This window comes from Ipomoea nil, unplaced genomic scaffold (genome assembly GCF_001879475.1).
Source record: "Ipomoea nil cultivar Tokyo-kokei standard unplaced genomic scaffold, Asagao_1.1 scaffold2422, whole genome shotgun sequence".
Classification (NCBI taxonomy): Eukaryota; Viridiplantae; Streptophyta; class Magnoliopsida; order Solanales; family Convolvulaceae; genus Ipomoea; species Ipomoea nil.
This window is the reverse complement of record NW_017618850.1, coordinates 228,708-291,289: the sequence shown is the minus strand read 5'-3', so window position 1 is coordinate 291,289 and position 62,582 is coordinate 228,708. Positions and strand designations below refer to the sequence as shown.

At 38.1% G+C, this 62,582-nt stretch overlaps 1 protein-coding gene and 1 long non-coding RNA gene across 2 annotated transcripts; both read right to left on the bottom strand.

The window, feature by feature from the left end:
* Positions 1-19,425: 19,425 nt before the first annotated feature.
* Positions 19,426-39,442, bottom strand: LOC109152499. Its single transcript, XR_002049391.1, has 3 exons — positions 39,430-39,442; positions 29,967-29,968; positions 19,426-19,652 (listed from the first exon to the last, which is right to left on the bottom strand). It is a non-coding gene; the product is annotated as an uncharacterized LOC109152499 (long non-coding RNA).
* Positions 39,443-41,134: 1,692 nt separating this feature from the next.
* On the bottom strand, positions 41,135-43,453 carry LOC109152471. Its single transcript, XM_019300171.1, has 2 exons — positions 42,085-43,453; positions 41,135-41,856 (listed from the first exon to the last, which is right to left on the bottom strand). Exons 1-2 carry the CDS (start codon positions 43,451-43,453, stop codon positions 41,135-41,137), a joined length of 2,091 nt encoding a protein of 696 aa, XP_019155716.1.
* Positions 43,454-62,582: the final 19,129 nt, after the last annotated feature.

Below are 62,582 nucleotides of genomic sequence, written 5' to 3'. Positions count from 1 at the left end.
CTTATCCCTAACCAAGTATTCAATTCTATAAGGAATATGATAAGTGGACCTTTACCATCCAGGCCCTAGTTGAGACTCCTAAATCTATATATAGGGAATTAGGAAGCATTTATAAACCCTACCACAGTTAATTCTATCACACAAGATATTCCCAGGAGGGAAACCTACAGAGGAATCCCCCTGCCACCAAACGTAGAGGAATCCACGGGAAGAAGATCTTAGAGAAGAACCTTAGTAGCCAAGGATATTAGTTAGGGCTAAGAGGTAACCCATGTCTCAACAAAACCTATTTTCCTTGCTATATCTTATTCATTGGCTCCTTTGATATATGATTTTGTGCTTGAGTCTTGATAGAGCTTTGCCTAGGGTTTATATTGTGTTTATGTGATAATCTTGATGTTCTTGATATTGTGATTGATTATATGAACGATCATGTATTTTTATTGTGTCTAGATCCCTAGGGTTTATATCGTGAATTTCGTATTATGATGTTCTTGGTATATTTGGGTGGGATTATGCATGATCGGGTGTTGAGTCTAGCCTAGGACTTGTGTTTAGGACTTTGCATATAGATTTCTTGATGTTCCTATGGCTCCGGGTGCTCTTGAACGGTTATATGATTTATGTTGAGTCTTGACATGTTTATGAATCGTGTTAGAACGTATTTTGCATGATTCTTGGTTTGTTTCCGTTAATTGAATACGTGGTGTTGTCGTTATGTGCTTGAATGTGTCTGGACATGGTTTCAGGTTCCACGAGTGATCCCGGGGCCGAAAGTTGCATGTGTATCAGTGGGGTGTAGGTGGGGGGACTGACCACCCACCACCTACCCGCTGCCCGTGTTCACTGTTCCAGCGGGTAGCCGGCCGGCGGTGGTCTGCCCGTCGGCCACCCGCTGAAATGGCGAGTGACCGCCGGCGAGGGGTCACCCACCCGCCACCTACCCGCTGGAAATCGGTCGATGTTCGTGATGTTTTCCCCCGTTTGTTGTTTCCCCGTGTCCCGTTTTATCCCGTTGTACCCCGTTTGTCGTGTATGAGTCTCGTTTGGTGTTTTGAGTATCGTTCTAGGAATCTAAGTGTAATACGTGTCATTGTTGTTGTGTCTTGATTGTTATTTGATTATGTGTTAATTGATTGAATGATGAGTATCGTGGTCATTGCGCAATAACCAGTGTGAATGATGACGATGATGATGATGATTAGATTGTGATTGGTGGAAGTGAATTGTTGGCGGTTGGCACCACTTGTGCCTGGTCATTGTACCAAAGGTACAGGCCATAGTGGTGACTGTGCTAAAGGCACCCACCCACCTTAGACTTGCTTGCCGTTGAGCATGGGTCAGGATATAAGTGTTGCGGTGTCATGTTAGAGCTATATGCGCTAACCCCTTGATATTGGCACTAGAGGTGCGGATCATTGAATGGCACTGCGGCACCATCTTGATATGTTGGTGGTTGATAGGCGGTTTGTCGGTGGGGCATGTAGTTGCCCGGAGGCATAAGGGGTGGTGATATAAGGGTGGCCTGGAGGTATAGGTTGGAACTGATATAAGGACGGAGGGGAGCTACAAGGTCGGAACTTGGTATAAGGTTGGAGGATGAATTGTGTGCTTTGTTGACTACTTGGTAATTGATTGTATTGAATGCCTTCGTTGCCACTACTTGTTATTTGTATGCTTATCTGCCTGTCATGTCTTGTATTGCATGCTTAGAATGCCTGTTAGTTCTTATGATTATTCTATGATGTTGAGTCAGTTAATATGTCTTGAGTCTTGATCTTAGATTTAAACTAGAGTCTCGTAAGTATATATGTATTACAGTTTCAAAATGAGTTTCTTATATCTACCTATCTTGGATTTATACCGAATGTTTTTCAAGTGATGAACATTAGCTTCAGAGCGCGCTAGTCAGAACCTTGGACTTAGCTTAATTGACCTTAGCTCAGTAGTTGGTCTGCGTGCCTTGGGATTGTATTTGAATATTGATTGGAGGATTTATTATGCTTGGTTAGTTTAGCCTGTGCACCAAGTTCCTAACCACTAGACCATGGGTGTTTCTTGAAACCCCAAGAGAACACAACCTTACCCCCTCCAAATCCCTAAAACCCAAAATCCCCAAATCAAAAACCCTTATCCTTCTTCTTCCTCCCACTTTCTCTTTCTCTCTCCCCTTCCTCCTCCTCTCTTCACACCGGCCGACCACCCACATCCCACCCACACACCGGACACCACCCATGAGCCGTCGTCGACCTCCCATCTAGCAACCACCCTCGCCCGACCATCGCCGTCCACCACCCACCGAGCGACCACGGCCAACGCGACGCCACCACAGCTGCTGCACCATCGACCAACGACCTCCCGCCCCTTGCCCGTTCGACGCCCGCTGCCCCACCTCCTGCCGTACAGCCGGCCGCCCGGACGGAGCCACGTTGTCACCGCCTTTCAGGCGACGTGACGCCCGTAACGCTGCCGTCGATACCCACGCCGCACCACACCGTCGCCCAGCTTGCCGGAACTCCCACTGGAAAAAGTCGCCGGAAAACCACCCCATTTTCTCCAAATATGATTATTCTTTTGTTTAGATATTGAAGATCTTTCCTTGGGATGACGCTTTTGTCCCTAAAATATAAAATTCGGCAACATTTCATTGTCAATTTGGCCGTAGGGATTAAAATTGATAAAAAAAAAAAAAAAACAAACAAACAAAGTTAAGCACCAAAATTGAAAATATTTAAAATTGTGCACCAAAAGTGATAAGATCTCAAAAGTCGTGTGACTAAAAGTAAAATTAATAATTAATAATTAATAATAATAATAATAATAATAATAATAATAATAATAATAATACTAATAATAACAACAACAACAATAATAACAATAATAATAACAATAACAATAACAATAACAATAATAAAGAAATAAGTAAATCCAAGTCCCTTGCTGCCAACTTCGCCGTTCAGCTCATATTCTCACTGGTATTTCATTTTTTTGTTTGATTTCTTTATAGCATGTTCTCTACTTTGTAGTTTTGCTGTTTGTCGTAATTGTTCTTTGCCTCACAATTTTCTCTAACTTAAGTTATTCGTACTATATTCGATATTTTCTTTAGTTTTATATTTCTATGAAACTAATGTGCTTCAACATCATTCTAATTTTGATTTCTAGTGCTTGGAAATATTTTTCCACTGCTTGGAAGCACTAAAACTATATTTCCTGTGCACTGAAAAATAATATACCAGTGCAGTGGAAATATATTTTGCCAAGAAATGACGGATTGTGTTCAAAAATTAACTATACAGTATTTAACCCTTGTTCTCCAAATATTAACTACATTGATGGACGATTCTTCTTCTCATCAACAAACGTACAAAACATTCCAAGTAAGTCAATTGAAGAGTCGGTTGGGCAAAAAAGCTAACAGATATTTGGTAATTAGTATTTCGTAGTGTTTTTAAACTTTGGATTGCTATATATTTTGTTATATAATGTTTAGACTTTGGAGTTCGACTATGTGAATATGTATTGTTCGGTAGTGTGTTTGACAAATTAGAAAATGTTAAAAATTGGAGTTCTTAAATCGAACTGAATACCGAACTGAACTAATTTCGAATCGAAATCGAACATTTTCAAATTGAACTGAAACAGAACCAAACTTAATGTTAAACCGAATGGTATCATTTTTTTAATACCAAAATAAAAAACGAATCCCGAAATGCACACCCCCACCAAGGAGCAAGGACCTTCTTTAACCTGGAAAGCTTAATAGCCAAAACATACATAGGTGCACCCTCAACACGAACCCCCAACTTTCCATAACCACACGCAGAAAATCCTGATGCTTAGTCCACACATTATGAAACAAAAAGTGCATAGGAATGGGCTGAGCAGTATTAACCTCAGAAGTAACAAGTAATAGATACTGGTCAGACATGGCTATAGACATATGTAGGGGTGGGAATAGGCCAGGCCCCTTCATAGGGGCCTATGGCCTGGCCTATTTATGGCCTGGCTTGGCCTGGCCTGTTTAGTAAAAAGGCCAGGCCTAGACCTATTTCAAAGGCCAGGCCTACGAGCCTGCAAGCCAGGCCTGTTTATATATATATATATATATATATATATATATATATATATATATATATATTACTTTTTATAATTAATATCTTTTAATATTTATAATATAACCACATTATATATATATACATAAGTACATAACCCTATCTCCCTAATCAGTAAGTCATCCCCCTCCCCATCCCCGTTCAGCCATTCTCCATCTAACCCTAAGTCCTTTATCACTAATCAGTAAACCATACGCCTCCCCATCCCCATTCGACCATTCGCCAGAGTCTGCGAAACGGAGACCTTGCAACGACGAGGCGGCGAGGCCATCCTCATTCAGCCATTCTCCGTCGTCTGCGAAACAGCGAGTCCATCCCCACTCGGCCATTTTCCATCGTCTGCGACCTTGCAACGACTGTGCATCTGGCTGTATGCGACTTTGTGAGGCGGCGAGACGGTGAGGTTTTAATAAGCGTTGATTTTTTGTAATCCCCACATTTTAGTGGCGGAGCCAGGATTTACGTTGAGTGGGGGCGAAAATGCAAAAGTAAAATGAATTAAAAAATGTTCAAATATGAATAACATTGTTAAACAACAATATGCTAACTAACATTAAATAATTATTCCAAATAAACAACTATAACAATTAAAATTAACGATTTTTTAGCAAATGTATTTGTCCTTAGTAATTAACATAACTATTAAACAACTTAATCAGTACAAATGGAAGGTAACTAAACCTCACAAAAAAACAGCTCTAAGATTTGAACTGCTGACCTTTCACTCAAATTATAAGGTCAAATAACAACCTAACTATCTCAGCCAAGCCTAACTTTGCTTAATTGTTGGTATGTTTAATATATATTCAATTTATATGGAGTAGTGCAGTGGGGGCAGCCCCCACTGCCCCCATTGTGGCTCCGCCAATGCCACATTTAGCGGCGAGTCGGACTATTTCCTCATTCCCACTTCACAGAGTGAAATAACATTTAAGTTGATATGCACTCTTATTTTATTTTGTGGCTGTGTTTGTTGAATGTCTTTCAATAAGCGTTGCTTTTTTGTACTACCCACATTTAGCCTGCAAGATGGGGTGTGTTGCTTTGATATCTAATGTTGTGAGTAATTTTTCTTGATAGTAATCTTTGAACTGCTCAATTGAACATGTAGTTGTAAATCACATAGTTTTCAGATTCATCTAACTAATTTTTGCTTTCAGAGCTATACGTTGAATATCACAACAGTTTGGTTTTGAGATGTTCAAGTCAAGCCTCCAGGATAAGTCATTATGCCCAAATAAAGATATAGTGGGGTAGATCTTGTTTTAAGATGTTTAGATAATTATGAAGCCAGGATGGTAGTAAATCAGGTATGACAAGTATCTTCTGAAGACCTTTCAAGTGCACACAAAAGAATTTGTTCAATACTTCAATGTATTCAATATTGAGTGATTTTTCTTCATCTTAGTTTGTCCTCTTTGATGTCTAAATTTGCATAGCTAAATCAATTCTTGGTCTAACAGGCATGCAATCTATTGAAGCTCTTATTTGGGGTGGCCGTGGGATTGGTTTCGTAACAAGTATTGGCCGGAGTGAAAAAAAAAAAAACAAAAGGTAAGAATCTTATTTTATATTACTACTTAAAATTTACTTCTTTTATAAGCTTTGGGAGCTAATTTATGGTGTCTAGGATGTGGTTTGATGAAGCTGTAATATCTGTCAATGTGGCAATGACAGGACTTTGAATCCCAGTGTTTCTGAAAATGATCATGACTATTCATTTTCTGGTCAACAATATCGTGATAAGCCAAATAGAATCACTGCATTTTCTACTGGAAGCACTGAAGGAGGAACCATCACAAAAAAAAGTTACTTCAAAGGCTTCGAACTTAGTAAATTTGTAATGGACTTAATTATTTATCATCAATTTTTTTTCATTGTGTATGGATTCTGAACAAAAGGATATTATAACTTGTCATTTTATCGTATTTTATCATTTATTGATTGATTGTAATTTTATAATATGATACATAGATTTGTGGTAATATACTTGTGTATGTATTAGGTATGTTTTTTTTTGTAAATTTTTTATCGATATATTTTAAAACTCATTAAAATGAAGGCTTTAAATATAAGCTCAAAGCCTATTTAAATACGCTTTGAGCCTATTTAAATTGTTTCAAGGCCTATTTAGGATTTACTTTGAAGCCTTTTTAATGCCCTATATGTTAAATAGGCTTTTAAAAAGGCTTCAGGCCAGGCCAGGCCTACTGTAGGCTTAGGCTTGAGCTTAACAAAAAGCCTACATACAGGCTCAGGCCCAGGCTTTAGATTTTCATAGCAGGCCCATGCCTACTTTTCTAAAGCCTGGCTAGGCCAGGCCTATTTCCACCCCTAGACATATGCTAAACAGGTGTCATAAACATTGACTCCCACACCGAAATGTAGAGAAAATAATCCAGGCGCATCCAGATAGCTGACTCCCTATGCCTCCCATTCCTCCAAGTGAAAGAGGAACCATAGGCAGTAGAGTTAATAAGGTCACATGTACTAACACACTCCCGGAAAGTAGTAGTCTTCATATGAGGATAAGGAAGCCCACATTTTTTCTCATCCACACTTAGCAAATAATTAAAATCACTCATCACAGACCAAGAAACGCCCCGAAGGAACCCTATTTGAAACTAAGCCTAACTCAACCCATAAAGGCGTTGACAACCCATAGTCTTTGCATAGACAAAAGAAACCCAAAAAGGGGAAGGAATAGTAACATGAGCACATGAAACAGGCATAGACTGATCAGATCCAGATTCAAATTGCAAATCAAATTCCAGAAAAGCCACAATTTATCATTAACACCAACATAAGCATTGTCAAATCCAAGTCATAACCTAAAGGAATCCAGTTTATCAGTATTACAGAAAGACTCAGGGAGACAACATAAAAGGCTTATGCTCCTTAAACAGCAAATGCAACATTTGAAAAGAACCACGTGAGGCAATTCCCCGCACATTCCACACAAGAAAATGCATCATCAAAAAGAAGGAGATTGAGATGAGATAGGCGTACCTAAGCCCGAGCTACTTTCTCTCCTTCAAATGTACCTTTGATGTAGTATATCTACCACCAAAGGGCACTTAAGACGCTCTATGTGGTGAGGGATGGCCCAATGGCTCCCTACGATGTCCTGTAGACTCAAAGGTAACAACTGTACCAATAATTGAAGACTCACTATCATCATCAGACGCCTCACGGTAGAACCCCGCAACATTGGATCACTCCGACGCTGACCGAGTTCTCCGAGCATGCCTAACTACCGAAACTGGTGCAGAGGCCTGAGTAACTTTAGATACCATGTGTAACACCCCTGATTTCCAGGCCATTTTAAACTTAATTATGCAAGATAACCTAACCACAATATAAGCAAACACAGCGGAAGTCTAACTATTCAAAACTAGAAAACGAAGAGTGTTATGCCACGTCCACACTAAGGTGAACGCACAGGCGAGAACAACATCAACATCATCAGTCTAACAAGGGACAAAGTCAAAACAACAACTATCTAACGTTCATCATAAAAGGCACACATGCCCAAAACAAAGCTAACGAAGTCTGAGGGAACTACTCTATCCATCACTAGATCGCGCTAGCCACTACTCGGGACCTGAAAAACACACAAATAAATGGGACGATGCCCGGTCAGCGAATGATGCTGGTAACCCACCAATACATGTTAAGTATAATACATAGATAGTATATACAAAATCATTTTGAAACGGAATACTGTATATATCGGTTCAAAGCCAAAGATAAAAGTCAACCATAAGACTCTATATCACTCACAACAAGGACAAGGGGAAACACATCCCAAAAACACATCAAGACACGAGCAACAACAGATAAGGATAAACATCCACACACTAGCACTTCATGTCACAAGTTTCAAGTTCCGAGTTCCAACCTTATGCCTACCTCGGCCTTATTACGGTTCCAACCTTTACTTTCGAGTGCCACCCTATACTTCCAAGTCCAACCTTTTGCCGCCGGGAACCGTCGTTCCCCCTCCAACAACCGCCAAACAAAACCACCAAACGCACAGTACACGAGGGTACATTGCAAAATCACATCACAAAACCGCCAAACCGTGTGAGCTATACTCACGATAACAAACCACCAAACTCATGCATGCCCACCACGAGGACCACATCTGTACCTTGGTGATTAATGTCCCATACCATTAATCGTGCAATCCAGGTATAGCCAACACAAACATTCATCATAGGAATTAATCAATGGATCACAACAAAGATATGAAACCATAGTCAATCAAGGAAGGACTACAATCCAACATCAGCGATGATCAACACAAGTTATCATCCACAATAGGGAAGAACAAACCACACACGCTATCATTTCAACATCAAACTAGCATGCTTATCAAACGGATAAACAAAACATAGTTCCGAAGAACACACAAGACTCATCATGGTTCAACGAATCACAATGTTAAACACTTAGCATGATTCAAGACACCAAAAACCTACATGGAATCCTACCATATAGTTCTAGACATATGAAACACCAAGAAGACACTCAAAAGCTCAACAAAAGAACATCGGGAAGTCAAAACATCAATTACCGAGTCAAAAGAATCATGGGGAACCAATCCCCACACAAACCCACATTTTACCCCGCGGGCGGAGCCACGGTGGACCCCTACCCGTGGTTCCGCCCGCAGGAACCACATCCCACAAGCCGTGTACCCCGCGGGTGGGGCGACGGGTGGACCCCTACCCGCCGTTCCGCCCGCGGGTACATACCCTGTACCAAAATAATTCCTTCGGGGATTTTCAACTCCAAGCTCAAATTCAAGTAAAAAACACTCAAAATCTCACAAAATACAACAAATGACTTGAATCAAAGGAATAGCCAAGCAATTCCATACAAGAACCCTAATAACAAGCTCTAGATATGCATTTTCACAATAGAAGGAGTAAAACATACCTGTCACGCAGAACTAGCATCCCCGGGTGTAGATGGAGGGTGTGAGTGCAAACCCCATCATTATGTGCCTGAACCGAGGATTGAGTATCCTCATGTGACCGAATGCGGGCTTCACCTTGACCAAGTGCCTAAGTCCCCATGTGCTCCTAATTATGAGTCTAAGGCTCCTCTTGTGATTGCTCTTGAGGTTCCTCTTGTGATTGAGTTTAAGGGTCCTGAGGAACCCGATCTGGACTAATAACCCCCGCAAATGATCATCCAATGTTGTGTCAAAGTCTTGTGTGTCCCTTCAGCTAGCTCCGTCTCCCGAACATCTTGCAAGAATGTAAACAAATTGTTTGTAGGAATAAGAATAGAGGCAGTAAGTTGGGACACCTTCGGCTAGCTCCGTCTCCTGAACATCTTGCAAGAATGTAAACAAATTGTTTGTAGGAATAAGAACAGAGGCAGTAAGTTGGGACACACGGGGGGCTTCACGTCGTGGCAAGCCCAACTCAAGGCCAACACCTTATGTGTCAGTTGCATCCTTAACCCGTGGGCTTGACACACTGCCCTTAACAACGGTGTCCTTACCCTTATCTTGCCTCCGTCTCTTGGTTGAATTCCTCTTTTGATTTCGAGTCAAGCTTGAGCCCCCTGTCTAGGTCTAAGCAATTGCCCCCTAACCCTGCATTGCCAGCACTAGAGGGTGGTGGAGCACGAGGGGCAGGAGGAGGGTTCGACGGGCCTCCACCACTACCACTCCTACCATCCGATAGCGGTGGACCTCGAGGATTAGGAGGAAATAGTTGCTCATGACTAACACTAGGGTCTGAACGCCTCATACCAAAATGACATGTTGGGGCTAAATGCCCTTGTTTCTTTCAGGTTAGACAATAAGGGGAGACCTTCTTAGACTCAATATCTTGTCAAAATCTCTCATCCCCCTTACCTAGTTTTTGCTGCCCATCCTAATAAACATCTTGGTCCTAAGTGGCTGAAAGAGGTCAACATCTACCGTAACCTTAGCCACATTAGGCCTAGAAAATTTAGCAGTGGCAGCATCCACATGTAAAAAACTTGCTAATTGGCTTAACAATTTGCTTTAAACATTCTATAGAAAAATAGTTAGCCTACAAATTAGGAAGTTAAACCCAAATAGGAGCAAGAGAAATCTCATAACGAGTATCAAATATGCCATCCAACAAAACAATCTCATGGGATATTTACCATTTAAAGAAATTTGGCCCTTAACCAAAATATCCACACAATGGCTGAAAGGGGTCAACATCTACCTTAACCTTAGCCACATTAGGCCTAGAAATTTAGCAGTGGTAGCATCCACATGTAAAAACCGGCTAATTATCTTAACAATTTGCTTTAAACATGGTATAGAAAATAGTTAGCCTTCAAATTAGGAAGTTATACCCAAATAGGAGCAAGAGAAATCTCATAACGAGTATCAAAATATGCTGTCCAACAAAACAAACTTATTGGATATTTACCATTAAAAGAAATTTGGCCCTTAACTAAAATATTTACACAATCATTAGGGTTTTTCATTTGAATGGCCCTTCAAGCACTAACTTTAATATGGTCTACAAAGCGAACATATGAGCTTGTTGCTGTCAGTTTTCCACCATAATTGATATCTGCTGCTGCAACAAAGCCATAGTTTCTTTATAATCATGCAGCGCCGTATCATCATCCGGGTCTGCAGCACCTCCTCCAATGCATGCACCCTATCCTCAAGTTCCTGCAACATAAAAAGGATATCACCATGAAAGCGAAGCCATAATTATTATTCATATCCGAAAAACTCTATGTCCCAAAGATCATCCATGGGCACCGCAAGACCAACATAGTTTAATTCCATCATGTTGCCATCATCAATATTAAACAATGGTGTCAGGTCATTAGCCCCACCAACCTCCTTCTGGATCATGTCGCTAACTTCAGGTGGAGTTTCTCAATGGCAATACTTTTGCTCAGATTCTCAATAGATGAGTCAACAAAGATCGGCACTTCGTGAAGCTCACTTTCCGATGCTAAAACATGATTCACTTCTTGCTCCTATGCTTTGTTTTTCAAATTCAACCTCTACTTCATCCAACAACATTCTGTTGATGGAAAAACGATGCCAATGGTGGACCTACTTCCGTTTTCACCCCTCCTCCTTGCACTTGAACTATTTCTCTTTGCATTTACTCCTCCTATTGCTTTTGGGGCATGGAGGAGCTCGAGCTCACTCACTGATTTCTTTCTCTTCACCCTACCCGAGGAGGAATCATCTTCCATTGATGCTATTAGGGAGGATGAACGCTTTATGTGCACTTTTGAACAACATGAATATCATGTCTGAACCCCGCTTGATGAAGTAGCAGTTTTACCAGCATCATTGAAAGCACCGCTTTTTGCTTTATATATGGGGTAAGATTTACGCCGGCTTACCTTTTTTGTGGCAACCACCACTGAAATTCATTCGAAGGGTACTCACTATAGACTTCATTTCATTTTCGCATGAAGGGGAGAAAAAACAATCTCTCAACTCGGGTTTACTAAAACAATTCTTTCATGTACTATCATATTCCTTGTATCTAACAAGACTACGATTGGCAAAAGTCATTGCCTTTCCTTCCACTACTTTACTAGCAGTTTTTCTTGAGGAATTACCACCTCTGTTAGCCATCATCTTTTTTGTATGCTGTGATGAGAAGTAGGTTCATTTCTACCTGCTCATCGTTATTTTTCTTCTCTTGACTTTCACACTGAATGGTTTCATCAATTTGACTCAAGATTTTTGTCTTCATTATACCATGTTTCTCCAGCTCAACTTTAAGTTCCATAATTTCTTGATCAATAGATTTTTCCTCCAAGGGTGGGGAAGGCATAGTGTCTAGAGGTATGTCATTGCTCTGTAGCTCCATTCGTATTCTATCATCAAGCGGAAACGTTTGATATCGGGAATTGCAGGATGATATATCAGATGTGCCAAGCTTTAAAGAAAATTTTGAACCAGAATCCTCTCTGGAAATCACAAAAAAAATCTCCGCTAGTTGGAAATGGCTAGCAACCATTTGATGAACTTTCATTGCAATGGGATGAACTTGATTCACGTTGATTACTTTGAGTATGAGATGTAATATTCCTATTACAGGAAACTTCATCCAACAAAGCAATTATCAGGAGCTCACAAATCCACTCCCAACTCAACTTTAGTTAAGAATCCGTTGCAATTATTTGGATCATTCGCCTGACCATGGTTCACTTGATGTTATGGCGAATGATTCAAATAGTTGCAACGAAGTATTAACTGAAGTTGAGTTGGAAGTGGACTTGCAATCTCCTGATAATTGCTTACTGGATGAAGTTTCCTATAATAGGAATATTACATCTCATACTCAAAGTAATTAATGTGAATCAAGTTCATCCCATTGTAAAGAAAGCTCATCAAATGGTTGCTTGCCATTTCCAGCTAGAGGAGATTTTTCTGTGATTTACAAAAAGGATTCTGGTTCAAACATTTCTTCCAAGCTTAGCACATCTGATATATCATATTGTAGTTCCCTATATCAAACACTTTTGCTTGAAGATAAAATACGAATAGAGCTACAGAGCATTGACATACCTTTAGACTCTATGCCTTCCCCACCCTTGGAGGAAAAATCTATTGATCAAGAAATTATGGAGCGTAAAGTTGAGCTGAAGAAACAGGGTATAAAGAAGACAAAAATCTTGAGCCAAATTGATGAAGCCATTCAGCATGAAAGTCAAGAGGAGAAAAAGAACGTTGAATAGGTAGCAATGAACCTACTTCTCATCACAGCATACAAAAAGATGATGGCTAACAGAGGTAGTAATTCCTCAAGAAAAGCTGCTAGTAAAGTAGTAGAAGGAAAGGCAGATGCTTTTGCTAATCATACTCTTGTTAGATACAAGGAATATGAAAGTAAAGGAAAGAGATGCTTTAGTGAGCCCGAGTTGAAAGAAGTTATTTGTCCCTTCTATGCAAAAAGGATATGAAGTCTGTAGTGAGTACATTTTGAATGAATTTCAGTGATGCCTGCCACAAAAAGGCAACCCGATGTAAATCTTACCACAGATATAAAGCAAAAAGCGGTGTTTTGAATAATGTTAGTAAAGCTGCTGCTTCCTCAGGCGGGGTTCGTAAAGGAAATTCATCTGGTTCAAAAGTTTGCTTAAAGCGTTCATCCTCCTCAGTAGCATTAATGAAAGATGATTCCCCTTCGAGTTGGGTAAAGAGAAAGAAATAAGTGAGTGAATTTGAGCTCAAACTCCTCCATGCCCCCAAAGCAATAGGAGCAGTAAATAGAAAGAGAATTAGTTCAAGTTCAAGTAGGAGGGGTGAAAACGGTAGCAGTTTCACCACTGGCATCGTTTTTCCATTAGCAAAATGTTGTTGGAAGAAGTAGAGGTTGAATTTGAAAAAACAAAGCAGGGGAGCAAGAAGTGGGTTCATGTTTTAGCATCGGAAAGTGAGCTTCACAAAGTGCCGATCTCAACAAACCCAGCTATAGAGAATCTAAGCAAAAGTGTTACCACTGAGAAAACTTTATTTGAAGTTAGCGGCATGATACGGAAGGAGGTTGGTGGGGCTGATGACCTGACAATATTGTTGAATATTGATGAAGACGACACGACAAAATCGGACTATGTTGGTCTTGCAGTGCCCAGGAGGGTGGATACAATTTATCATTTCTAGGAGTCCAAACTCCTTGAAAGTCAAATTGCTATCTTAAATAAGAAGTAAGAAGTTGTGCGTGAGTAATAACACTAAAGTGTCTTCATTGCTGACCTTTGGGACTTCCAATTTTTCGGATATAAAGAATAAATTTGGCTTCGCTTCCACGGTGATATCTTTTCTAAGTTGCAAGAACTTGAGGAATGGGTGCAAGCATTGGGGAGGACGTGCTGCAGCAACACCTGGATGATGATAAGGCATTGCTTTATTATAAAGAAAGTGTGGCTTTGTTGTAGTGGCAGATATTGAGGAGGAATGCTGGCAGCAAAAGGCTCATATAGTCGTTGTGTACACCGTATTAAAGTTCTTATGCTTGAAGGGTCATTCAAATGACAAATAGAGAAAGGCGGGTTAAACAAGTCTAGCAATTTAACTTCTAAATTGCATGTTCAGATAATAACAAGATTGACAAAAAAGTTGAAGAAAATCATACATGCTCTGCAAAGCAACTAGAAGTTGAATAATGCTGAAATTGATTGATGAAATAGAGACTTTGGCACTTTCTGCAGCATCCACATTTAGAGATTGTACAGTCTAGAACGTAGGTTCTTCATAGATATCCTGCACTAACAGATGCCAAAATTCTTGGTTGATGTAAAAACAAAATAGTAATCATTCTAAACATGTACCATTTTTATGTTGCATTATTACTCAGACTAGAAGGAAGAGAGGAATGCGCTTACCTTGATTACGTCATCTGAAATAAATCCTGAAAATTGGCTAGAACCATCTGTACCGCCAACCCCAAACATCCCATGAGATAACCAATTCAACCATCCACGGGGCATGCTGAATAGTCGTCCATCTTCGAGAGGTTTAGCAATATTAAATGATTGCACGAGAAAGCAAGTAAAACGTCCTGCAAACAGTGTGAGAAAACTTTTTCTTAACAGAAACTAAGAATTTAAAATGACAAAAAAAAAATCTTTTAAAGCAATATAAAGAACAAGATTGCACGTGTTTATTATGTGATTCTTATTTCTTAAAATCATAGATTTAATGCTTCAATTCTTCTTGTATTCTTAAGCTAAACTTCCAAGAAAAAAATAAAACTTACATGCACCACTAAATTGACAGTGTATGCTACGCAAATCTATTCTATGCATCACAGTTACCTGCAGCAATCCGTAACATAAGATCTCATCCATGTCAGATTCTTTCTCTATTTCGTCTAGCATTTGCATCACATCTTCAGCACATACCTGATAATGATGAACAAGAGTTTTTATGAAGAATAAAAATGTAGAGAGGCAACAGATTCGTTTTTACACATTCATTAAATGATTTTGGTAACAAATAGATACCAACTAGCATTTTGGCAGATAATATGAAGATAACAATTTTAGGAATGTAAAATCAACTGTCAAACAAAGTAGGAACTAAGAAGCAACTTAGGAAGGCAAGTGAAGGGATGAAAAAGGTTGGCAAAAAGATTTTCTACAATTAGATAATATATAGCAATACAAAATAATTTGTTATGTAATAAATTTAATAACATATGTATTAATATTTAATTAAAAAATAGTAAAATACTAAAGATTTGCTTAAATTTAATTAAAAATACTAAATATGTGCTTATGTACAAACATTCATGTATATTTTGTTTTACATCACTTGTGAAACAAAGAGTAACCTTGACTAGCTCAAACTATTGGGTTAGCCACGAAAACTCAAACTAGCCCATTCAGGCCTCAAACTAGCCCATTCAGGCCATTGGGCTTATCGAGCTAAAATTTTCAACCCTAACCCTTAAAGTTTTCGATTTTGTCAAATTAGCCCACTAGTTTCGGGTTAAGGTTGGCATCCCTAATCACAATCTTGAACTTACCTTGACAAATGAAGGGACAGAGAAGCCTTGTATGCTAAGTGTTTGATAGATTGCCCAACTAGTATTACGCAACCATGAGAGTGGAGTCTAAGGCTAGTTGGCTAGTCCAATGGTCATGAGAATAGCATTGGCACTATTGTTGTATCGAGCTTGTAGCACATTCACTAATAACTCCTCTTTACATCAAAGACTTAATAGCCAAGTCTGAGTCCCTCCTTTCTATTCTTGTTTGTTAAATATTTCTATTCCTTCGCCTATGTTTGCTTAGGAGTCTAGTGCATATTTCGATTGAATCTAAGATCTCAACCTACATGATTGTTGAGCTAACTCTTATATACTCGGTTATAACTTGTGATTAGCTCCTCTTAAGTCAACTCCCTTCCGTCACACCTTGAGGACGATATCCGGTGTGAAAATACCCTCTAACACAACTCTACCACTAAAAAACATCTTTCACTAGTCACTCATAAAAACTGGAAGGATTGCGCAAACTACGCATGATTCCCATGAAAAGGGAAAAAAAAGTATTGCTGCAAGTAATTACCACAAATAAAGCATCCATGGTCATCAATTTGTAAGACGTATGAAGAAAATCTAATGCATTATACTAAAAAGATTTCATCAATTTTTCACTCATCTCATAAGCAACCTCCAAATAGAATAATACCCAGGAAAATGTTGCTTCATAATTGTCAAGCTTGAAAACTTCATACCAAATACAGTCACGGCTTGGAAAAAATAAATGAATAAATCAAAGCAATGTTCATCAATGAAAATTCATATAAAGGAAACAATCTTAAAAGAACACACAGCAGCATAAATACCAAGAATCAGCAAACTTGAGGGCCAATGTAGTACGCGGGATGTCTAAGAGTCCTACAATTTTGGCAGCTCGAGCTTTAAATTATTCTCAAATCTCAAAATCTGCATTTCATTTAAATCTTATTTTCTTTCCTATTGTCATGCATTTAATGTTTCAAACACTTCCTTTAAACTAGATCTTTCTGGTTGAAATTCAGATTATATATTATTTGAATCCTAATATATTTCTGGTTTGCGTTTTAGATGAATATAACAAAGCCAAAGGTCACACTATTTTAGTTGGCTTGCAATGGCATCAAAGTATCAAGTGCTGACAAACTTGACTTTCTACCTTCAGCACACATATCAAAATATCTATGCTTCCACCCACCCTCTCCCAAAAAATAATGCAGCTTATAACTTTCATAGTGTTGTTCTTTTAAATTCCCACAATACCATACAGCAAACAATTGCAAGCTAAGGTAAATTTAGCAAATTGGAGAACAAAATTCCATATGCATAATTTATGCTCAGATACAGCAATAGCTGCAAGCTATAAGACTATAATGGAATTATGGCAAGTTATACTAAATGGTGTTTTTAAAGCATTCTAAAAATGCTTGTACTGGAATAATTAGCAGAAAACATGGAAAAAGTACAGAGAATTTATCTTGCTTTAAAGCAAATGGGAACTGAAGGTAATCAAAAGCTCAAGAATCAGCTCAACATTTTCCAATAATACTTCTTCTGCGATAGTTAGATGATTGTTAATGTAAATTTTATCTAAAATTCAGATTATTGTAAGTAGCTATAAATGATTATTATACAGATATGCCACAAAAATAACATGAATTAAAAAGTTAAAAGAGAGAAAAAAGTATTTGCTTTATCCTTTGTTATGTATTGCCAACCATCAAAATATTTACCCCTAAACTTTCATTAGAAGCTCAAACCCCAGCACAAAGAAATGAAAATGCCCAAATGTAATCACATTAAAGAAAAAAAAAAAAAGTTTCCCCTTCGTCAATTTTGTTACTATTACTTGTAAACCGGAGTGGAAAAGAGTGCTTTTCTCAAATAATCAGCAAGTTACCATTCCATAGAGTAATCTTGAGCTGCTCCGTTTGAATGTCCCGAATGTATTGGCCAAGGTAACCTAATAGCAACTTCCAAAATAAACCTTCAAACATTTCCAACAACAAGCGTGTATATGTAGTTCGTTTCCTAGCAAGGTTGTTGAATGATGTATATGTAGTAGAATAAGAGGACCAAGAATACCTAACTAGGAATAAAATATAACCTAATGGGCCTATTTTTAAAAGGGCCTAGGGTTTCAACACTCCATTATTATTGCGTGAAGCCGTGAACCATGGTCCACACAAGTTGTGTAGACCATATTTTGTATATTATAAAATAATATATATTTAATACAAAAGTAATGTACTTTTAGTATATTGAAAATGTACATTGTATTCAGGAGATGTACATTATTTGTGTACTGAGTGTACATTATATTATATAATGTACATTCAGTACATAAATAATATACATTTAGTATATTAAAAATGTACTTTTTGTTATGGTCCACACAATAATTTGCCTTCAACACTCCCCTCAAGCTGGAGATCAGTATAAATCATATGATACAATTGGAATTTTGGATTCTAAAGAAGGGGATTCACTTGCCGTTTTCGTGACGTCGTTTTAATTAGATAATAATAATTTTTGTTTTTCACTTGCCGTTAACTGCGTTTCTCTCTTCGCAATCGCATAATTTAGAAATTATTAATCTACTGTATTTAAATTATAAATCTCCAGTATAGAAATTATGAATCTACAGTAGTAGATTTGTGAACATGTGATAGAGCTATATGTTCATAATTTTATAAATATATGTTAATAATTATAGAGCCATATGTTCATAATTTTTTATGTTCATATATCCAATTGTTGAACTTTGTATTCACAAATCACAGAACTATATGTTCATAATTAGATAACTATACAGTTTAGAAATTATGGATCTACAATACATAAATTATGACTCTACAATACAAATATTATGAATCCGCAGTATAGAAATTATGAATCTACTGTATTTAAATTATGAATCTACGGTTTATAAATTATGAATCTACAGTATAAATTTTATGAATCTACAACCGTGCCCACCTTGCAAGGTGGGCACGGTTCCACAGCATAACGCTCCGGTTTCAATGCTCCCCACAAGCTGGAGAGTATAAATCATATGCTCCAAGCTTGTTACACAAGAATAAGCTATAACTTAATGGGCCCATTTTTAAAAGGGACAAGGGTTTCAACACTGCCCACAAGCTGGAGAGTATAAATCATATGCTCCAAGCTTGTTACAAATATACTCAACTCTAGGAGCTCTAAGGGATTTTGTTAAGATATCAACTAATTGATTTGAAGAATTGACAAATTAAAAATGGTTTTGATGCACTCTGACACAATCTTCTCCCTCATGAAGTGGCAATCAACCTCGATGTGTTTGGTTCTCTCATGATAAACTGAATTTTAGGCGATGCGTAGAGCTGCTTGGTTGTCACATATCAGTGTCATTTGAGCAACATTGCCACATTGCAACTCTTGTAGTAACTGTTTCAACCACATAAGCTCACATGTGGCAAGGGGCATGGTTCGGTATTCAGCTTCAGCACTGGACCTGGCAACAACATCTTACTTCTTACTTTTCCAAGATATAAGATTATCACCGATGAAGACACAATAACCCGAAGTAGAGCGCCTGTCAAATGGACAACCAACCAATTTGCATCAGAATACCCAACAACATGAGCATGTCCTTTATCTTCATATATAGTAAGCATTGTCTTAGTGCTCTCTTGATATACCTTAGAACCTAAACAGCAGCATCTCAATGAGTATCACAAGGATACTCAAGAAACTAACTCAACACACTAACTGTAACACCCCCTAATTTTCTAATATATAAATATACAGAAATACATAAACGAAATCAAAACTTTAAACTCAATGGGGTGTTATGCCATGTTTGGACTACCAACTAAACCCAAACGTACAAGCTACAAAGGTTCTATCTACAAATCCGAATACAAGGTTCATTAATCCAATTACAACTAACTATAAAACAGTTTAGATTCTAATCTAATCAACTATACCATAAGCAATACTTGAGGTGCAAATTCTACGCCGCGCTCTCAACTAGCCACAAATTCAGATCCTGATAACATGGTTCAACTATTAGCGAAAGAATGCTAAGTAATTTTCACTCCAAGTCGTAAAACTACGTACATATACTTTTGTATTCAAAATAGTTCTGAAACTGACATATATAATATATTTCAACGTAACCAACTCAATCACAAGGAAGTCTAACCGACTCATACTCAATCAAGGAGATAGGTTCAAGACCAATTGAAGAGAGAGACTACAACAAAAATGCTTAACTCAACTCAGATCTAATAGACAACACAAAGGATATGAGCAAGTTACCAACTATAGAATACCAAGAGTTTATAATGAGTATAGAAACAAAACTACTAATCTCAGGTACATGTTTATGACAGAGAAGATTATGATTTCGTTGAAGAGGTGGTCTATTGCTTACTTATAATGTTTTCCTTTTTGTATAACTTTATTGACGTATTTAAATTTTCCTAACTTTCACAATTCTCTGGATAGACCGGTGTCTGAACCTCCAATTTAAAATTTGGATTCTAAAGAAGGGGATTCAAATAATGAGGAGTCCACTTAGAGATGAATAATGAGGAATATGTCAACAATTTAATCTATTAAACTCATACCTTTGTTATGTTATTTGTTATTGTTTTTACTCATATTTTGCACTTTGTTTTTAATCAAATCAATTATTTGTATTTTGATGTTATATTATTATTATTATTATTATTATTATTATTATTATTATTATTATTATTATTATTATTATTATTATTAATATAAGCAATTGGAAACTATTATTCATGGCATTTTTCATTATTCATTTTGTACTATTCTTTATTTCGTAGTTTTTTTTTTTTTTTTTTTTTTTTTTTTTTTTTTTTGTAATGGTATTTACCTTAATTTAGTAATAATTTGAAATATTCTGTCATATTTTCAAAATGTAATCACACTTTTCCTTTATATATTCGAAATACAATCATACGGACTGTTACAAATCATTTACGGATGTGGTGCCGTTTTTGCCAATTATTTGTAACAATTTTCCAATTTGTATAATTTAACAAATTGATCATTTTTAATTGATATAACAGTTTTAATAATTTATATTTATATACAAATTATATAAAGCTTATTTTGTAACCAAGTATTGCACCATATTATAGTACTATTCAAATTTATTCAAAAATTTCGAAAATTAAATAATTTTAAAATATAAATTTATGTATGTAGTTTCCGGTTATGTCAGATTTAATTTACACAATACAACTTATGTAGTTTCCGCTTTTTAATATTTTGCTGCTCATAATAAAATAATTCACTAAAGATTTTTCAGCAAGTAAATAATCCGTAATTTTTACCTTATTTTATATAACTAATTGTATAATTTATATATACAATTTTCCCCCAACTATAATAAACTAATAAACTAATATATTAAAATAATATTAATTGGTTTTCCATCAAAGTTAATTCCAATGAATTTAAAATCTATCCATTTTTTTCAATTCATTATATGAGAATTTTGTGAGGAAAGTAAATAAATATAATAATAATAATTATGATGTAATTATTGGGAGAGTTATAGTTAGGCACATGGTGGTCATGCGAGGGATCCGTGTCATCACAAGCTTATTGCCTCCTAACTTCTGGTAGTTATGGACAAAAAACCATAATATGATTTTATATCCATAATAAATATTAATTAGGTAATCATATACCGTGTATATTAACTACTATGGTATTAAATAATTTTAATTAGGTATTATCCTATATATTAGGTATGATTATTTAATGGTGTGCATGGTATTAAAAATAATAATAAAGTATGTTATTATGTATATAGTAATATTTGGGTATGGTATTATCTTGTGTTTGCCAGAAATAAATCAGTCAATTGAAAAAAAAATTAGCGTGTGCACCTATGTATGCTAATCATATACATGGTATTAAAATCAATTTTAATTAGATATTAACATCTATTTTAGGTATGGTATTAAATAATTCTAATTAGGTATTACCATGCATATTAGGTATGATTATTTCATTTACCGTGTACACCTATGTATGATAATCATATACTGATATACATGGTATTAAAATCAATTTTAATTAGATAATACCATCTATATTAGGTATGGTATTAAATAATTTTAATTAGGTATTACCATGCATATTAGGTATGATTATTTAATTTACCGTGTACACCTATATGTATGCTAATCATATACATGGTATTAAAATCAATTTTAATTAGATAATACCGTCTATATTAGGTATGGTATTAAATAATTTTAATTAAAGATTACCATGCATATTAGGTATGATTATTTAATTTACCGTGTACATCTATGTATGCTACTAATATACGTGGTATTAAGGGTGTGTTTAGAAACCCGAAAAATGATTTCTGGAAATCATTTTCTGGATTGGCAAGAAAGAAAACACTAAAGTCAATGGAAAATGAATGGATTTTTACGGAAAATGACTTCCTTTTTTTTTTTTTTGGGAAGTCATTTTCCGCTTCTTCTTCGCGAAGCTGTGGGTACGAGAAGTGATTCTTTGCGAAGCTGCTCTGCCAATATCGCAACTTTCCCATCTTGTCTTCTCCAAGATTTCTCCATTTCAGAAACCCTTTGCGAAGTTGCTCTGCCAATATCGCAACCTTCCCATCTCTTCTTCTCCAAGATTTCTCCATTTCAGAAACCCTTTGTGAAGCTGCTCTGCCAATATCGCAACCTTCCCATCTCTTCTTCTCGAAGAATTCTCCATTTCAGAAACCCTTTGCAAAGCTGCTCTGCCAATATCGCAACTTTCCCATCTCTTCTTCTCCAAGATTTCACCATTTCAGTATCTTGGAACCGATTTGGATCTCATGGACGTCGGTGATTTTCCAAAGCAGTAGTACTAATTTCAGGGAATTTACCCTCATATCACTTCACATTTTGTTTTCAGATTTAATAATAATAATAATAATAATAATAATAATAATAATAATAATAATAATAATAATAATAATAATAATAATAATACTATAATAATAATAATAATAATAATAATAATAATAATAATAATAATAATAATAATAATAATAATAATAATAATAATACAAAGCTCATTTTCCAGAAAGTGAATCAAACACACAAAGACAGTTTTCCGTGTGCAACCAAACACCAGAATGGAAAATGTTTTCTGAAAAATGACTCAATTTTCACGAAAACATTTTTCAGAAGTCATTTTCTTACTTTCCAAATGGACCTTAAAATCAATTTTAAGTAGATATTACCGTCTAGATTATATATACATTACCATGCATATTAGGTATGAATTGGTTAATCGCATGCATAGTATTAAAATTAATAATAAAGTATGGTTTTATGGTATTAATCCAAAATATGGTATATTCTTTCAATACTCTCATATTGCATTACCGTGTACTTTGATATATATAAATGCTACAACTCTCGATGAAGTTTTCTTATAAAATCAGTACACAATACTCAATACTACGTTTTCCTCATCTACCTACATATAAAACCAATACACAATATTGCATCGTGCGGTTGAAATATCATGGAGTCTAATCAGCTTTCTGCATCAGATCTCTCTCTTAGAACTAAAAAAACATCTATATGGCTTTGGTTAATGCACTGTTATTTTTCTAGAGAATATCAACGCACGCCATTGCACCACCAAACTTTGGAATGCTTATTTAATCACTATAAGGTATTTATTGTATTTATAAATTACTTAAACAATAGTTTTTCTCTTTTATTCAATATCTACTTATCAATTGTAATTAATGAATGATTCCCGTAGGGAATATGCATACATCTAAAAATTCCAAAAGAATATGTGGAAAAATTTGCTACTGTTTTGATTGAAGGAAAAGTGTATGACATTCAGAATTTCATTGTGCACACATCTCGCGTGAGGTTTAAGACGTGCCAGCACAAATTCATTATGAAAGCAAACAGTGACACGGTGATTAAAGTCTCGGATCAAGATGATTCAATTTTTCAAAAAACATGTTTAAATTTAAGGACTTTGGGTCCTTGAAGGCTCCTGGAGGTGTTGATTGTAACGAATTAATTGGTAAGATCATTGCAACAACTTTTATATATATTGTTATTTTATTACTCTTTCATATTAGTCTATGTCATTTCTTTTTGCAATCTTCTGATTCTATTTTTGTCCCCACAGATTTGATTGGTCATGTAGCTTCCAATTCTAGAGTCTAAAGTTATTCAAGTTAATTAACAACCTCAAAGGTTGATTGATTTTGTCATTGAGGATTGTAGGTATGTGTTTTTGTAAAATTATTATGTCTTCCTTATTTGTATAAATAAATATATAGCCTTTATTACGAAATCAATTTGTTTTAATTCAAGGAAAGTCGATTGAGCATAACCCTACGGGATGAGCATGTGGTTTCGTTGTTGTCGTTCTATAACGTTGTTTTAACATATCCATTGATTTTTGTACTACAACTATGTAGAGCAAGGGTGACTGATGGTGAGTAATAACACAAAGGTAGATTTTAATTCATTTTTGTCGAATATACGTATTTAAAATTGGTTTTTATATTAGATGGTGAGGTCAAGATTTCTAGTTCCTATACGACAACTAAGATTTTGTTCAACTACGAATGCCCTGAGTTTTTCAGTTTTAAGGAGAGGTATTAACCCATTTTACTTTTGTCACGTCATATAATATGTAACCGATAACATCTTGAACGAATACAACGTATTTGTTTTAAGTAGTTTGCCTAGGTTCTTTACTCCTATACGGAGTATCAGCTCAACTTCCAGAATCATTGGAAGTGGATCTGTTGGAGCTATATCGAATCAGAATATCACAGTCAGTTCTTTAAAGGATATTCATTACAAAAAGAAGGTCACTATCATTTATACTAAATTTATATTACATTCCTTTTAATATTCAACTGATGATCTGATGCGTTTTAAATAAAATTTGTTGGTTGGAGAATTTTGGGTGTTCGGATAAATTCCAGATATTGAACACGATTGGTACATCACTGCATATAGGAATAAGGGCTATGGGAGGAAACTTCAAGAAAGTGAGGACAAAATGTATTGTAAGTCATGTAACAAATAGTGGTATGACGGAATCATAAAATATAGATTGGTGATTGTTATCCTTGATGATGATCAAGATGGTCAACTACTACTTTGGGATAATGTGTGTTCGTCTCTACTAGGGATCACTGCTAGCTAGTTGAAGGTGAAATATTCTGAGGTTAGTAAAATCATCACTTTGTTTTTTACAATGTTAATAATTTTATCAGTTTTATAATTTTTACTTTAATGTTTATTTGGTTGATATAGGAGGGTTGTATGCTTAATGAGATTAAGTAATTGATTGGAAAGAGCATGAAATTCAGAATAGTCACACGACAGGAACAATACAATTATAGAGGAAACGTGGCTTTTACTGTTCTAGGAGTGGAAAATGATGAGAGAGTATGTACTTTAGTTAACAAAGGAGAACAAGGAAGTATGGTTAGAAAGCTGGCAGATGAAAAAGAGTTCATAGAAAATTTTGAACAAGTTTGTACTATCTTAACATGTTTTTATACAATGTTTTAAATTAAATGTTTTTAATGCTAATGTTTTAAACAATTAAAAACATTAGCATTAAAGATATTTAAAACACTCTATAAAAACATGTTAAGATAGTACAAACTTGTTCAAAAATTTCATTGAACTCTTTTTCATCAGCTAGCTTCCTAACCATACTTCCTTGTTCTCCTTTGTTGACTTAAGTACAAACTCTCTCATCATTTTCCACTCCTAGAACAGTAGAAGCCACGTTTCCTCTATAATTGAATTGTTTCTATCGTGTGACTATCATGAATTTCATGCTATTTCCAATCAATTCTTTAATCTCATTGGGCATACAACCCTCCTATGTCAACCAAATAAACATTAAAGTAAATATTATAAAACTGATAAAATTATTAACATTGTAAAAAATAAGTGGTGATTTCACTAACCTCAGAATATTTCACCTTTAACTCACTAGCAGTGACCCCTAGTAGACGGGTACACACATTATCCCAAAGTATTAGATGACCATCTTGATCATCATCAAGGATATCAATCACCAATTTATATTTTATGATTCCATCTGACCACTGTTTGTTACATGGCTTGCAATACATTTTGTCCTCACTTTGTTGAAGTTTCTTCCCACAGTTCTTATTTGTACATGCAGTGAAATACCAATCGTTTTCAATATCACGAATTTCTCCGAACACCCAAAATTGTCCAACCTACAAAGTTTATTAAAAACACCTCAAATCATGAGTTGTGTGTTAAAAGGAATGTAATATAAATTTAGTTTAAATGATTGTGACCTTCTTTTTGTCATGAATATCCTTTAAAGAACTGACTGTGATATTATGATTCGACATAGCTCCAATAGATCCGCTTCTAATGAGTCTGGAAGTTGAGCTTATACTCCGCACATGAGTAAAGAACCTAGGCAAACAACTTAAAACAAATATGTTGTAATTGTTCAAGATGTTATCGATTGCATATTATACGGCGTGGCCAAATTAAAATGCGTCAATACCTCTCCTTAAAATTGAAAAACTCAAGACATTCGTAGTTGAACAAAATCTTAGTTGCCGTATAGGAACTGGAAATCTTGACCTCACAATCTAATATAAAAAATAGTTTTAAATACGTATATTTGACAAAAATAAATTAAAATTTACCATTGTATTATTACTCACCTTCAATCATCCTTGCCCTACGCAATTGAAGTATAACAATCAATGGATCTGTTAAAACAACATTATAGAACGGCAACAACGAATCCACATGCTAGCTCGTCCCACAGGGTTATGCTCAATCGACTTTCCCTGAATTAACAGAAATTGATTTCATAATAAAGGGTATATATTTATATTTAATTATACCAATAAAGAAGAGATAACAATTTTACAAAAATACATACCTACAATCCTCAATGACAAAATCAATCAACCTTTGAGGGTTTTGATGAACATGAATAACTTTAGGCTCATAATTAAGGCTATATATTTATATTTAATTATACCAATAAAGAAGACATAACAATTTTACAAAATACATACCTACAATCCTCAATGACAAAATCAATCAACCTTTGAGGTTTTTGATGAACATGAATAACTTTAGGCTCACAAATCGAAACTACATGACCAATAAAATCTGTGGGAAAAAAATAGAATCGGAAAATTGCAAAAAGAAATGACATAGGTTTATATGAAAGAGTAATAAAAAGAACAGTATGTACAAAAGTTGTTGCAATGATCTTAAATATTAATTCGTTACAATCATCACCCCTGGAGCCTTCAAGGACCCAAAGTCCTTAAATTTAAACATGTTTTTTTGGAAAAAATTAAATCAACTTGATCCGAGACTTTAATCATCGTGTCACTGTTTGCTTTCATAATGAATTTGTGTTTACACGTCTTAAACCTCACGCGAGATGTGTGCACAATAAAATTCTCAATGTCATACACTTTTCCTTCGATCAAAACAGTAGCAAATCTGTCCACATATTCCTTTGGAATTTGTAGATGTATGCATATTCCCTACAAGAATCATTCATTAATTACAATTGATAAATAGATATTGAATAAAAGAGAAAAAAGTATGTTGTAAATAATTTATAAATTAAATACATACCTTATAATCATGAAATAAGCATTCCAAAGTTTGGTGGTGCAATGGCGTGCGTTGATATTCTCTAGAAAAATAGCAGGATATTAACCTAAGGCATATAGATGTTTTTGTAGTTCTAAGAGAGAGATCGAATATAGAAAGCTAATTAGACTACATGGAAATTCAACCTAGACCGATGCACGCAGTATTGTGTATGGGTTTTAATATGTAGGTAGATGAGGAAAACGTAGTATTGTCTATTGTGTATTGTGTACTGATTTATAAGAAAATTTTGGTGAGAGTTGTATCATATATATATATATATATATATATATATATATATATATATATATATATATATATATATATATATATATATATATATATATATATAATATATATATATATATATATATAATATATATATATATACACGGTAATTTGCATATGACATTATGGAAAATTATTCTTTAATTACCCTATTGTCTAATTAGTGAACTAAACTTGAAAAAGAATAAATTTTATAAATTAATTGATTAATTACCATAATATTCTTCCTTTCCATAACTAATTAGCCACACACGAAATATTTATGAAATATATATAGAGTAATTATATACACAGGGATATGAATATATAATTTGTATAATTATTGAAATTTTAGTTATGAAAACTTCACACGGAATAAATTTTATAAAGTAATCAATTAATTACAATAATATTTTTTGTTTCCATAACTAATTAGTCCCACACTATATATTTATGAAATATATATAGAGTAATTATATTCACACGGATATGAACATAAACTTTGAGAAAATTTTTCTTAAATTACCGTACAGTCTAATTAGTCAACTAAACATCACACGGACTCCATATTTATGAACTAATTAATTAATTTCCATCATTAATTAGTCACACCCGAAATATTTATGAAATATATATAGAGTAATTATATATACACACGGACATGACTATATAATTTCTAAAATTGAATAAATTTTAGCCAACTAAACTTCACATGTAATAAATTTTATAAACTAATTAATTAATTACCACAATTTTCTTTCTCTCCATAACTAATTAGTCACACATGGAATATTTATGATTATGAAATATATATAGAGTAATTATTATATACACACAGATATGAATATAAAATTTCTATAATTAATTAAAATTTAGTTAACAAAACTTCACACGGAATAAATTTTATAAACTAATTAATTAATTATCACAATTTTCATTCTTTCCATAAGTAATTAGTCTCAAACGAAATATTAATGAAATATATATAGAGTAATTATATACACGGGGATATGAAAATATAATTTGCAATTAATGAAATTTTAGTTATGAAAACTTCACACGAAATAAATTTTATAAAGTAATCAATTAATTACCATAATATTCTTTCTTTCCATAACTAATTAGTCACACACTATATATTTATGAAATATATATATTAATCACACGGAATTTACATAATCTTGTATATGCACACGGAATATCCCTTAATCTTGTATATAATTTCTTTAATTAATTAAATTTGGATATTACACAAATACCGCTAAGTTTTGGGGAGAAATTTTGGGGAGGATTTTTCTTTTATATATATATATATATATATATATATATATATATATATATATATATATATATATATATATATATATATATATATATATATATTTTCAAAAAAAAAAAAAAAAAAATATATATATATATATATATATATATATAATAGATTGCATTATGATTCTTATTTTTTACACTTTGTTCTTCTAATACTATTCGCGAAAATATTATTAAACTCTATATTACCATGGAACAAAGATAACTGAACAAGAATTGTAAAAAAAAAAAACATTATATGCTCTATTTACAGTGATTCAAAAACAACTTACCTTCTAATTATGAAGGTTTTTTAAAGGATGGCGGATTGCCGTCATCATTCCTGGTCCCAGCACAAGAGAGCATCCCGGTCCCGGTCGCTGTTGGTATGTATTCTCTCTCGGTTTTCTTTCCAATTTCTGAGTTTCCCACATGTACGTGTATGCTTATCATTGCGTCTTCCGTGTGCAGGCATTTCAAAATTGAATAGAAACTATGCCAGGACGTTGGACAAAGTTTTATGTATCCAACTTGGGGGATGGAGTTTCAAACAACGATATCTTCGTAAATTCTCTCCCATGTATTTCGAACAACGATATCTTTAAATAACAACTTGAAGATCTTGAAGGCATTGAAGACAATTGAAGACTTGAGGCTCACTTGAAGAGTTGAAGGTACAACTTGAAGATACAATTTTTGCTGGAAAACTCATAACTTGAATCGCGAAGGTCACGCCGTTTGAATCCCGGAGGCACTTCAGTAGAACAAATTGGCATGCCCGATGGGACAGCTTTGCCTCTCATCTCTTCATAAGAACATACATTTCAACCGATATGGGGGCAAACCCTATTTGAAATTTGAAATGGATGAAGCTAAACAATACTCCTTGTCATGAGTTAAAACGGTCGCATATGCTTCAAGGCTCATTGGTACGAGTAGAAACAACCTCATATCCCTCAAGGCTCCTTGACACGAGTTGAAACGGCCTCATATCCTTCAATATATTCTTTGGCACGAGTTGAAATGACCTCATATTCTTCAAGATACTATTTGGCACAAGTTGAAACGGCTTTATATCTTTAACTATAGTGTTGAGACTTCCTTCCACTACATACTCTCAGTGGTATATGCTCTCAAATGGTGTACAAGCAAGTCTCGATGGAGCATTTGTTGATATTGAAAACTTGATAAAGATAATATTAAAATATCAGAATATACTTTGGATCATATTGATATTATCTGATCTATACTTCTATACTATTAATAAAAATAAAATCCTCCTATGTAGTTTCCCGCCTAAACGTTTTTTAATAATAATGTTATTTATCTTAAAATGGAAAATGGAATAGAATCGGTTGTATCCACAATTTATAAGGAAGATTGTGTAATTAAAGATGGAAAATGTGTAATTTAAATATATATATAGAATCGGTACTATCCGTTTATTATAAGAAAAATTGCGTAAAGATGGAAAATAAATAAAGCAACATAATTAAAGATGGAAAATGTTTGATTCGAATATATATATAGAATCGGTAATATCCGTTTATTATTTTTTTCTATTATTTAATTAATCTTAATTATAAATATGTATACCGAGTATTAATTTCATGTGAATCAGGTCAATTTTTGTTGCTATAAATTGATAGGACTTGCCTTCCCCAGCACACTACTCATCAGAGATTCAAGAATAAGATTCTCTCTCTAAGGTTTTTTTCAAGGATGGATGATTGCCGTCATCGTTCCTGGTCCCAACACAAGAGAGCATCCCTGTAACACCCCCGATTTTTACCACATTTTTAAAACTTAAATGCACAGGAAGCTGCGCAATATAAAATCGGGATATGTTTTGCCACACCTATCTCAGACATAGGTGCATAGGCAGGAAAGCTATCCATTCAACAAAACATAAAGTATCTAGGCACACAGGCGGCTAAACTTGGCGCACAGGCCAACAAAAGATAACGTGTACACATGACAACTAATCTATCTAGTGATCCACGTCTAGCGCTCTCAGACATCTACTCAAAACCTGTAGAACAAGGGAATAAACATGGGGATAACACCCGGTCAGCGAATATTGCTGGTAACCCATCAATACGCGTTAAATAACATATATAGATAAGTATAAGCAAAACCATTTTGAAATAGAATACGGTATATATCATTTCAAAACCAGGGAGAGAAATTAACTTCAAGACTCATCAAACACTCTCAAAAGAAATGGGAATTACCATTCTTCGATCCCAACAACGACAAGACAACAAACATGAAAGACAATACAACTCAAGATGCACTCTACTGATCACAAAGTAGAATACATCAAGACATGCTCATAAGCAAGGAATTCACATTCACAGAGTAGCAACTACATGCCACAGTGACAACTACATCTCACAAGTATCATAGTTCCAACATTATGCCCTATTCCAACCTTATGGCTACCCTCGGCCTTATTTCAGTTCCAACCTTTACCTCCTAGTGCCACCCTGTACTTCTGAGTTCAAGCTTGTACCGCCAGGGACCGTCGTCCCCCCGCCAACAACCTCCAACATCCCGTCGAACTCTCAGTACACGAGGGTACCATTAATTTCAATCACATAGCCTCTAACATATGAGCCAAGCTCAGATAACACACCACCAATTTCAATCATAGTCACACAAGATCATCATCATTACCAAGAAAACTAAGGCTCAACAATAACCTTAATCAAGTATCAATCAAAGGGTATAACGATTTACATATGTTCACATCATAGGAATCAATCAAGGGATCACAACAAAGACATGAGACCATACTCAATGACAAGGGATCACAATCCAACACCAAATGATTGTCAATACAAGTTGCCAATCCCAATAGGAAGGAACAAACCATACATACTAGCATTTTAACATCAAACTAGCATGCTTAAGAAACGGGTAAACCAAAAGTAGTTCCAAAGAACATTCAAGACTCCCATTAGTCCAACGAATCACAATGTCAGACCCTTAGCACGATTCAAGACACCAAATCCTATATGGATTCCTAACATACCGTTCTAGACATACGAAACATCAAGAAGACTCACAAATAACCCAATAAAACAACATCGGGAGGTCAAAACATCAATACCGAGTCAAAAGAATCACGGGGAACAAATCCCCGGCCAACCACCACTGTGTACCCCGCGGGTGGGGACACGGGTGGACAACCATCCGCAGTTCTGCCCGCGGGTACCGACCCACGAGGAACACGTTCCTTGCGGGTGGGGCGGTGGGTAAGGCCCTGCCCGCCGTTTCGCTCGCGGGTACCACCTGTACACCAAAAATATCCCTTCGGGGATTTTCAACAACAAGGTCAAGTTCAAGTCCAAAACACCCAAAATCTCACACACAACAACAATATGACTTGAACCCAAGAAATAGCCAAGCAATGGCATTCAAGAACCCTAAGAACAAGTTCTAAACATGCATCACCACAAGACAATGCATCAAATCTCACAAATCAACACAAGAATCACAAGTAGAAGAAAAGAATCATGTAAGTAAGAAAATAGGTTTTGTAAAGCATGGGTTACCTCATTCGCTTAACATCCAAAAACAACGCCAACTTAGGCTCAACTCATAAAGCCAAGCTACCAGGAACCTGTGGATTAAACCGAATCTTCACTAATTAAAACTAAATAAGCTCATGAGGGGAATTGAACTCTAGTTCCTCCTTAAATCACCCACAAGTACAGTCATCTAAACTAGACATCCTATTGTTAATTTGATTATAACATTATAATAATAATAATTAAGCTAACAACCAAGTTCTAATAAAATTAGTAATTAAAACAGAGGTGGGATTCAAACCCTAGTTTCTCCCATCACCAAACACTCTCCTTACTATCTAAGCTAAAACCTCACTTAATAACACTAATTAACAACAAACTACTTAACAACTAATAAACAACAAGGATAGGAAAAGCTCACCACTTTCTTCTTCTTCTCCATGTAGCCAAGCCGCGGCTGGTGCGGCGGGTACACCACCACCCTATCCAACTGCCCGCGGGGTACACCAGATCCACCACGTCGTCGGAGCTCCGAAACTACAACCTCGTCGTCGCCGGAAGAAGATGAAGACCGGAGGGGGATGGAGCTGCTGCGTCGACCGTCCGTCGAACTTGCCGCCGGAGTTGCTGCCTCGCCGGTGCTCTGCTTGACGTCATTACTGCCGAAGGAAGGAGACAACGAGGGGGGCTTGGTCACTTCCGATTACTGCCTTCGCTCGTCGGAGGAGAAGCAGAGCTTTGCAGGAGCATGGAAGCTACTTCACCGCTGGAATTCGTCGAGCTACACTGTCGGACCCTCCAACGCACTACCACCGTCGACCTTGCTCGCCCACACTGGAAAACTAAAGGGGAAGAAGGGAAAAGATGGACTTGTTTGCTGGTTGTTGGATGTCGTCCCAAGAAGGGGAAAGAAACCAAGCATGCCTTCATTGATGCTTAGCCGAGAGAGAGGGAGGTGGAAGGAATTATACGAAGGGGTAGGGTTGTTTGGCTGAAAGGAGAGCTGCTACTACTTAGCCATATTTTACATATGTATATTACAAATATAAATATTACTATTTAGGGTAGACTTCTAATTTGGGTTGGGTCATATAAGACAAATGGGCTAGGCTAGATAGGTTTAAGGCTAGGTAGAAAATACATCTCATTTTGGGTATAGAATAATCTTATGGGTTCAAGACCAACTTTACCCTATAAAATACTTATATACAAATACTTTGGGCTTACAATAAATAGGTAGACTTTAGGTAATTAAAATCTCTTTTGGGCTTAAGGCATTTGGGTACAAAATTAATAGTTCATATAAAAAATAGACCCGAGCCCGTTTTAAATTAAATAGCTATATAAAAATTTTTAATAAAATATTTAATATCGAGACTATAGTTTTTTTTAGGAAAATACGGGGTGTCACAATCCCAGTCCCGGTCACCATTAACATTTCATTTGGTCTGTATTCTCTCTCAGTTTTCTTTTCAATTTTTGAGTTTCCCACCTGTATGTGTATGCTTATCATCACGTCTTCTGTGTGCAGGCATTTCAAAATCGAATAGAAACTATGCATGAACGTTGGACAAAGTTTTATGTATCCAACTTTGGGGATGGAGTTTCGAACAAGGATATCTTATTAAATCCTCTCCTGTGTGTTTTTTGAATTGATATTTCAAATTTATTCATACACATAGGTAATCTAGTTCTGTGCATGCAGAAACTATTTTCATATATTAGTTCTTTGAATTCGTCCACACTCAAGTATGACTGGATTGACAGGCTAACGGTATTATATATATATATATATATATATATATATATATATATATATATATATATATATTGGTTCGATCGGTTATGTTGGCCTGCCGAGTGATTACCCCGAGTCACGAAACCAACAAGTAGGTATTTGCGTGGGATAATGGGTAGCTGTATGAGGGGGTGGGTAGTTATATAAAGCTAGTTTGAGGGTAGGTAGTTGACTAGATAGCTGTATGCAATTGGGTATTAGCAGAGTTTTATTATTTCTCCAGCTCCAAGTTGAATGTTTGCTTAACACATATAGCAATACTATTATTTTATTATTATAACCACCACTCAACCAGTTCTATTAGTTGCGCAACCCCATCAATCACTCATTCGCTCTAAGCCCATTTTAGCATTAGCCTTTGGTATAAGTCCAACTATACAACAAGTCTTCAATTAAGAGCACACTACTCCATCACAAGTACCATACTTCCATTGTTGTAAGGATTATCAGCACAAAGAAGTAGAAAATAGGTCTAACCAACCAGGTGTTAGACTCGGCTTCATCAAAGAAGGGAAGTAGAGATCAATCCTCAGGGGGGCCTGTAAACACAAAAATGTAAACTTTGTATATATTCACAAAATTCCGTGTACAGCGTGTGTATAATTCAATGCAGGTACAAAATCTCTGTCTAGTCCTCTGATTCTTCACTGACGTTATCTATTGAAGTGCCTCCGGGATTCAAATAGCGTAGCCTCCGGGATTTAATTGGCGCGTGCCTCCGGGATTTAATTGGCGTGGCTTCCGGAATTTAATTGGCGTGACTTCCAACAACGAGCGTCAAGAATTTAGAAGTAATCAATCCTGCAAAATTTCAAAAACACATGCAATGGACTCAAGCCGCCTGAAGGTCCTCAAATGCATTCAAAAGGCTTCAAGATCTCCGAGACAATCAATTCTGCAAAGCTCCAAAGTACCTGCAAAATATTCAAAAGATGCCTCCACGCCTTCAATCGTTCTTCAAATGCTCTCAACTCCTTAAGTTGTTCAATGCCCTCAAGCTCTAAGCCTTCAAATTCTTCAAGCTTTCAAGTGTGTTTTGGAATGAAAATGAAGGCTCTATTTATAGCTGAAGCCTAACCAACATTCCTCAACAAACTCCCCATTTTAATTAATTAATTAATTAATTAATTAATTAGGAAAATGAACCTTGTTCAAGATCAAGTCCAGGTTCATTATTGTATAATCTAATTCAAATTCAAATTAAATTATAATTACTTAATTCAAATATAATAAAATTGATATTATATTTAAATTATAACTATAATGCAAATTCAAATATGAAATGGGCTCGAACCAATTAATTAATTAATTCAATGGCCCAAATCAAATCTAATTGGGCTAATCAAATTAAATTAATTTCTATGACCCAATTAATTAAATTGGCCCAATCGTCAATCTCAACATTGGCCCAATAACACTTTAATCGGTCCATTTATCGGGTTCGAATTTCATGTGTCTACAAATTGCCCCCTCGAGACTTGTCGGGACATGCTGCTTGTAATGCTTGGAACGAGGGAGTCTCGAAACTCAACAAATGGTCCTTTAACTTCATCATGGTACATTTTAATTTCCTGAGCCCAAAGCACGTGCATAATGTTTCTTAAGTCTAAAATAATTTTAGAATGTACATGGTTAATGCATCCTGATCCATAGGCCCAAACACTTGCCTGAATATTTCATGAACCCAAAGTCATTTTTTTTTATCACCAAAGATCAAACTGGCGCAATAAATTTTAATTCCACAAACCCACTTACACTAAGCCCAAGCCCATATAATTTTGCCATCTCAAACCCAAGTCAAAACCCATCTTGATTAGGATAGCTCTGCCTGAATCCTAACTCTAACCAAATGCACACTATTCCATCCGTGATTCTAGCAGCTTCCCCGTACGTTTGCAAAATTGTATCGATCATGTTTAGGATTATAGAGTCCAACTCTAATTCCAATCCCTTCGCCGGGCACTATAAATACCTACCTCAACTCTCCAATCTTTACAAACACAAAGGAAACTGAGAAGGAAGTGAGGAGCTCATCACTGGAACTCTGCCATTCAATAAGGTATATTCTCCTTTTTCCTTTCTTTATATATACTGTCTTTTGCAGAAACAATGATACACACGGCCGTAATACAAGAATGAAAAGGAACAGAGCAACATAAACGAAGCTGGAAGTGCACTGACAACTGCTTCAAGGATTTTTCCTTTTCCTCTTCTTTTTTTTTTCCTTGCAAACTATCAGTTTCCATCTGTTGAGGGTGGCCGGAATTGCCCGCCGGCGTTGTTGAAGTCGCTGCTGTTGGAGCCTTGGACTGCAACCAAATGTCGTTCACGCTCTGTCTCTTCACCGTGGCTATTGCGGGAGGTTTTTTTTTTTTTTTTTTTCTTCTTTGAATGCCGCAGGAGGTTGTCGGACTGCTGCCCGCCGGAGTTCTTCATAGAAGTCGCCGGAGATTCGTTGCTCTCTCGTCGGAGGTTGTTTTTTCTTCTTTGAATGCCGCAGGAGGTTCGTTGCTGCTCTCGTCGGCGGTTTTTTTATTTTTTTATCTTCCCCGCAGAAGTCGCCGGAGTAGTTGAAGGTGGCCTGCTTCCGTAGTCTTCTTCTTCTCTGTCGACGCCTCCGGAGATCGACACCTCAACCAGGAACGCGTGCTGACATCTGCTACCGCTGGAGACGGATCACCGCACCACCGTTGTTGCTGCGTGCTTGGAGAGATGAAGCGAGAGAAACACTGCATAGAGCGAACCCACGATGGAGAACATAACTTTGTGAGCTGGGAGTGATTTTAAACCAACCATTATTTGTGAGCTGGGAGAACATTACTTTGATGGTGATTTGAGGGTGACAACACATACTGACATGCACAGCCTACAACAGCCACCTAACCTTTTTACTTTTTTCTTTTTCCTTTTGATTTTCCCTTTTCTTTCTTTCATTCTTTCTGTTGCGCTTTTTTTCTTTGGTTTCTTTTGCTTTGTTTCTTTTTTTTTTTTTTCTGTGTTCTTTTTCGTTTTTGATTTTTGTTTGTTTTTTTTTTTCCCTTTTTGCTTTTTTTTTTTGTTTTGTTTCTTTTTGCTAATATTTTAATAGTAATATTATAATATAATAATATAATAATAGTAGTAACATTACTAATAATAACGATAATACTAATAATAATAATAACAACAATAATTATATAATATTGTGTATCTATATGTATAGAATGTATTAACCTATGTAGTTCACATGTAGTATAAGTATACAATCATTATTGCATAGACCATGGTCCATAAAATTGTGTGGACCATAGTCCAAAAAAAAAAAAAAAAAAAAATTTGCTATATATATATAATTTGTCAATTTAATTTTGTGTTATATATATATGCTATATATTTGTGCATAATATATCATAGTTATTATTATTATTTTTTTTGCAGTGACTTTTCGACTTTGACGCATTCAAGATGGCGTACTTTCAAGATCAACGACGTAACGGGCAAGAGGTCATGGTGATATCGAGCAAAAATAGCGATCATCAAGTCACACTGACGGTTAACCCACCCGTCGCAATACGTGACCCGCCGAAGCTCACGGTGTCGTATCACGAGAGCAACTGGACCCCCGAGTATGAATGCTCACCATCCAAGGTGTGGACCCTGCTACCCGGAATGCAGCACCACCCTTCCAAAGACACCCTTCCTACATTGGGGCATCGTATGCTTAATGCTGAGGTCTCGTGGGGCCAAGACATAGACTTCGAGGGCGAATTCACTTTTCTGAAAGGATATTGGGAGTGGGTTGAAGAAACACTTCACTTCTCCCACTACACCTTAAAGGATGCGAAGATATATGATGCTGTGTTTGCATCTTTGTTTACGTATGACAACAACATCAACATTGTCAAAGCCTTCTGCGAAGCATGGTGCCCGCGCACCAATACCCTGATCACCTCGTCTGGTGAGGTGAGCATATCGCCTCGGGATTTGTACGTTCTTGGGGGACTATCACTGTCCGGCGGTATTTATGACGAACACATCCCGAGTGCCCTGGACCTAAAAAGGGGCCAAAACAGGTGTTGTGCGAGCTTATTCGAGGCCTTTTATCTCTTAAATCAGCAAGAACGTGACACCTCCTACGTTCAAGCATCGGATGGATTGACTTCTGGTGCAGAAAACCGCGAACGCATCAAGCTCCTCAACCTCCATCTCAAAAGGACAGGAAATCCCGGCCAAGGAATACCCACAACCCAAGCGGAGAACTTAACAAATCTATCAGGTGGTTAGATGTGAGCAGGACGCCCTTTATCGAACTAGGCATCTCCCGGCGTTTTGAAAAGGAAGCTTACTTAGCCGCGTTCTTATCTTGTTGGCTTTGCGTGTTTGTCCTTCCAGGAACACCAACAAGAACCATTCGCCCAGAGACTTTCAAGATAGCATGCATGATGGCTAGAGGGGAGAAGATATGTCTTGCGGCTCCAGTACTTGCTAATATCTATTCTGGTTTAAATTCAATCTCGGAATCCCACTCTCCTGGTCAAATAGGGGATCCTTTTCCAATCCATTACGTGTACGGATGGCTAGCGACTTACTTCCAAACCCACTTTAAGACTCCTAACCTCACGTTAGCAAACCCAAAAATGGTCACTTATTCTGGAGAAGGTGGTGCAAGGTATTACAACGAGATGGATGCCCGCAAGAAGATATTTAAAGGGGACGTTTCTTGGCTCTGTACCTCCCACAAGGGTAATAGAGATTTTATCTTTTATGACGACCGCAAAGGGAATAGGGAAGACTTTGAGTACTTCATATGTTTGCGTCCTAGCTTCCTCGTTTTGCGCCGAGGGTCTCAATGCAAAGCTGAGCCTTACATGCCGCATCGCTTCAGTCGTCAATTTGGATTCTATCAAGCATATGCCCCCGGCCTATTGGCAAATGATGTCCGCTATGTTTCACTCACCGAAGGATTTCGACTCCATCGCCAATATGAACATATCAACTCCCAATCCAGGGCGACATTTCCCATGAACCCGATTACTCCAAAGAAGCATGTTTCAAACGAGTACAAGGCCTGGTTGATCGATGTGAATGCAAACCTTCTCGAGAATCGTTCCACAGATATAGTTGTTAACGGAAACCCAAATGTACCTGTTGGGGGGGAAAGAATTGAGGAACAAAGAGACCAATTGACCACCTCGAGGAACAAAACAACACTTGCACAAGAGGACACGTCACCTCGGGATGAAGCCTCAGGACATGCCGTTCGAAGGAGCAGGGAGGAGCAAGCGACGCAACGAAGCTCGGACGAGGATGCTGGTAGTGATCAAGATCGCTGTTGGAAACGGCCCAGAGGGAGACGATTGAGCCAGGTTAAGCTGTCTCCCAAAATTCTTCCGTTCCGTATGTTGCTGAACTTTAGCCTTTGCTAACGTACATGCACTACTTCTTACAGGATCCTGTCGAGCCACCGTCATCGAATCATCAATCTTCAATGGGTCAAAGTGACGGACGGTCTAATACTCTCGACCTCGAGGTAGCATCCCACCAGTCAACGCCGCCCTTAAACATAACTCCCCAGGAGATGCAGCCAGAGCCGTCCCAAGCCTCTATCTTCCCGGGCGAGGAGTCATTTATATCGCAATACACGGCTTTCATTGCAGGAGTTTGGAGTAGTATCTGCAGGAAGCTTAACGAGGTTCCAGCTGAAAAAATCTCCTCTTACCAAGGAAGCGTTGAAAGACGAGTTCAAGAAATGGGACGGGACGGTGTGGACCTATCAACATTGAAGCTACGAGTGGCCGAGTTCTTTAATAAAGCCAAAGATTACGATCAAGCGCGGTCGCGGCTTTCTAATGCACTGCCCGTTGAAACTCAAGCCGCGAAGCTAGTTCTAACGCAAGGTGTCCTTATAGAAGCTCAACAGAAATTTTCTCAAACCGAAGCGCTTTTTCTTGCCGAACAGAAAACCGTTAGCGACGCAGCCGATCGAAAAACCATCCTGAAAAAAACGATAAAGGATGCGCAGGAAGAGTTGAAAGCGATTGAAGCCGAAGATCCGAAACTCCAAGACCGTGTGGCAAAGGCTCAAGAACAGCATAACGCATCGCAAGAGGCCGTGACCACCGCTGAGGAGGAGCTTAAACGTATTCGAGACTGCCCCACGTTGACGGATGAAGACGAAGAAAGACTTACTTCAATCAAAAGAGAGCTGGAAGCGTATAAGGAAGATCTCATGAGCTTTAGAATACTTTAGATTTCTTTTTTTGCTTAGCTCTTTGATTTTCCATTTGTTTACTTGTTTTCATATTTCGGCTACTTTGTATGAGTTCACTCGGAAACGAGGCTTGAATATGACTTGAATTTATTTTTTTTATTTATTTATTTTTATTTTTCTTTTATATTTTTTTTTTTTTTTTGTTTCAACAACACTTGCAAACTATTTTCTCGGTTACAAGTGCAAAAGAGTGTACTTGGAAGAAAGCAACTTGAACACAACCGTGAACAAAAACAACTAAGTCTACACCCAAACGAGTCACTTTAAGTAGAAACATGCCCAAAGAATTTACTCTTAATTACAACATGAATAGAGAGGACTAAACTCTCATACATCCACATTGTTTTGAACAAACGTAACACAAAGGGGTTTATTTTAGTTATGACTGAACTTAGAAGTAGTGTTTCTAAGCTGCCTACGTACTCCTGTAAAGGAGATCAAGTCAAACGTAGTTCAAAGGACCATTTGAATAGGTAGGGCCGTTCACAGTTTAAACTCATGCGGGCCAGGAGTTTACCGTACACAGTTTAAGCTCGTGCGGGTCAGGAGCGTCTATGACTTGGGCCCACCCATAGACAGGCGAGATGTTTTAGCAGTTTAACCACGTACTACATTTTTGGTGGATATCATTCATCAACTAGTCCCGTGTGCTTAAGGGTGATAAACCTTTAAGAATTTCCCGTTGATGGGGCCAACTCGCACACCATTTTCATCAATTAGCTTGTAAGCGCCTCCTGAGTATGCTTCTTGTACCACGTAAGGTCCATCCCATTTTGGAGTAAACTTGTGCCCAGTTTTCCTTGTAATAATGATAGGCCTACGAACCGCCAACACCTTGTCACCCACCTGAAATGAGCGAATCCTTACCCTCTTGTTGAAAGCTCTAGAAATTCGAGCTTGATAGCATTCTAAACTTTGTTGAGCCTGCAACCTCTTCTCGTCGAGAGCTTCTAACTCTGCCAACCGTAACTTTACATTATCCTCGTCTGTAAGACCTTCTTGGATAGCTAACCTTAGAGAAGGTATTTGGCGTTCAAGAGGCAAAACTGCTTCAACCCCATATACCACTGAGTATGGAGTGCTTTGTGTTGGTGTACGGTATGTAGTTCTGTACGCCCACAGTGCTTCTTCCATCCTCTCTTGCCAATCACGTTTTGACTTCGACACCACCTTTTTCAGTAGATTGCATAGAGTTTTATTAAAAGCCTCGGCAAGTCCATTTGCAGCTGCATAATAAGCTGACGAATTTCTTTGCTCGAACTCAAAAAGTTTGCAGATTTTATCCATCAATTTATTATCAAATGGTTTCCCGTTGTCAGTGAGGATGTACCGAGGGATGCCAAAACGATAGATAATGTGAACTCGGATGAAATCTGCAACATTTTCCTTCTTCACTTCCTTTAAAGCTACTGCTTCAGCCCACTTTGAGAAATAATCGGTGGCTGCTAATATATACGAATGCCCTGCTGATGATTTGGGTGTAATAGGACCAACCACATCGAGCCCCCACGCATCAAATGGCCATGATGCTACCGTTGGATGTAGCGGTTCAGGAGGTTGATGGATAAAGTTCGCATGGAATTGACATGCTTGACATCTACGCGCATAGTCTATGCAATCCTTCACCATCGTAGGCCAGTAGTAACCCATCCTTTTGATGTGAAAATGTAACTTAGGACCAGATTGATGAGCACCGCACACTCCAGAGTGAGCCTCCTCCATCGCTTGTAAAGCTTCCTCCTCACCTAAACATCGAAGAAATACGCCATCAAACGAGCGCCGATATAACGCATCCTTGAAATATATGAAGCGAGGAGCCCGACGTCTTACATCTACCCTCCTACGCGGGTCTTGAGGTAACTTCCCATCAGCAAGGTAGTCAATCAATGATTGCCTCCAATCCTCTTTATCTACCTCATAGACAGAGGCAGTCGGGAGTTCAACAATGTCGTCAAGAGAGCCATCGTCTTCGAAGATTGGAGGGACCACCCATTTTTGGCACACGCGTAACCGAGCCTCATATGTAGGATGTGATACAGTTGAAGCTAAAGCAGCTAGGGCATCGGCTTGCTTATTCTGTTTCCTCGGGATGTGTTCAATTGTAGCATCTCCCAGCCAATGTAGGAGCATTTTTGCGTAACTGTTGTATGGAATCAACTCTGGTTTCTTTACTTCATAAACCCCAAGTACTTGGTTGACAATCAGCTTGGAGTCCCCATATATATTAACCCTTAGCTGCTTCATATCAGCTGCAATTTCAAGTCCCAAAATAAGTGCTTGATACTCGGCAACATTGTTCGAACAGCGTTCCGTCAAGGTAAATGAATAAGGAAGCACTTCCCCTTCCGGCGCAACAAAGACAACTCCAGCGCCTGCCCCCTCTTTGTGTGCCGCTCCATCAAAGTACATCTTCCATGGAGGTAAAACTTCAACCACAAGCACATCCTCATCAGGTAGGTCACTGGACAACTCCCATTCAGCAGGAATTGGATGATCGGCTAGGAAATCTGCTAAGGCTTGCCCCTTGATGGATTTCTGTGGTACATAAGTAATCTCAAACTGTTGAAATAATAAATACCACCTCGCAAGTCGATCGGAAAGAACAACTTTTGCCATGACATACTTAACTGGGTTTGCCCTGGAAACTAGTCGAATTGTATGCGCTTCAAAATAGTGCTTGAGTTTCCGAATTGCGAATACAAGAGCCAAACACAACTTCTCAATCGGCAGATATTTGAGCTCATTTGACGTCATCATTCTACTTAAATAATAAAGGGCATTTTCTTTCCCATTATCATTTTCTTGTGCAAGTAAAGCACCCACAGAGCTTTCTTGGGCGGAGATGTAAAGGATCAACGAGCGTCCTGGAATTGGAGCCGTCAGCACGGGCGGCTTCATTAAATAGGACTTGATGTTTTGGAAAGCGTTCTTACAGGCTTCATCCCATACAAACGGGACACCCTTCCTCATTAATCGGCTAAAGGGCTGACATCTTCCTGCTAGGTTTGATATGAATCTTCTTATATAAGCCAACTTCCCTTGCAAGCTTTTAAGCTCATGAAGGTTCCGTGGCTCAGGCATCTTCATTATAGCGTCAATCTTTGCTTGTTCAATCTCAATGCCCCTATGTCGAACGGTAAACCCAAGGAATTTTCCGTCAGCAACCCCGAAAGCACACTTCAGGGGGTTCATTTTGAGCTGAAACTTCCGTAAGCGGTCAAAGACTTGTCTTAGATGCATCATGTGATCTGTGCGAAGTTTCGACTTCACAACCAGGTCATCTACGTAACATTCCACCATTTTATGCAGCATATCGTCAAATATAGTCTGCATGGCCCTTTGGTATGTAGCACCAGCATTTTTCAAACCAAAGGGCATCACTTTGTAGCAGTAGATACCTTTTGGTGTACGAAATGCTGTAAACTCCTCATCTTCTGGCGCCATGCGGATTTGATTGTAACCGGATGAGCCGTCCATGAATGACATGATCTCGTGTCCAGTTACGGCATCTATCATTAACTCTGTGATAGGGAGCGGGAAGTTATCTTTCGGGCATGCAACGTTAAGATCTCGAAAGTCTACGCACACGCGGATCTGGCCATTCTTCTTGCGCACAGGCACAATGCTGGATATCCAAGTTGGGTATTTAACTTCGCGAATGAAACCAGCCTCTATAAGCTTGTTGACTTCTGCTTCGATTGAGGGAATGAGCTCGGGGCGAAAGCGCCGTTGAGCTTGCTTAATAGGGCGACACCCCTTTTTTACTGCCAAGCGGTGCACGGCTACCTTTGGGTCCAACCCTGGCATCTCTTTGTATGTCCATGCAAATACATCAATATATTCTTTCAAAAGTGTGACATATATTTCTTCATCTTCGTTGGAAAGGAGTGAACTAATGAAGATGGGTCGAGGACATTCAGGGGTTCCTAGATCCACCTCTTTTAGTTCATCCACTGCGGCTTGTACCCCTTCTTCTAACTCTTGAGGCGCATCCTCTGCGTCTTCACCCTCGATTGGAGTCTCGTCGTATAATGTTATATGAAATGACGATGCCATCTCATCTTGACTTGGTGTTGCCTCACAACTTGAATCAATGTTTTCTTGATTCCTTCCTTGCACTTGGGTGTGTACAATGGTTCTTGGTTGGATTTTTAACACTTCACCACACGAGACATGGATATTAACTTCTCTTCTCATGCGAGACGGGACGGCACTCCTGAGCCTTTTTGAGGGTTCTATTTCGGTAGGAGGGTTGGTCTGCTCTTTTGAACTCTGAATAGGCCCGATTCTGTCATGTACTGATTTTCTTTTAGCCGGTTTGGGATTCGGCCCAAGTCTACGGAAGACTGATTGTCGTGACTCTACATCTCCGATTCTATCAAAAACAGACTGCTTCTTGTCACTTTTTTCCTCATCTGTAGAAGTGATGCAATTACTTATGGCTCTGTTTATGAATATTCGCACTGGTTTAGGGGGAACATAACCCAACCCTTTCCGTTCATGCGGTTCCTGCTGATTTGACTTGCCTTTCCCACCAGCTTCTGGGATGAGTTTCCCCAGCTTCTCTGGCTCTTTGGGGTTATATCCAGCTTTGAAGAGAAGTTTATAAGCATTAGGGTCGAAGCCGCCAGTGCGCTTAGCGGGCACTGTTTGACTTGTTTCAACTTGAACTTCATCTTTAAGTGGTTTAACTGGAGCTGCTTTTAATGTTTCAATCCTTGCAAGTGGGAACACAAGTTCCTTGTCGCAATGAGCTTGGTCTACAACCTGCTTGCCTTTCCACTTTGGATCAAGAGGCGTGTCAACATTGCTTTGCTCAGCCTCCTCTACAACTTGTTTCTTCAAGTAAAACTTTGCATCCGCAAAGTATGATTCTGCTTCGATGAAGGGGGTTTCGTCAGCGACTACTTTTTCTATCACCCCGCCTTTTTCAAACATGAGGCATTGGTGCCAGGACGAGGGAACTACTCCATTCTCATGTATCCAAGGCTGGCCCAGCAGCATGTTGTAAGACGTCCTTGCATCTATCACATAACATAGTGTACTCGAGTTTAGTGTTCCGATCCTGAGGTCGAGTCTGATGGTACCGAGTGCTCTTTGTCCGCCTTGATTAAACCCTTGAATCATTAAGCGGCTTTGAGAGAGCTCATCGGTGGAGATGCCAAGTTCTTTCATAGCTCGGAGTGACAGAATGTTCACCGCCGACCCTTGATCAATCAAAATCCTTTTAATCTTTTGCTCGCGGGCATACCCTTCAACGAACAACGGACGATTATGTGGTGTACCACCAAGCAATAGATCCTCATCTTTAAAAGTTATCTCGGCGGTATAAGACGCGGCTTTGTGGACTTGAACCTCGTCACCTCCTTCATTCACGGGGAATGAACATTCCCCCTCTTCAACATGTCTCCCTTTAATATTCAAGCGGGTTCTAGGAATATTTGTACCATGCGGAGGAAGCGCCTTCGGCATGTATTGAGCCAAGGCGACTGGTGGTCGAGGCTCGCCGGGACGTCCTTTCGTCTTTGTGTCATAGGCGGGGTCCCTTGCTGGGTTTCTCTCAACCCATCGCATTGTTATTCTCTTCAAAGATCTAACGTGTCCAGCATCGTTCCTTTGCTTTTTGCGGGTAACAACTACCCAATCCTTCTCGCATACCGGATTAGCCTGTGGTGACTCTGGCGGTTGCCTAGTAGCATGTTTCACAATGAATGGAAGCGGGCGTTTGTATTGCTTGCCCCCATCTTCTTCATCACTCTCTACAACCAACGGAGCGAACCTTCCGTATGAAATTTGGTTGGTGCAGGCAGTTGCATCAGCCAGCTCAATCTTTCCATCACGAGCAAGCCCCATCACCTTATCTTTAAAGACAAAACATTTTTCAATTGGATGTCCGAGGAGACGATGATACTTGCAATAGTTGGGGTCGTCCACCTTAGAAGCTTCTTCGGGACGCTTCATCTCCGGTAGTTCAATTAACTTGAGTTTAAACAACTCATCAAACATGGGTGAAACATCAGAATCCAGGAATGGATATTGTTTTTGCTGCATCTCTTCAATGATTCTAGTACCCCGAGATGGGCAGGAAAATGACCTCGGCCTTGGATTTTCAGTCACTTTAGCGAAAACCCGCATTGGCGATGCTCTCACGTTCATGGCCTCCTTCTTTTCTTGCTTCGGGAAGGGCTTGCCCCCTTTCTTGAATTCTTGTTTTACAGGTGCCTTAGATGAGCTAGGGATACTTGACATGCCGAGCCCTCCATTGGCTTCAATACTCAACTCCATGTCGTGAGCACGACTGGATAGTTCTTCAAATGTTCTAGGCTTGATTCCCTGCAAGATATAAGAGAGCTCGAAGTGCATCCCTTGGATGCACATTTCAATTGCGGAGCTTTGTGATATCCTCTCTTTACAGTTAAGACATAACTCCCTCCATCTTTCGATGTAAGCGCCTGCCCGCTCACCCTTCCATTGGTGAGTAGTGGTGAGTTCCAAGAAGCTGACAGTCCTCCTTGTGCTATAAAAGCGGGTCAAAAACTCGCGCTCCATATCATTCCAGCTATCAATGCAACCATGCTCCAGGTCGGTGTACCAATCAAAGGCAGTACCTTTTAGAGAGCGGACGAACTGCTTGACAAGGAGGTCTCCATATGTTCCTGCATCATTACAAGTTTCAATGAAGTGGCCGATGTGCTGCCTCGGGTTACCTTTTCCATCAAACTGCTGGAACTTGGGAGGTTGATAGCCTAGCGGCATTTTCATTTCTTCAATTCTCTGTGTGTATGGCTTAGTGTAAGTATATGAAGATTATGTTCCCTCGAGCTTCCCTTTAATTGCTCCCATGATGTAGTCGTTCAACTGCTCGACATGTATCATGCCCTCAGAAATTGGAATACTTTTCTCGGCTGGTGGTGGACGAGAGATCGTCTCTTCCATTCTTGGCCTACTTTGATGACGCGGTGACTCGACATCAATCTCATCTTCTTGAGTTTGAGGCTGCTTCCCAGAAGCTCGACTTGTTTCGCCGTTTCGCCCGCTTTCAACCTTTTCACTGAGCTCATTGATTCTCGTTTCTTGGTTATGCATGAACGTAGTTATCCCCTCAAGAGCCTTGGCGATGTTGGCTAGTTGTTCCTCCACCGAGGCCGCATTCGTTGTCATGGCGGGCATGATCGTGTATATATGATTCCATTCCGGTGAGGTTCTCTGCGGAAGTGATGACTGTGATGAGCTTCCACTGCTTGGAGTATTATTCGGGGAAGTAGGGCTCACCGGGCTCTTGTTGCTGGGAGCTCCTTCACTTGTAGGATTGTTGTTGGCAACAACCTCCATTGTAGTGGATGACCCTTTGTTACGTATAGCTCTGCGTGGCATGGTGGAGCTTCTGTCAATCCTTCGAACGATATGGCGAGCGATGTCCTGGGCCCCGTGCAGCTGCACGCCCAGGTTCCTCACTCGGCTCCGAGTCATTGCTTCTTCCACGTTTTGGCTGTCACCGGAACTGGTCACGGATGATGCCTTGGAGCGGGTAGCTTGAGCGTAGGTCATCTTGGAGGAGGGATTTCTCGATGCCATTTTTGGATTCCTTCCGTATAGAGCCCGCGAATCAACAGTGAAGAGATGAGAGGCAGAGTTGTCCCACTGGGCGTGCCAAAATCTGTAAACACAAAAATGTAAACTTTGTATATATTCACAAAATTCCGTGTACAGCGTGTGTATAATTCAATGCAGGTACAAAATCTCTGTCTAGTCCTCTGATTCTTCACTGACGTTATCTATTGAAGTGCCTCTGGGATTCAAATAGCGTAGCCTCCGGGATTTAATTGGCGCGTGCCTCCGGGATTTAATTGGCGTGGCTTCCGGAATTTAATTGGCGTGACTTCCAACAACGAGCGTCAAGAATTTAGAAGTAATCAATCCTGCAAAATTTCAAAAACACATGCAATGGACTCAAGCCGCCTGAAGGTCCTCAAATGCATTCAAAAGGCTTCAAGATCTCCGAGACAATCAATTCTGCAAAGCTCCAAAGTACCTGCAAAATATTCAAAAGATGCCTCCACGCCTTCAAGCGTTCTTCAAATGCTCTCAACTCCTTAAGTTGTTCAATGCCCTCAAGCTCTAAGCCTTCAAATTCTTCAAGCTTTCAAGTGTGTTTTGGAATGAAAATGAAGGCTCTATTTATAGCTGAAGCCTAACCAACATTCCTCAACAAACTCCCCATTTTAATTAATTAATTAATTAATTAATTAATTAGGAAAATGAACCTTGTTCAAGATCAAGTCCAGGTTCATTATTGTATAATCTAATTCAAATTCAAATTAAATTATAATTACTTAATTCAAATATAATAAAATTGATATTATATTTAAATTATAACTATAATTCAAATTCAAATATGAAATGGGCTCGAACCAATTAATTAATTAATTCAATGGCCCAAATCAAATCTAATTGGGCTAATCAAATTAAATTAATTTCTATGACCCAATTAATTAAATTGGCCCAATCGTCAATCTCAACATTGGCCCAATAACACTTTAATCGGTCCATTTATCGGGTTCGAATTTCATGTGTCTACAGGGCCCGTTTGATCGCCTTGCGTCATTTAACCCCACTAATTTAACTCATCCGGTTAGCGTAATCTTGGACCAAGCCGATAAGATAAGGATGGTGCAGTTCCTAGAAGAGTGTATGAAAGTTTCCCCTAAGGTAGACCAGACCAAATATTACTGGTTCCACCGGCAAGTTGGCCATGACACTAATGAGTGTCACGTTCTGAAGAGAAAAATAGAGGAGCTCATTCATATTCGATACTTCACTCAGTTTGTGAAACATCCAGGGTAACAACAACAGCACCAGCAACAAGGCCAACTCAAAAATGTGTGGCGAAAAGGTGAGGGTCACAAGCCATCCACCTCTGACACAAAGAAGAGGGGGTACGAACAGATCATGGAAGAATGAGACAAGGTGTTAGATGAGGAACCTGCGTAGCGCAAAAGGGTTGTTATTCGCTAGAACACATAAGATGCAATAAGATTATTGATGTGACTATTGGTCATGGTCCGTCCTGATCAATTTTGTTGAATGAAAAAAAAATTCATCCACCATGCCAAAAGTTAGAAATATAGAAGGGAGGCTCGTACTCATTTGAATGACGCATATCTAAGTTCCAAAAAAAATTTAAAAATAAAATAAAATGAACCTCGCACACTCTATTCCCTAATGGCCGACACGAGATCTGATCCTACTAGCTACCCGACGGAAGGGCGTTTTCTTGGATAAGCTCAATGGCATGGTTACGAAAATGTTATCCCCTAAGGACTGGTATGACGTCTAACATCGCTCACTACCCTACGGAAGAGCAGACCTTTGGTCGAGCCCATTGCCGGCCACTAACTGAGGCAATCCTCGACCGATACCATGGCCGAGGCGGTCCTCGGACATGTTGGCCTTTGCCATTTCCGAGGCTGTAACAACCCAAAATTTGATTTTATAAATCAAATTTTAAGAAATTCCAAAATAGCCATTTTCACTCCATTAAAAATTTGTGCGACCAATAGGTGTTTGAATAAATTATTTTGAACACTTTTTAAATTAATTCAACACCAAAACATATTTTTATTCCAAAATCCTAAATTTTTGGGTACTTCGCGTAACAAGTTTTAAACTAAGAAACCAATTTGAGTGAGATCGGGAGAAATCTGAACCAAGTGTTGGTTTGGAAATCATTTTTAGAAAAATACATTTTGACCCCAATCTATTTAAAATTCCCTTTCTAGACCTTGGTCCATGATGCAAGGTGAACCATAAGCTTTATCAAAACTTTGTCTGAACTTTTGGAAGCCAAGCTAAATTACTCCTTTGCCCTCCACCAATCATTGTTGATTCTTCTAGGGTTTAGAACCCTATAAAATGAGATGCTTTAGCTATTGCCTCTCGATTCCCTTCCTTGTCTTCCCCAAACAAAAGCTCTACAAGAAAACACAGTAAGTTTTTCTAGCCTTCCATTTCTTCAGCTTCATGTTTCTATCTCTGAGACTTTAGTTTTATGAGTTGTTGTGTGGCTTGTTTGAGGTGTCTAGGAGGTGAAGGAGATGTCCTGCTTGGGAAGAAGGAGGAATCCCAACAAGAAGAGGAAACAAGAAAGGTATAACCCATGGATTCCCAATTTCTTTTTGGCTCTGTGAAGCCACTGTTATATTATTAGAAATGAGTCTAAATGCTTGATTGTTGTGTGTTTAAGCTATTCGATGACTTTTTGTTGTGGTATAATGTGTTAGTGATGATTTGGAAGTGGAATTTTTGTTTGGAAATGTTTTACAGATGAAGAAGAAGGCACTGGTGCACCTCACTGTGTGCACCAGCGGAAGTGGCGGGCCTAGCCAACGGCCCACGAGGGGAGCCGTTGGCTAGAGCCGTGGCATGAACAGCCCTAGGAAAGGGCTGTGGCCCTAAGCCGCCTTTGATCGGCTTCAGGCAGCGGGCCTCTCCTAGCCCCGCTTCTAGGACCATTGCAGGTTACTTGTGCAGTGGCCGGGCCCTTGTGGCTCAGCTACATGTCGTTTCGGATTAGGTGTCATGGGCTCTTGTGGCTCGGTACCTCGGGGCCGTTTTGACGCACGTTTAGACTTTGATTTCGTTAAATTTGGATTAGAAATGAGCATGTTATGAAGGTTTTAGTGACGATTTTGCTTCGCAATATGTTTGTTTGAGTTCACTGTAATGATAAAATGCCTTGCTTTGTTGCCCTGATGATTATTTATGTGTTGAGTAGAGAAGCATGATCACTTAGGGAGTAATATTTTTTAGAAGAGCATGATTAGAATGTGTTGCTTGATCAATGGGATTTGGAGTATAATTTGATGTTAGAAATATATAGAATTCGACATGTTGCAAACCGAGTATGATATTGTACTCTTGAGACCTTTATGACCTATTTATATTAATTGGAAGCATGTTGTTTAGTATTTGGCATTCCATGTATTTCATGTTTCAAAAATGAATAAGTGACCAACGTGAACCTAAGTATTATTTTCCAAAGAAAATCTCATTCCACGTAGAGCATCTTTATCTTATCTTTGAGAATAAATTGAGAATTATGTGCATGTCTTTTGCATAAGTTAAGTATTACAATTATGAAATGCATGAGCGATATATCTATATATATCTATGGTGAGGAAACCTTGTTTTTGAGGACCCGTTTGGACTATGTCTTCTCGGATGATTTGTTATGGACATTGCGATCACAGAGATTTATCATGTCACGCGGTGTATTTCCACGTTACGAGGTTGGAGACTGCCCGCCAGGCTTGGAATCCTGGTTAGGGGGTGTGTACACTAAAAGTACGATACCTGATTCCATAGAGAAAGCAAGGAAGAAAGATAGAACCAAGAGAGTGGTTCTGTGGGCGAGTTGAGTATGTGGCCGGCTTGAATGCCAAGCCGGTTAGGTCCATTCGCGATTCGTGAAGACCTACCTCCCCACGAGTTAGAGGTTCTGTAGTTACAGATGTGGCAGATGCACGAGATTGCATCGTACGCTAGGGCTTCGCTGCGACGGTGTTCCTGCCTCGCACAATAAGTGAAATGAGAAGTATGAGAAAGTTTGAGCAAGAATGAAATCGAGTCAAGAGACTCAAGAGAAAGAAAACGAGTCATTGTGTGACACCCCGTAATCCAAATTCAATTAAGGGATTAATTAAGTAATTAATCCTAAACCAATTGGTAATTTAATTCCTCAAATTCCTGAAAATTCAATAGTCGGGGACTAGTAATTTACTAGTCAACCCAAAGTCAATGTTGTACCTTAAGCTTTGAGAGGAGTTCCCTTGTTCCCTTACACCTCTTCATTTTAGTAACGGTATTCATGACATTTCACCTTGTGTTAGTAATGCAAGCTAATCTAGTAGACACTCCTCATTCTTGCTCCTTACACTTCCCAAATTTGAGCTCTACCTTCTCTCTAAAAGTTGGATAGCTTTTCTTCCAAGCCAAGTTGGAGCTATGTAAAATCTTCAAGTGTTGTCTCAAAGATTCTACCTTTCATACCTATGAGCATCTAGGAGGGTAAAATCTATGTTCATCTTGTGTTTTTAGTGTTTTCTAAGGTGTCTTTTCTTAAAGAGAGAATCTTTATGATCTTTTGGTGTGTTCTTGAAGTGGGTTTGGAAGGTGAGCCTTAGTAGGAGCTTGGTGAAGTGTTAAGTGAAGGTTTATGTCTACAAAAGGTAACCCATGCCCTATAAAATCTATTTTGCTTACCTATGTGATGATTTCTTAGATTCTACATGTGATTTTGCTATGAAATGTGAGTGTTTATACATTGTCTTGTGAAAATGCATATCTAGAGGTTGTGTTTAGGGTTCTTGTAAGCCATTGCTTGGATATTCCTTTGATTCAAGTCATTTTGTTGTATTGGGTGAGATTTGGCATGTTTTGGACTTCAATTTCAGCTTGGTGTTGAAAATCCCCGAAGGGATTATTTTGGTGTACAGGTGTGTACCCGCGGGCGGAACGGCGGGCATTGGCCTACCCGCCGCCCTACCCGCGGGGTACATGAGGCTTGTGGGTATGTACCCGCGGGCGGAACCACGGGTGGGGGGCTACCCGTGGGTCCACCCGCGGGGAACAATATGTGGTTGTTGGGGGATTTGTTCCCCGTGATTCTTTTGACTCGGTATTTGGTCATTTGACTTCCCGTTGTTCTTTTGTGGAATTATTTGAGCGTCTTCTTGATGTTTCGTATGTCTAGAACTATATGGTAGGGATCCTTGTAGGCTTTGGTGTCTTGAATCGTGCTAAGTGTTCAACATTTTGATTCATTGATCTGTGATGAGTCTTGTGTGTTCTTCGGAACTACGTTTGGTTTACCCGTTTGATAAGCATGCTAGTTCGGTGTTTAAATGCTAGCGTGTGTGTTGTTTGTACCTTCCTATCGTTGCTGATGACTTGTGTTATTCATCATTGTTATTGTTGGACTGTGATCCACTCCTTGATTGAGTATGGTTTCATATCTTCGTTGTGATTCGTTGATTGATTCCTGTTGTGGTGTGATGTGTGTGTGGCTATACCTGGATTGCACGATTAGTGTTATGGGACACTAGTCACCATGGTACAGCAGTGGTCCTCGTGGTGGCCATGATGTGATTATGGAGTTTGTGACCTGTATGTCGGGTTCACGTATTTTGGAGAGGCGTGTTTCGCCGAGGCATGTGTCGTCGTGTGTGTGATCGGTACCTTGTGTACTATGAATTGGTGGTCTTGTTGGAGGTTTGTTGTTGGGGGACGACGGTTCTAGGAGGGAAAAGGTTGGACTAAGAAGTACAGGGTTCCTGAAGGTAATGGTTGGAACTAGACATAAGGTTGGGGGTAGCCACAAGGTTGGAACCGAGCATAAGGAAGGCATATCAATTCGTGATGAGTGATGTCACGAAGGCTTGTGTAGCCGTTGTTGTGAGTATCTCTTCTTGTGACGTGTGCAGTCATATAGGCATGTGTTGCCATTGGTTGTGTTCTTATTTTCTTGTGTTATGCATGTCGGGTGTTAATCTACTGTGTGATGGTAGATTATGGCTTGAGCCATTCTTGTGAGTCGTCATTACATTTCGTGTCTTGGGATGTGTTCCCGTATTGTTGATTGTGAGTGCTTAGAGTCTTGTGTTGACTTCTCCTCTCGATTTTGGAACTTATATATACATATTCCGTTTCGCAAATGATTTTACAAACGTATATCTTATCTATGTATGATATTTCACATGTATTGGTGGGTTACCAGCATTATTCGCTGACCGGGCGTCGTCCCATCTTTTATGTGTTTCTTTCACGTGATGTTTTGACGTGAGCGCGGTCTAGAGCCTGCTAGTGTAGTTCCCATCTTGTGTTGTTATGGCCTGTGTGCCAAGGATAGATTTTAGTACTTTGGACATGTATGGTTTTTAGCTTATGAATTATGTAGATGCTAGCCTGTGCGTTCACCTCTGGGTGAGCGTGGCATAGCACCCCTTTCGCTTCCAGTTTATATAATTCTTTTTCAGTCATCCGCTGTGTCTGATGTTCTGCCTAGATATCTGCATGTTTAAGGCTTTAATTAGCAAGGAAATTAGGGGGTGTTACAGTTGGTATCAGAGCCTAGGTTTGAGCCTAGGAAGGTAAAGTCAAGACTTCTAAGTGGCTAAGTGTGGTTTGAGACCCTAAGATGACCGTAAGAATCTAAGCGTTTAGGACTTAGGAATTTAGGACTTGTGGTGAAGTTGTGAGTTCTTGTGTCATTTTCTATTGTGTTTTCTGTGCTTTGTTTTCCTTTTAGCTTTGGTTCTCTTTAGTTAAGGCACCAGGTAAAGGTGCGGGTCCTAAGTTTCCTCCTGTTATCGTGGTGTTGCTGTAGAAGTCGAGGATGGCACCATCGAGACGTCGTGCAAAGTCTTCAGAACCAGTCACCAGTGAACAGTTAGCTCAAAGCCTTCATCAACAGACGTAGATCACCCTGACGCTGAGCAACGCCCTCCTCAACACCAACCACCCTCTTCAGAATGGGAATCGTGACGTAGTACGCCAAGTCGCAAGTCTCCATCCCCCGATCTTCGCCGGTGAAGAAGATCCTGCTGTGCTGGACGAGTGGATCTGGATGTTTGACATGATCTTCGAAGCTGTGGTTTGCCCGAAGGATCGCCAGGTGGAGTTAGCTACGTTCTACCTTCGGCAAGAAGCGGACTCGTGGTGGATGCTTGAAAGGCCAGCTTCTAGACAAGACCCGGAGTTCAGTTGGGAAGACCTGAAGGTTAAGTTACGTGCGTGGTTCTATCCTGTTCACGTCAAGGAGGCCTACCTTTGTGCAACCGACCCCTGCCGAGTTCAGCAAGTTCAGAAAGGAATCCGGGAGAACCATAAGAGGAAGCTTGACGGAAGTGTTTCACTGGTGGTTAGTAGTTTGATGGCTACTGGTGCCAAATCAACAAGAAGTTTTCAAAGAGATGGCTCTAAGTGGAAGTAGCATCCAGGACTTGTGTACGAAGTCGGGACCTCGGCAAGGCAAGATCCGCAGTCGTGAGGCAGATGCAAGTGGGAACCGTTGAAGTAAGCTCTTTTACCCTTTTGTTGCACCTTCCTTCGTCTTTGTGCCCTTTCCCTGCATGTTAGTTTCGGGCGTTATCTTGTTCGAGAGTCACCCTTAACCCTCTATAATCTTTTCTTGTCCCTAGACAAATCCAATCACCCTTTTTGCCAAGTAATTCTTTCCTTCCAAACCTTGTTCTTGTTTCTTTCCAAATCATCTTGTGCCAGTTGGCGGTGTCATCAGCTTAAGAAGGAATCTGGCAAGGTCTAAGAGTTAAGCTGCGTCCGTGTTAGGAATAATTGTAATATAGTTTTGATGAGCCAAAATTGTATTTTTAGAATTCCCCATATTTTATTTTGAGTCTAGTGTACAAACTTCAAAATAGACCTGACCCAAATATCCTACGAAATTCAAAGGCAAATAGAACCACTCAGAATATTGGTACTTAGGATTTATTTGCAACACTTTGTACCAAGAGGTCTTAATAGGTCAATGGAGAAGGTATTGTTGTATTTCGTGGAGAACCCGTGTTCAAATCCCTATGACACTGAATTTGCTCCGTAATGGGCGTGCATACTTAACTCAGGCAGAAGGCGTACAAATATATTATCAACACACTTATGAAAAATAAGTTGTTATGGAGCATTGTTAAGAAACGTGAGGAGCATTATCAACACACTTATGACAAATAAGTTGTTATGGAGCATTGTTAAGAAACGTGAGGAGCATTGCGGATGGATATGGTTCGAATCCTGCTTATATAACAACATCAACAGGAGCAGGCTTATTAAATGCAAGTCAGCTAGCATCAAAAGGAGCGTATTAAAAGTCAGAAGCATTTAATTGAGTCAGGAGCATGCATGCTTCATTCTCTATCAGACTTCTTCTTTCTCGCAGCAGAGAGCACGGCCGGAATTTCTTTATGAAGATTTTCTCTTCTTCAAGCAAGAACAGAGCATGTCATTCTCCACCAGATTTTCTCTTCCTCAAGAGCAAGAGCACAGACGAATTTGAAGATCTCAACATGAAGATTTACTTTTGTCAGAAGATATTTCATCCAAACCAAAAGAAGATTTATTGCAGAAGATCAACCGCAATATATGACTTTTGAAGATTACACAGATGAAGTTTTTCAAATAAATCTAATAAAGTTATTCTCCACCGAAAGCTGCTGCATTTAAATACTTCAGAGCAAGTTGCAAATTGGAGCATTGCAAATCAGATGGACGGCCAGGATTGAAGAAACTACAACGGCTATATGGTCTTTGTTGGCTATAAATATGGGCAAGGATTGAAGACTTGAAGCAGAGGCAATACACAATACAGAGAGCAATATTTGAAATATCCAGTTCATTATTCTTGAGCTATCTGTGTAGAAATCTTCAAGTCTTTAGAAGAGAAATTTGTTTTCTCTATATCTTTTCTCTACTGTGTGTAGAAAGAGGGTTAAGTGTAGCTGTGTGCAAAACACTAACCTATTGAGTGTAGCTGTGTGCGAGACACTCGTGACTGTAGCTGTGTGCAAAACACTCGTGGTTGCTAAGTGTAGCTGTGTGCAAGACACTTAGTTGGCGTAGGAGTATAGCTGTGTGCGAAGTACTCGTGGAGGAGTGTAGCTGTGTGCGAGACACTCGGGGTTGGGTGTAGCTGTGTGCAAAACACTCAAAGAAGTGCCTGTGTAGCACTTATTCACTATTGTAATTGTGTGTGGAAAATAGTGAATTTTCTCCTAGACGTGAAAGGAGAAAAGTGGAGTAGGGGGATTACGCCACCTCCGAACCACTCTAAATTGCCTCTCTCATTTACTTACTGCTCTCATTTATTTATTTATTTATTGTTTATTATTGTGAACTAACCCATTCTTATATTTACTATTCATCATCTGGGTTCACCTACGTATGCATGCAATATAGTTCATATCTAATATAATGTCTTCTATCTGCATTTATTATTTCCTACAAGTTAATGCAAGTTGACTATTAATATATATATATATATTATCTAGCTAGCATATCTTTATACGTGTACATGCATGCATACCCACATAAATCATTTATTGACATTGCATATTAAATTTTGACTAACCCATTTCGTACACAGATAAATTCATCTGGGTTTAATACTTTTCACGTCCGCATGCGAGTCAAAATTTGCATACATATTATTTGAGCTATTTCAAGCATACTAACGTAGTGCATGTGATATATCTCTCTAATTTTACGTAACACTTTACTGTTAAATTATTCCGCTGTGCACCCAAGTTGAATATCTTGTTATTTATTTGTAACTTGGAGTTGAAATTATCAAAGTTTTATTAACTGTGAAAAAGTTTAGAAAGTCTATTCACCCCCCCCCCCCCCCCTCTAGACTTTCTACCACCCTATCGGGACCAACAATTGGTATCAGAGCGGTTGTCTATTTGAGTCAATTTTGACTACTGGACAGATCTCAAAAACTTCAAAATGAAGAGAGATATGATTTTTGCCCAAAATTTATTATTTTCCTTAGAAAAATTTGATGATTGGAAAATTCGTATGCAGGTACATTTATCCGCACTACATGATGAAATGTGGGAAGTAATCACTAGTGGTCCTATTGAAATCTTGCAAGTGAACACTGCATCCGTACAGACAAGTGATATCCCACGATATGTTCCAAAGCCTAAGGCGGAGTGGAATCGCGAAGATAGAACGTGAAATAATTTGGATAATATTGCTAAGGATATTTTGTTTAAATCTATTGATGATACAATTTTTCCTAAAGTTCGTAAATGCAGGACGGCGAAGGAAGTTTGGGAAACACTCATTCAAATAGGCGAAGGAGACGAACAAGAGAAGGATAACAAGCTTACCATAGCATTAAAGAAATTTGAGGATTTCAAAATGCTAAGTGGCGAGAATATTACCGCCATGGAAACAAGATTTGCTAAAATCTTGGGAGAGATTAATGATCTTGGAAAAGACATTAATCAAAAGGAAATATCGCTCAAAATCTTACGCGGTCTACCATTAAGTTGGGATATGAAAGTCACCGCCATGAGAGATCATAGGGATCTAAAAACACTATCAACCGAGAAACTCTTTAGTGATCTCAAAGCCTACGAATTTGAGATGAAGTCAAGGACGGAGGAAGAACGAACCAACGCACTAGTTGCCGAACAACCGTCCACGTCAAGGTCAGTAGAAAATAATGAATTATTAAATGATGAAAATTTTGCTTTGTTTGTTAGGAAATTCAAGAAATTTATGAGGAAGTACAACTCCAAAAATATTCCTCATGAAAGCTCGTCGAGAAGGCAAAGAAGAAACAACCTTGAGGGCAATGCATACTTGTGCTACAATTGTAGAAAGCCTAGACACTTTATAGGCGAATGTCCATACCCCAAGGTAAGCAAATATCAAACTGACAATGTACAGGAAGAAGTCAAATCCAAGGAAAGAAGATTCAAGAAGGATAAGAGAAAAGCCTTAATTAGTGATCCTTTGGAGACAAGTGAGTCAGAACTATCCTCAAGTGATGAGAGTGATAGCTCAAAAGAAGACACGGCACTATTTGGCATGAGCATAGCAAGTGAATCAAATGATCAAGACATGTGCTTAATGACACACGAAATAGATGATGATGAGGTAACTTCTAAATCTTTTGACTCTGTAAGTTCATCATTTTCTAGAGAGTCCATCTTTCATTTAATGAAGGATTGTCAAACCATGATGGACACCCACTCAGAAATCAAAGAGCGCAATAATCTTTTGATTCTTGAAAAAGATCAATTAAATGAAAAATTGCAAAATGCTCTATTTGAAATAAGAAACTTGAAAGCCGAAAATATTCGACTTCAAGAAGAGTGTAAATCAAGGGAAGTAAGATAACACAACCTTAGAGAGGTTATAGCAACATTTACACATTCATCCAAGATAATGGATAAAATGGTAAATATGCAAAAACCCTCAAGAGATAAAACCGGACTTGGTTATGATCTATCGTGTTCTCAAGCCTCCGAGAAATTGACCAATTCTACTACTGCTTTAACTAATAAAGTCCAAGTAGTAAAATTTGTAAAAGGTCAAGATAGCACAATGAGACAAGGAATTGGTTACCAAACAAACGCCAAAATTAACACTGCAAGGCCGAAGCCTCAAAATCAATATATTTCGCCAAAGCAGTTTGTAAAAAGGCAAATGTTTGTTCCTAAATGGAAAAATGCTAATGAGTCTAGTGCACAAAGTCCTCATAGGAAAATGGGAAGAAATCCGAGGATTGGGGCAAGGAGATTATATCCCTCTGAACAAGATTGGTTTGATGATATTAAACCATGGACTAAGTCCAGATTTAATGCCTTTCATAGGCTCAAACAATCTTCTTCTCAAGTGCCAAAGAATCGAGTCAATTTTCAAAATCCGGCACCAAAATCATTTTCAAAAATTAGCTATGATTATAAAGTGTTTAATGGTTACAAACCGCCTACTCTTGGTTCAATAAGAACTAGGTGGATTTGGGTACCAAAAATTACTAACACCCAGGACCCAAAGAGATGTGGGTACCAAAATCAAATTAATCTTTGTTTGCATGAAAATTGGGATGCATAGTATATTGATATTAAATGACAAATCAAATGCACCCAGTTGGTAACTCTATATCTATTCATTATTTTGCTTAATATTGTGTGTGCTTATAGATTTTAAATGTTATGTGCAATGATTGCAGGAAGTTATGCTTCTAAATGTGCTTAAATGAATTATTATTTGCATAAGTATATGTTGACATATGTTCCTTACCTTGAGACTATATTTGATGTCACATATCTTGTACTAGAGATTGTGCTACAAAGATTTACTATTTATTTTTCTCCAAAATAATTTCTCAATGTGAAATATTTGTTAGTTATCATTTCTTGAGCATAATTTGAATGATCTAGATATACTTGTTCTTAATTGGATTATTCTACGTTTCACAGTATATCTATTTGGACTTGTTTCTAATTGCTTTAGACTTTAGACTCATAATGTTCTTAATTTTCCAAACATGCAAACTTTACTTATCAATCTTTGAGTATAAGAATTGTGGTTATGCTTTGACTTTGAAAATGCTTTTAAACCACACACTATTATGAAGTGCACAGAAATTCCCGAGAATATGCTATGAATGTGTGCTCATATGTTATTTGATTTAGTTTAAACATATCTTATCAATATGATGTTTAATTGGAGTTTAAACTTTATCGAATGATGCTTGAGCTTATTCTTTGAAGAAATTTTTGTAAATTGTTCTCACATGCCTTACCTTGATGATAAACCTATCTTATGGAAAATGTTTCAATGTGGTTTATATTTTGTTGATGGTATATGAGATTATATGCTTATTGGTGCTCCATGTTCTTTTGATTAAAGTTGAACAAATATCTTATATTGTGCTTAATTAGTTGTTCGAATTCTATCTATTAGAACAAGAGCCTATTCTTTAGATTTGATGCTTAAGTGTACTCGCATACTTGATTGGTTGAATATGAACATATCCTATCTACTGTGGTTCAAAGTGGTTTGTATTTACTCAATCATTGTATGAGTTCTTATTGTGGAAAATTATATCTCCAATGCCTTATTGACTAGATATGACGTATCTTCTAAAGATGTGCTTAATTGTTTCATATTCTATCAATTTGGTGTTTGAGATTGATATTTGATGCAATTGCTTGATCTCTTACTATGTTGAATATAAATCTATCAAACAAAATGTGCTTAAATGTGGTTTATATCTCATCGAAAAGTTTTTGAGCTTATGATTATAGAAATTGTGCACTACTTGAGCTAAATTGATATATGCTTATTGATTGAATTTGAGAAGTTCATACCATCTTAAAATGGTAATTTATTCACATTTCCTATAAAGCTAACCCTTGAGGACCCAAGATAAAATGGGTACCTATATCCGAAAAACATAAACTGTTTTGTAGGAATATTCTCAATGCTTGCGATGGCATATAGCTTGGTTGGAATCAACAAGTGTTATCAATAAGTGGTACCAACAAGTGGTATCATTGAAGTCATCCAGAAGATGCAAGGAGTCATTGTTAGGAATAATACTCGTTTTGATGAAAACATCTCTACAATGACCGGATTGAAAGCTATATGAATCTTTCAAGAAGTGAGCCAAATAGTAATGAAAAGCCAAAGCTGAAGGAGTACATCTAGCAAGATGTGCCTAGTCAAACAAGCAAGAAGTGGCGAAGTCAAACAAGCACAATGTTCAAAAGAGCACAATGTCTAAAACAAGCACGATGTGTCTGAAGGAGCACGATGTCTCAAAAGAGCACAATGCTATCAGACAAGCAAGATGTTTCTAAAGAGCACAATTTCTCAAAAGGAGCACAATGTTCAAACAAGCATGATGTACACGAAGAAGCACAATGTGATCAAAATCAGAAAAAGCACAATGTGTCCCAAGAAGCACAATGTGATCAAATCAGACAAGCATGATGTAGCTATAAGCAAGATCTGATTTTTGACAAGAAAGAATAGAAAACAAGCGCAAAATGTCTTTCGAAAACAAGCAAGATGTGTACAAGCAAGAAAGCTAAAAAATGCACAAAAGAAATATCTGAGATGCACGATCTAGTCAAGTCAAATAAGCAAGAAATAAGATGTTGCTTAATTGAGACAAGCAAAAACATGACTGATTTATTACAAACCAATTCTTGAGAAAGGTAAAACAGATCAAGCAAGAGAAGGAGATACCAAGAAAGGGGGAACCACAAATACAACTTCATACTATTTGAATTTATGCAACTATTCAGGGGGAATCTCAAAACCTGACAAATGATGTGGTATCTACTACTCAAGTAGGTGAGGTTCGAGTTGATGTTGGTGATGGAGTTGGAAATGATGTTAGAGAAGAAGATGAAGCTCATGATAGAGTTTATGTTGGAGATTATATTGAAGCTAATGTTGGAGTTTATGATATAGATACTGATGTAGTCTATGATTGGGAAGATGTTGTCAATCCTATGGGCGAAAGCATGAAGAAATGAATGGTAACTTGAACTAGTTGACA

What these genes read in the sequence shown, in the direction of transcription:
- LOC109152471 (XM_019300171.1), bottom strand. Translation starts at nt 43,453, where the DNA reads ATGAGGAAGGGTGTCCCGTTTGTATGGGATGAAGCCTGTAAGAACGCT. An exon ending in GGATTGCATAGACTATGCGC is followed by an intron (nt 41,857 to 42,084) that starts GTAGATGTCAAG and finishes AAAATGTTGCAG; the next exon opens with ATTTCATCCGAGTTCACATT.